Genomic DNA, 52,044 nt, shown 5'->3' on the forward strand with positions numbered 1-52,044 from the left:
TAAACCCTAAAGAGAGATCTTCGCTTTACGATGACGTTGAAGAAGAAGGTGAGGCAAGAGTTTCATTGAGTGTTGGCAACTTTTACCTCTTATGATGAAAGTTGAAAAACGTCTTTTTTTAGCAAGTTTGGGAGTTAGGCGAGTTGGTAACTTGCATAGGTTGACGGTTCCAAATGGACAAAACTCAAAAACCTTTGCTAGGGTTCCAAATGGACAAAACTCTAAAACCTTTGCTTGTTGTAAACTCACACAACTAATAGTTATCAAACACACCCCTAATCAACTGTTGAAAGTTGAAGGTTGAAGGATGGTGGATACTCATTCCTAAATGAATGATCAACCAATTAAAGCTTGAAGGGGAATCCTTATTTCATCCTATTTGACTAGAAAGGCAATTCCTCTAAAGTTGGACACCCCTTTCAAGGAGGCGATCAATTCCTCTAAGGGTATGTTTGATTGCATGAAAAGTGACTTTCCATGGAATTTAAAATCCATGAAAAAATAGTAGTGGAAAATAGATAGCGTTGGAAAATCAAATTACATTGTTTGATTTTACTTAGATAAAATCATGGAAAAAATATAAGAAAAAAGAAGATAAGAAGATAAGAAGGAAGAGGGAGGGGGAGGATGTGGCGGTGATGGCGACGACAGCAACATAGACGATGGTGGTGGCGACGGCAGGGATGGTGGCAGTGGAGGTAAGTGTGGAAGAAGAAGGGAGAACGTGATGGTGATGGTGGTAGCGGCAAAGGTAAGTGAGAAAAAATATGATGAGGGAGATGGGGGAAAAACGTGGTGGTGATGGTAGCGAATGTGAGGGATGGTGAAGAAGGAGAATAAGAGAGAGAGAAGGTGACCAGAGATGGTGATGATAGAGACGGAGACGGCGACGGTGATGACGATGACGACGAGGTTAGTGTAATGGTGATGGTGGTGGTAGGAAAGAAGAAGATATGGGTGGGGATGAAAAATATAGGTGGATTTCACTTTCCCACCCATATGGGTAGGAAAGTGAAATCCATGTTTTGGTGGACTTTTTGATTGGAGTGGAAAATGAATTTCAATTTCCATGTGCAATCAAACACTTGAAAAATGTTATTTTCCATGAAAATTGATTTTCCACCATATTTTTCATGTGTAATCAAACATACCCTAAGATGAATTTGTTAAAATTTGATGGAAAATCCTTGGGGGACTTTGTTTTTCACTGTGATTCTCACTGCATTGATGTGACAGTCATAAATGTCTTTCATCAAGATACGAGTAAAAAAGCATCTATGGTTATGTGACTATCTCCACATCAAAAATGTGAGAATCACAGTAAATCCATGTGTCAACCCAGCATTACTCAAATTTGATCTATCCATTAAAAGTTGAAAGATATTAACTCCTTCCTTCTAGGAGTGTCAATGGATAGTCAAAAATTCAAATCCATAATCAAAAATTAGATCTGGGACATCGAATTTGATAATTTTAATGGGTAAATTAATATTTCATGAGTTGAATATGACGATATTTGGATTCCAACTTACTAGTCATTTTAATTTTCAAAACATGGAAATCCAGATTGTATGTTTTCTTTTTTCAAATTGACGATCTCATTTGTTTTAGTAGTGAGATCGTCACTTTTACAATTGATTATCACTTTGGAAAAAAAAATTTCTACAATCACGCAATTTCAATTTTAGGAATTGAAATTGAAGAATAGAATGGAAATTTCGTCAAAAGTTGATTACGTTTTTAAACTTTTCTTATTTTTAATATTTGAATAATTTTTTTATATATATTTAGATATTGATACATCAGTAGAGATCATACAACCACACACACGCATTTATATATACAATAGAATTCACCCATGTCGCATCCTCTCTCGAGTTAATGGGGTAAAAATAGGACTGGCAATGATCCGAAATATACCCGATGTCTTATTCGGTTCGAAAAAAATATGAAAAATCAGATTTTTCAAATCGGATTCGAATCTACCCAATCTAATCTGATCCAAATATATTTCAATAATTTTTTATTATTATTCTTAATTTCATATAAATAAATATATAGATAAAATGTTTTAGTTTTTGATTTTCTTCTATATTTGTAATAGGAAAGTAGATTTTTTAAAAAATTTAACATTGATAATTTGAAAATAAGGCATGTGTTCAAATCAAATCGGATCAGTTTCCGATTAAGGATGAAATGAAACGGATCGGATTCGGTTTACATATTCATTAATCTGTTCGGATCGAATCGGGTATATCGTTTTTTTTTTTTTTAATTAGATCAAATTGAAGTAGCACTAATACGGTACCAAATCAATCCATTGCCAGTCCTAGATAAAAGTGAAAAAAAAAGTCCTAGATAAAAGTGAAAAAAAAAATTGGAGTAGGTGGTGACAATTTTAACACGGCTCATGTACACAATACAAAATTAGTGAATTTAAGATATTATTGGAAAAAATTTAGGTTAAAAAGGGTAAAAAATGAAAAATGAGAAAATGAGAAAAAATGATCAAAAAAAAGAAGAAAAGAAATATGGTATAATTATAGGAATGAAATATAAAAGAAATAAGTGGATCTCATAAAATAATAGTTTTACGATAGGTTTAAGGCATAAAAGTGAAAAAAATACAATTGTTGAAAAGGTAAAAGAGAAAATATAATAAATTTATAAGAGTAAAAATAATAAAATAGTATTAATGTGAATCTGGGAGAATAGAAAAATCAAACATCTACAACGTAGAAGAATGCATCAAACGAAAGAAAGAAAGAAAGAAAGAAACACCAAAAGTACAAATTGGTGCAGTAATCGAGCGTGATATATAAACTATCCTTCAATAACAACCTTGAAATCTGACTGTTATTGCTGTTGTTCAGCTTCAGCAGGATCTTTGATACCCCTAGCCTTCGTTACAAGCCTTATGCGTATGTCTTCAAGTTGATCCCCACCATGCGGGGTCTTCCACGTCACGTGCTTGTACATCCACACTGACGCCGTTAACGCCGCTACACCAAACCCTCCTGCCGTTACGAACCCCAACAAAATCAGAAATACCGTTATTGCAGACGGTAAAACTATCACAGTTCCGGCGAGTATAAGATCAGAGAGAATCAGGAATGACCCACTAACGGTGACGGCCGTTCCTACCTTCACCACCTCACGAGAGATTCGAGGGTTCTGTTGGGGAGCATCTGAAGCCATTGATACTTTGATCTTAGATGGAAATCCAACGGTTTGTGATGTCGATGGGGTTTGGGGATGTGTTGGGAAGGAGGGGAGATATAGGTATATACGTGTAGGGGATTCTTCTGACATACTGACACGTATATGGGGCACGTGTGGGAGGCGGTTCTCATGCAGTATCTGTGTTCTACCCCAGGTGGAACGTTATTATTCTTCTTGGCAGATTATCAACGGCTGAGATGATTGTTTTGCTGGAAACAATTTGTAGGTTTGATGCATGCCTCTTAACGCTCAAACGAAGTTTAAGATTAGTATTTATAGTAAGTCTAGCCTTAATAACTTAGTAAGATTTCAAATCTTACTAAGGATCATTGAGCTCAGCTTGTGCCCAAAAATAAGATCCGATGCCACACAGGTATCATGGTGGAAAACAATTCTATTAACTTTAAAAAAAAATTAATTCACCATTATATTTTAATTTTAAATTCTAGAGTTTCGTAATTGTCCATTTTCAAAATCTTGAATCAAATCCAAAGAATAATTTATTTGGATTTTTTTTTGGGGGGGATCTAAGATTTTTTTATGAAATATAGAAGATTGTGGTGTTGGACTACAAACTTGTTATCGCTCAACGACCCTCGAAGGCAAGTTTAAATTGTTTTTAATTTAGATTGGTGTATTTCTTTATTTGTCACTCTCAAATCTCAATTACTGAGCTCCAATGCATTGTTGAAGAATTTCATTAAAGTTCAAAAATAGGTATATAATTTGGTTCCTAGATCGAGCAATCTCTAATGCAAATGCCAATAAGTCCTTTAAAAGCCAAATTATATGTGAAATGAGGATTATGTCTTTGATGATTAGTCTCTCAATAAATCATACATCAAAATTGCCAACAAGAGATGAACTTCTTTGTTTTTTTTCCTGTAAATCCTTCATCATATATCTATTGCCGTCAAGCACCAAAATCCGTTATGGTTGATCATTAGCTAGTTTTTCCCTTAAAAAATTAAATAAAAATGCACATTTCCTTTTAAATATATTGGTTATCTCTACAAAGTTTTAGATGATATGTGTTCTAAGAATATTTATAAGAGTGAATTATCATTTCATGAGCTGAAAATAAGTTATTTACGATTCCGGCCCACCGTTCATTTTAATTACTAAAACATAAATGATCATGTTTTCGTTAAAAAAAATCAAAACAGTAACAAATTCGGCGGTTTTAAAGTGTCTATTTCCAATTAGTGACTTTAAACCTGCGAAGTTGTCACTTTAAAAACTTTTGAATTCATAATCATTCACACTTTGGTAATTAAAATGAACAGTGAGCCGAAATCATAAATTCGTCAAAAGTTGATCACTTTTTTGTAAATATCCCTATTTATAACAGAAATTATCATTGATTAAAATCGTATGGAAATTGAAATGATGCTCTTCAAGTTTTAATGTTGAGTGTTTCTTTTTTTTTTTTTTTTTTTTTCTTATCTTTTGTGATCAATTTAAGTTCTTCAAATCTCCAAAACAAGGAGCTTCAATTTGGGTCCTTAAAATAAATAAAATTTCCTATCTCAGGTTTATTTCTGTGTTTTGTTTCTTGAAGTCATTCGAAACTATGTAATTGGGAAGACTATTTGTGTCATAGATCCTATTTTCTTATAAAATAGGGACAGTTTTTTGGGATGAATTACCATTTCGTGAACTAAATTCGACGAATTTTAAGATTTTTGCTCACTATTCATTTTAATTACCAAAACGTGAAAGAAAAGGAATTCGGAAGTTTTAAAGTAACAATTTCGCAGGTTTAAACATGCAAAATTGTCGCTTCAAAACTTTAAAACCTCATAATTCGATACCATTCACGTTTTGGTAATAAAAATGAACAATGTGCCGAAATCATAAATTCGTCAAAAATTGATCACGCTTTCATAAATCTCTCTCTTCTTTTTTTCTTTTCTTTTTTTTTTTGACTTTAGACTTTTTGTTGGTGGAATATCCACAAAATGTAATTTTAAAGAGTTAAAAAAAGTTCAAACTAAAACTAAATATAAAATTTTGATGATTCAATCATTTTTTTAGAATCCAACATAGCACAATAGCACTTTGGGCTTGATTCCCCAGAGCATCTCAATCGATTTACCTGACGTGATAGGCTTGGGAACTATAGATGTGACAATAACACTTTGGGCTTGATTCCCCATAACATCTTAATTGACTTACCTGATATGACAGGCTCGAGAACCATAGATGTGCTCTCTTCGAGATATAGAACTACGTTTGTCCATAAAAAGGTACACTTTTGTATCTCGTAAAAAGCACATCTACGATTTTTGAGTCTGTCACGTCAGATAAGTCAATTGAGTATGTCACGTGCTTAAATCATATTATCACGACTCTTTCTTAAGTTGTCACACCACAAACTTCTAGGTCATACGTCCTTTAGCACCCAAATTTAACTTATTATAACCCATTTAAAAATAATCAAATGATTTATAGAATAAATGACGGTTGGGATGCCAAAAGAAACTGTCCTTTTTTTTTTTTTTTTTTGGTTAGATTTAGGATTTTATATGAGCTGAAACCTAATTGCAATCAACTGGTGAAGTTGTTTATAAACGTGTTATGATGCTTTTTAGTATCTGTTTGAATACACACAAAAAGAGTATTTTTTTTTTTACTTTTGAAAGTTATAAAATCTGTTTGGATTCATTTTAGAAAATTAATTTTAAAAAGTAAAAATTCATATTTTTTTTAAAGTAAAAAAAAAATACTTTCTACTTTCTAAAAATTTGTATTCTTCCAAAAAAAAATTCTTCCTAACTACTTTCTATCCAAACAAGCTCTTGGGATACACACAAAAAATAATTTTTTAACATTTTGAAAGTTAAAAAGTTATAAATATTTTTTTAACCCACTACAACATTTTTTATGTACAACGGCAAATTTTTCCGTTGCTACAGGGTACTTTTTCCGTCGATAAAAGCTATTGCGGTGAATGAGCAGCGAATCTAAGATATATCCGACATTATTGCCTCGGTCACTAAATATAGGAGCGGATAACTTGATTCGCTGTTACAAGTAATACATTTAACGACATATATTTATATTCGTTACAATAGCTCAATTTTTTAACAAACAAAATATAATACATATAGCGACAGATATTAAGATCCACTGCACTAGGTCAAATTTTTACCAACAAAATGTAATACATATAGCGGCGGATATTAAGATCCGCTCAATAGGTCAAATTTTTACCAACAAAATGTAATACATATAGCGGCGAATATTAAGATCTGTTGCAATAGGTCAAATTTTTAAGAAACAAAATGTAGTACACATAGCGACGGATATTAATATCCGCTGCAATAGGTCAATTTTTAACAAATAGAATATAATACATATAGCGGCGGATATTAATATCCGTTGCAATAGGTAAATTTTTTTTTTAAATAAAATATAAGACATCTAGCAACGGATATTAATATCTGCTGCAATAGGTCTTTTTTAAAAATGGGAAATAGGGGTATCCACACCCCCGTTTGACCTCCCACATTCTTATACATTTTTGTAATAACAGAGAAAGTGAATAAAAAATCATCAGTTTCAATAGGTTAAAAAAAACACCAAAGAAGAGCACTATTAGGAAATAAAATTATTTGTTTAATGCCATCAACCCAAAAGAAATTAATGACTGGATCAACAACAATTTTGAATTCTTTCATTATCTACAGTTATAAAGTACAAATATGTATTTTGCAGTATGAGAGTATAATTTAAATCCTAAGCAAACACAAATTTGCTGCTCAAGAAAGATGGACCAAATCATTTAATTCAAAATCATTTATGGAAAAGATTATAACATTTTTTCTTCTCCTGTTTTCATTTACTCTCCAAAAGTTGATGTATCGTGTGTATCTCAGGATAAGGTTGGTGACTGCATGAAATCTGACATGCTTCATCTCTGAAAAGATATCACTTCAATTCATTGAGACACGACATCAACTACTTTCTATCGAAACAGGCTCTTGGGATACACACAAAAAATAACTTTTTAACCTTTTGAAAGTTAAAAAGTTATAAATAATTTTTTAACATCTTTTAAAAGTTTAATCTGTTATGGGTTTATTTTAAAAAATTACTTTTTAAAAAAATCGTTAATTTTTTAAAAAACAAATAAAAAACTTTCAAAAAATTAAATTACTTTCTTAGCTGCTTTCTATACAAACGGAAAAAACTACTTTCTTAGCTACTTTCTATACAAACGGAAAATAACTTGTTTGGCTACTTTCTATACAAATGGATAATAATTTGTATCCAAACAAGTTCTTAATGTTGAGATAATAACTTGAGGCAAACTTTTGTAATGTTCGAATAATGTACTTATAAAAAAATTTGGTCGAATGACATTTTTTAATCTTTATTTAGGGGATAAATAATTTAAGAAATTGGGGTGTAACAAGTAAAAGTTGGGGTGCCCATACCAACTCTCAAATTCAAAGGAATTTAACTCACACATACACATGCATCACACGTGCGCAACCAGTCGAAACGGACCCACCGACATCCTTTTTCAACCTTACAACTTGTTTGTTGTACATGCAGTGGAAGTTTAAAAAGACGATTCTAATGTCCAACGAACGGCTGAGATGGAACAGAATTCCCTAGAGATTCCAACAAAATGTGATCGAGAGAGAGAGAGAGACGGAGAAAAATTCTAACATAGCTCATCATATCATAAACACTAGAAAGACAAATAAACATCAACACCACACAGATGAAAACATATCATACAAACCTCAAACAAAACAACCAAGAAAAAAGAAACAAAACAAACACATTGCTACAGATTTTTTAATAACCGTCGATCTCCTCGCTCCCCACTCCCCCATCAAGGATGATAACCAAACTACCCATCAAAAACGATACGGAAGGTGGTACAACAAAGTCGTTGTGCAGTTTAAGAAGCCCTCGCACCAGTAGACTGAATCTGCTGTTCACCACGCTCTTTGATACCTCTAGCTTTCGCTTGAAGCCTCATGCGTACGTCATCAAGTTGGTCCCCACCAGGTGGTGTCTTCCCCGTCACGTGCTTATACATCCATGCCAACGCCGTTAACGCCGCTACACCAAACCCTCCTGACGTTATAAACCCTGATATTATCAGAAACACCGTTATAGCTGCCGGCACCAGTACCGGACTGAATATAACCAGCACAGGAGTGGTTACCACGAGTCCTATCACAGTTCCGGCGAGTATCAGACCAGAGAGAATCAGAGATGACCCACTAACGGTAACGGCAGTTCCAACCTTCACTACCTCGTGAGAGAGTACTGGAGGGTGATGTTGGGGAGCATCGGAAGCCATTGATAGTGTGAGCTGAGATGAGAATCTGACGGTTTAAGATGTGAGTTAGGGTTTGGGAAAGAGAGGTGAGGGTGGTGGGCTATATGTAGATGAGTGTCGAGGGACTGAGATAGTGACACGTAAAGGGGGCACGTGTGAGAGGTGGGTCGCATGCAGCTATGCATCACACCAGGTGGTCACGTTCCTTTTCTTCTTTGTCACTATGTACTTTTCTAATATCAAATGATTTTTGAGAAAAGCATCAACGGCTGAGATGAGAGACTCAAGATTAAACTTCCTAGGTATTAGTATTTCTTAGAGATGCTCATAATTTTTTCAAAGAGCTTTTCTAAGTCTCAACCCACCGTAGAGACTCTCCATCAAACGGACAGTTATGATAAAAGGAAAAATACAAATTTTCTACTGATCTTCTAGGGATTAGTACCATTTTACTAGGGGTACATATTTCTTTGAAAATCCCTATCATCTGAATCTTAGAATTGATGGACCTAGTATTTACCCCTTTCCAAAGTCCTTAAAAGAGTGGGTTTAATTGAATAAGGAAAATGCTGAAATGACATAAATCATTTACTGCGACTCTCACAAGTCCGACGTGGGATGTGCATATAATCGTAGATGTATTTTCTCATGATATAAGTAAAAATCATCTACAGTTATGTATGCATGTCCAGGTCAGAATTGTGAGAATCACAATAAATGCTTTGTGTCACCCCAACACGACTCATTTGAACAAATCAGTGATGCTGACATTAACTTTAAATAACTATATACACACCTATTAAATGTGTTTAACTTAAATTACTTATTTCACCGACTTAAAGGTATAAAATTATTATTCTTCTTATTCTCTCTCATACATTTATTATTATTATTCTTCCGTGCATCTAAAAAAGTTTCAATAAAGATTTTAAGTTTCAATCTTATTTGTTTTTCTTATCTTAATACTTTCAATCGAGTTAAAAATTTTCACATAAGAAAGATTTGTTTGGTAGGTACCTACCGAATCTATTTTGTAAGATTCAGTAGGTACTTATCAAATTGATTTTATAATGTTCGATGAAAAGTTTTGTTCAATAGGTTCCTATCAAATATGGTTGGTGATATTCAATAGGTATTTGCCGAATGTGCGAAAATAAGTTTGGTCTTAACCTACCAATAAAATTATCAAAAAAATTTGATGACTTTTATTCAAAATCATTGTTTTGAAATTATAATAGTGTTTTTTCCCCCTATATTTCCTTAGTGATTAATTGTAAAAAAAAAAAAGTAAAAGAAACTTCAAAGAAATAAGATAACTTGAAAAGGAAAAAAAAACTAAAACTCCATTTATTCAACATCTCACAAAACTCAGAAGGAGATGAAGAAGAAGAAGAAGGAAGGAAGAAGAGGAGGAAGGAAAGGAAAGGAAGAAGAAATGGGTTTTTGATTTTTTATTTGATAAGTGGAGTGTGCAATAAGCTAAAATGAAAGGGTAAAATGATAATTGTTCTTTTATTCAAAAATCACTTAAATGAGTGCAATGAGCTATTTCAGTATGTGCAAATTGACTCACCCTTCTTAAAATTCTCTAAAAGTAAATTAATTGAAGAATTCATGAACTAGATGCCACTTTTTATCCTACACCCTCAAATTTTTATTTTTCTTGAAATAATCAAATATCAAGAAAAAGATAGGGAGTTTAGGAAAGTTGGGGATGATAGGTTTTGATAATAAATTACTTAAAACATAATATGGGTATGTCTCAAAAAATTTCAATTTTTTATACCAAATTTCTTGGAATTTAGCTAATTCAATTGCTATCGAGTTACCAAACTTGAACATTTTTACTAGAGTCTTGGTAATTTGACTAACTTTTTTACGTTCTTTGTAAGCTCCCTGTAAAAAACCATAAAGAATTATCCTTGTGTATCCCGAAGTAAATGATCTATGATTATGTGAAGGGAGCGTACAAAAAAGTGAGTCAGAACATCACAACTCTTTTTAGTATTTTCTTAGGTTTAAAACTCAATATTTCATCTCATACAAAATATATTGTTTACTACTTTAACTTAATTAATAATTATATACATATATATTTGAAAATTGACGTATTCGATCAACCCTTTAAGAGCACCCAAATAATCCTCAGGTTGGCACGTGCACTCCCTTCCCCCAACACACACCAGTTAATTTATGGGATAAATCCTTAAGGAGTGATTTGAACTCATGACCCCGCTTCTTGAGACGTGGTTTTGGTCATCTCATCATGGTGTTATTTATTACTATATATTTATTTTAAATAATTATAAAATTTTATAAAATAGTATGAATAAAAAGTACTGTTTTAACACACTATCAACTTTTTATTTAAATAATAAGTATTTAAATTATTGAAAGGTTACTTATCTTATTATAGACACCCTAATTTGAACGGGACTCACTCGAAAAAGGTTAAAAAGACGTATTTTTGTCAAAATGGACCTAAGAGCCTAAAACCCTCAAAATAATTGTTTATTTCCAAATAAATGGCTTAGGACTCATTTTTGCTTGGCCCATGGACTAGGAATCTACCCCTCCCTTAAACTATAATCACCTCATCTCTCAACCCAACCCAATCATATACATATCCTAACCTAATTGAACTCAACCCAATCCCTAAGCCCATTAAACCTAAAACCCAACTCAAAACCATTATCTTAAACCCCAGTCTCAACCTAAGTTTAATAATCACAACTAATCACCATAAGAGATCAATGATCACTAAAATAAAACACATGTCACCACCACAACACACCTCCCTAATTCATCTACCAAACCCATCACATTTCTTTAAAAATTCAATCTACCCACATCTCAACCTACACCTATGTCATAACCTAACCCCGTTATTCTCTTCAAATCCCTCATCACAAGTCACCCCCACACTTTCTCCCAATCAACTCACTTAACGCATACCCCCCACACGTATTTGACACATACACCATCTCCTCCACCCTCCCAAAAATATTAACAACCACACCCTTACACCACTATTCTTCTAACAAAAATATATTCTTCTTAACCTCACCTAACACTCAACACAAATGGGTTGAGAAATTCAACCCATTTGGATCAAAAGAACCCCACTTACATTTCCTTCCGCAAATATCATTCTCCTAACCCTAAATTTCACACACTTTATTTATAAATCTCATATCATTCTATACTTTTCACCATTTCATCCCATTCTACCCCAAAAAAGTCCCATTTATGGTCCTATAACCCCCTCCTTTTTCAACACAATCTCCTTCAAGACCTAAACCTTCTTATTAAGCTTCAACTCTCCCAATTCTAAAATCCTCTCAACTCTCTCATCACCCAACTCTCATCTATCTCAATATAAAAAATAAACCCCTCAACTCACTACTTCAATCCTCAAGCTCTATAATATAAACTACTAAAGGCAAGACAAGAAATACCTCAAGAATACAAAAAAAAAAATCAAAGAAAGTCAAGTCAAGAGCAAGTTAAGGTAAGGACTAAAAGAGAAAGAAAAATAACATCCCCCCTCTCTTTTCGTCATATTTCCCCCTTTTATTTCTTTCATCTCTTTCTTATATTTTTATTTTTATCTTTTTACTAGAACAATCCTAAGATGTAATGGTTACCCTCCTTTAACTTCGATAGATTAGGCTCCAACTAGATAGAAAGGGTAAGGATTGAAAATTCTTTTAAAAAATCCCTATACTTGTGAACACTCCACGAAAATATGAACATATGAAAATGAACCCTCAACCAAAGTGTCTATATTTTCAAAATAGTAAACACACACTAATTCTCGACACAAGTAGCAATCACAATTTTGAAGCATAAAAGCTGATAGCATTACCAAAAAGACCCTGCACACCCATTGAATTTCAAAACTCGAGACTTGAATTTGTTTTGGAATTTAGAGGTGCAGTTGGAGAGAGAGATAGAGATGGTGAGGATGAAGGATTTGAGGGAAGCACTGAGCTTCGTTTTCTCCATACAGTTCTGGAGAATGTCAGTCTTGTGGACACTCTCTCTGCTCTTCTCTTACTTTCAGTTGTGTTTCTCTCGACTTCTCTTCCGTAAAGTCAATTCATACCCTCGTCTCTCCCCAACATTCACTTCCAAACGACCTGTCTGTGTCATCACTGGTGTAAGAAAAACCCTAGTTCTCTTACTCTTTTTTTTTTATTATTTATAGTATTATTTAATTTTTGCAAAAATAAAATAAAATGATCCTTAAATCTGAATTTATGGTTACTTATGGGGGGAATTTTCAGGCCACATCTGGTTTGGGTGCAGCAGCTGCTTATGCTCTTTCAACTGAGGGCTTCTACGTTGTTCTAGGTGAATTTTCTTCTCTTCTCGTCCAATATCTTTGTTACAATCCCTATTTATAAATTAAAACCAAAGTAAATTATCCTATCTAATGGGATTGAGTTGTATTTGGTTTGGATTCTTAAAGATTTGATTGAGGAGGAAGTAGGCAGCAATAAATAAGGGTTTAAGTATTTAGATTAGAGGAAAAGAAAAGAAGTATTTGGGAGAAATCGTTTAAGAGCTCGATATGGTCATATTGATAAATGTATCAGTATTTTTTTTTCTATTTTGTTTGTTTGAAGTTTCAGCTTTGTAAACAAAACTGCCTTCTACCATTGTTTAGATTCCATTTTAATGAAATGGGTGTTGTATTATGGTTTTAAAACTTGTTTTGATGTCTCGGATGAGTTTTCCTATACTTTTGAGTCGTCTCGTTCAACAATGAGAAAAATGAACCATGGTTTTAAATCTCGTCCGATATGTTTGACTTGTCTATCAGTCTTGTTGGTGGGCGACACTGAGACATATCGGACAAGTCAGTCTCAGTCTCGGACGAGATTTAAATCCATGTGTGGTATATTTTGGTAATCTATAAGCACCCATTTTTTATACTATGGTTTTTGTGTTGAAGTTTGACCACAAAAACCATTTTAGGGTTGGCTAAATGAATCTTATTCCTCCATTCCACTTTGTCTAAAGCCAAGTCATTTGTTCATTATCTCCATCCACGTTCATTTGGGTCTTTGTCTTTGCTCTTTTAGGACCTTCAAGTTGAATATTTCTTCTAATTGGGATTGTTATCGGTCTTTGTTGAAGATGCTCAAACCATCTCATCCAACTTTTTATTTGTTTACCGCGTTTTGGGGCTATTTTACAATGTCCTAAATGTGTTAATTTCTAATTTGTCTTTCATAGTCTTTTCCCCTTATTCATTCGTTAATTGTAATGAACATGTATGGATACAGATTTTCTATGTGTAAAGCAGTTTATGTTATTAGAATATAATAGGTTCGGGGGGCATTTGAACGGTAAAGATACTGGTGATGGAGGGTTTCATGGTTAGTGGGTAAATTGGGATTGAAACTTAAACTTCAATAAACCCTTATCTTGTTCAAAATAATTCAAAGACTGAAAAAAACTAAAAATAGAAAAATTAAAGCTGTTCTATCCTTCAATCTTTTCTGTGTAGAAGAAACTAAAGACTTGTTTAGGACCAAAATGCCACGACTTAGCTTTTCTACAAATTTGATTATATCTGTAACTCACTTGTCTCTAGACTAGCTGATTGTAGATTGATAAGTCCAATTTATATGATGGTCTCAACTCTCAACCCTGATTATCTGTCCTCATGTGCATTGATGAAAAAAAAAAAATAGTTTGATCTATTTTAGAGCATCGATGATATTCTGCTTGTACCAGAGCTACATGACTGGTTTATCTCATCTTTGCAGCTGGACGGTCTACTCATCTGCTATCTAAGGTACATGGAAAATCTCTTATTAGAGAAAAATTCTATTGCCACGCCAACTTTTACTTACAACACCAATCCTTTTGAAATTAAGGAGTTGTTTACGTATGGATTGATACAATAAGTAAAAGTTGGTGTGCTAATAGCAGCTTTATTTTATTGTCTTATGTAGCGTCCTTTTTTTAATTCTCTCTTTGTTGTAAAATAGATGATCGAAGAGATCAAGCAACGCCATCCTGCTGCCCATCTTAAAGCTATTCAGGTTGATTTGTCATCCTTTCAATCAATCCTGAGGTTCAAAAATTCTCTTCAGCAGTGGCTTTTGGATTTAGATATGCATCACTCGATCCAACTCTTGATAAACAATGCTGGAATATTGGCAACATCTTATAGATTCTCAACCGAGGGCTATGACCAGTAATTATCTCTATTTCTAAAAGAAGAGTATTTTTGCATGTGTTTAACGTTAAGATTTTGTTTTGATACATGTGTTATGATGGATTGAATTTATGTCCTATTTCTTGACTTAGCATTCTTCAAATAGGATTCATGTTGAAAGATGAATTAGATTTCATGTGGGGGCGGTGTGGGGGTCAACTAGAGGGGCTCCTCTGAACAAAGAAGGTGATATGTAGGTTGTTATCAGACACAACATACTTGATTAACCAACTTGCACGTCATGCCCTTGCAATTACATGATGTATGGTATATTATTTAAACCACTATTTTGTTAGTGTGTGTGTGTCAACTAGAGGGGCATCTCTGAAACAAAGAAGGTGACATGTTTGTTATCAAACACAACATGCTTGATGAACCAACTTGCATGTCATGCCCTTGTGGTTACACAATGTATAATATATTATTTTAAACCACCATTTCGTTAGATGCAGAGGACAAAAATTTTATGTTATGACACAATAATAATAAATGGGTGTACATAGCATGTTCTTATTATTTGTCAGTTTTTCAGTGGTAACGTAAGTGACACTACAAAACATGGATTTATATCAAGGAAAAAAGACATGGTTTTGGAGAAAGACTTGGCCGATACCAAAACTTATACTGCTTGGTGGTAAAGTGTGGCTTCTACTATAAATTTAGGTGTAACACATCAAGTGGTGTTTCTATACTAGGATCTAAAAATTTTCAAATTTCTTTTGTTTACTTGAGGCCTGTAGATTTGTTTCTACATATGACATAAACAAGCATCTCATTCTTTGGCTAGTGCTTTGTAAAAGTAGGAGTGGCAATCTTTTTGTAAAAATGTGTTAATAAATCGAACTTTGCATCCCAGGATGATGGGGACAAATTACATTGGTGCATTTGTTCTGAGCAATCTTCTCTTACCACTACTCAAAAGCAGCTCTGTTCCTTCACGCATGGTTAATGTCACTTCCTTTACTCATCGATGTGGTATATCTCTAATCCTTCTATATGCAATGTTTTCATAGAACATAGGGGATGCTTGGTCTGTCGAGTAATGCTACATGAACATTTCTTTTCCAATTTGTCCTATGTGGGTTAAAAGTTTTGGATTGGGCTGATTTTTTTATTTTTATATCTGTGAGGATGATCTCTATGGTGAGGGGATCATCCTCACAAAAATCATCCCAATCTGAAACTTCTAACCCCATCAAAAGTGGTTTACAAATTGACGGTAAAAAATCGACCGTACACAATTCTAATTCACTTTTGAGGGGGTTAGAAGTTTCAGATCGGGCTTTAGTGAGGATGATCTTCTCGTCATAGAGATCATCCTCAGTAAAAATCAGCCCAATCCGAAACTTTTAAGCCATATAAAACAAAGGAGTTGGCTCCGTGCTGACTCCCTAACGCTGGCTACTGAACGTGACCCTATATATATGTATGGGTCCAGTTCGGCAGTCAACGTTAGGGAGCCTATGCTTTGTCCTATATGGGATAGAAGTTTTGGAATGGGCTGATTTTTTGTGAGGATGATCTCCATGGTGAAGAGATCATCCTCACAATAAATCAAATCCATTCTGAAACTTCTAACCCATATAGGATGAAACATGTTGGACATTTAGTTGGCTCTTGATCCTGCCCTATATATATACTATAGTTCGCCCGTGCCTATGGCATAGGCATCCTCTTTGTGATTAAGGGGGTAAAAGCGGAAAAAAGTAAAGTTAAAGGGTATTATTAAAAAATATTGAGGTTAAGGGGAAAAGATGAAAAACCATGAAGTGGGTTAAAGCAGTAAAGGAGAAGATATAGTGAATTTAGAAGGGATGAAGAGGAAAGGCAATAAAGTGGGCCCCACAAATTGTAGTCGGATGAGATGTTTATCCTAGCTGGATGGAAGTTTGTCCCCCACAAAAGTGGACCCTACAGTTCTGTTTTATTATAAATATGTATATTCCGTACACAATTATTCAGGACTTTGAGGAGATAATCCTCACCCAAAGTCCTCGCTTCGTTTTTATGTTTACCACAGACCTGTGTATATCTTCTTTTTTTATATTATAGGATATATAATACTCAGCTATGTGAACAAGAATCAGAAGCAGTCGCAGTTTATTTGACAGTACTGACCTGAAAATTTGATATAAAAACTTTTATTGTGATATTTGTCTTCTGCAGTTTCCAATGTACAGGTTGACGAGGACACATTGGTTGGAAAGCATTTGCTGGTATCAAAACAATACCCATGTGCTGAAATATACGAATATACAAAATGTAAGCCCCATATGGAAAAGATTAGAGTTTAAAAATAAAATGCCCATTTATATCTTTCCTACAACATATTACGAATTCTAACTTGCAAGGATAATTCACTGTTTACAGTCTGCCTGGTGTTGTTCTCTTACGAGCTTCATCGACAACTCGGTTTGGACAATAGATTTCATCATGTTTCTGTCTTGTATGTATTACAAAATTTTTGTTTATGCATCTTTTAGGTAAATCTTCAATTGAGAGTATTTTAAAGTGTATGATTCTTGGATTTGTGACCTTGTGTTAAGTTTTTTGCAAACCACAGTAGTGATCTGATTCTTGGATCATGTCTGCTCTAGTTCTCTGATACTGTCTACATTGCGTGGAATTTTTCTTATTTGTCTTCTCTTTTGCCTTTTAAATCGGAAAGGGCAGCGGATCCAGGTGTAGTGGAAACTAACATCATGCGAGAAGTTCCTTCACCACTTTCTCTACTGGCTGTTACAGTTCTAAAATTTTTGGGTCTCCTACAGTCTCCCGAGTGTGGAGTTAACTCTATTATTGACGCAGCTCTTGCTCCTCCAGTAAGTTTGGCTTTGATTATTTCACCGAATCAAGATTTTACTAGAATTTGGTGTTTTGGACAAAATAATTCTGTCTTCATTTTCCAAGTGTATAGGTAGAAATATATGTTCTCTTTAAAGGAACTAAATTTATTTGTCGAGGATTAAGAGAGAGAGAAATGATGTAAATTTATATCGAGTTAGTCTATATTGACTGCTTATTCTCACTCTATATTTGTACTCGCACTTGTGGGGCCAATTTGGACAACATTTTGGGAGTATATATATACTAACCCTTAGATAAAAAGCTAGAACCCCTAAAGATATTTTCTCCTGTAGATGCTCTTCTACTATAAAAAGATATTTTTTCCTACTTGTATTTTTCTCGCATCAAATTATTTATATTGCTATAACATATTATTTTCATATCAAATTATTATTATTACAATAACATATAATTATTATTATTACAATTGCCAGGTTCAATGACCTTTGTATTGGTAGGAAAACAGTTACTTAACACACAAGATTTTTAAAGCAACATGTAACGAGGATATTTCATCACTTAAGAGAGCATTTTATGTGGAGTTACTTTTGTCCTGGTGAGGAGTATAGTGAGAAGTTTTGTGGCATTTATTTCAGGAAATATCAGGAAAGTATTTCTTTGGAGGAAGAGGCAGGACAATTGATCCATCTGCACATTCGTGTGACACCAAACTTGCGGAAAAACTATGGAGTAGTTCATGTAAAATCTTTCTAAAACTTCAACTAGCATACAAGGAGGCTTCCTGAAAACCAGGTACTTGTTTTTTATATTGTCATTCAAGAATCATATGAGGCAAAGGGATGCAATTATCCAGGCCAAATGGATGACTGCCTAGAGGAAATTTTCTCATGACCAGGAGGGAATTTTTAGTGGCCTAATTTACTTTGCATCAACTGTTTTTTGTTTAGTTTGGAATTCTGAAGTGGATTCATTTCCTTTTTAGTAGTTTTTATTTTGAGAACTTCTATTGCCACACCAACTTTTGCTGACACCACCCCAAGATGTGTGCTATTTCGTTGGTGATTTATATATGAATTGGGGTGGTGTTAGCAAAAGTTGGCAGGGCAATAGAATCTCTATTTATTTTGTATCCTGCTGCTGCTGCATCTTTTTCTTTTTATTTTTCTTCTTTGAATTACGGCTAATCCAGTAGGTGGCACCCAATGATTAATGGATTCCGATCAAAATCCTTTGTAGATTCTTAGATTGACAAACAGGGCACTTCAACAACATCCTTTAGGTTCTGTTTCCACTATTGGTGAATCCAAGACCAGGGGCAAGATTTATGCAATCGAGAAAATAATTGTTTATGTCCCGTACCATCACGCAAGGAATTGGAGTAACTGGTCCTGAGTGAGGTTCACATGTCTTAAATAGTGAATGCGAATTGATGACCTAAACCCCTTGAACAGAGGGGTTTTGACAAACTACAATATTCCTAACCATTTCGGGGGCTAAAGTCCACTATAACATCATTCCCCAGCACTCCCCTTGAAACACGTGGAGATCAAGATCTCACGAGGTTGAATAATTCTTGAAATCAGATATTAATGATAGAAATGCAGTTGCCGCTTGCCAATATTTTTTCTTTCCTTTACTCTACCTATGGAGGTGATTAAGGTTGTCCTCTTCGAAAGTTATCTGATTTTAGCTTTCATTTGTATTTCACAGGAATATTTGTATTCCTATTCTTACAATTAGTTAATATCAGCTTAGTCTGAGCATATGATGTCCCAGCATTAGCTGTTGATTGATGCAGGGGCAGCCTGACTCTATACAAAACAAATGCAGGCACATTGATGTTAGGAGTGGGAGCATAGCTGAAAAAGTATCTTCAGAGTCCTGCATTTTAGTATTAGCTTTGTTAATTTATTTTTATTTATTATTTTTGTTGTTTTGATAAGTAAATATAGAATTATTAGAGCCATAAGTACTTTAAAAGAAAGAAAAAAAAAATTGAAGTGTAGATCCCATCAAATCGGTTATATTTTTTTTTTCTCGTCTAGAAAACTTGTAATTTATTACATTATAAAGTCCGGCAGAATGTCTAAAATGTAGTCTTGTTGGTTCTGGATGTCCTGCACATAAATTAGTAAATAATTGTTATGGGCCTATAAAAAATCAAATAAGCATTTGAACTGTTTCAAACCCTTCTCCCATTAAAGTTGGCAATCGAGGACATTCATCTTTCTCGTTGTAGTGGAGTAGTTTCCTTATATGTTTGAAACTCTTGATTACCCTTTATATGGTGGTACAATCAGTAAGATGGTTTATGATTTGGGATACCCTTGAAGATTGTGTGCATTTTTATATGTAATTATCCTTTTATTATCATTCAATAACAGAAGATTTGGCTTTGAGAGAATGGAATGGAAGAACATGATTTGTTTAACCAACACCAAATCTTTTGAGATAAAAGTGGTGGTGGGTGTTTTTTGTTTTGTAATTAAGCTTTCGTGTAAAATTGACTTCAATGGTATACTTGGTGGCTCTGTGCAGGGTTCCACATACTGCCATGAAAGGTTGCCTATATGAAGATGTGGGAAAGAATTGTGATAAAATGACTCTCCCACATGGCATACTCAATCAATGTGCCAGCGGTTGTGTATCCCAAGGAGTACAGATCTACGGTTCTAGCACGTCGTTTCAAGGGAGTCCATTGAGTATGCCATGTGGGGGTCATTTAATCATTACTCTCTGGGAAATCATAATGATGTGATAAGGGGTGCAAATGAGTTAATTTCAGTTTAGTTCCATTTATACCTAGAAACCTTGATTCGGATTTTTATCGGTTCCTGGTTCTAGGTATGAGACCCTCGAAAACCAGAAGTCCAGAACTAATCGTACAAATACCCAACAATAGAAAGCCCTTTCTTATTAGTGGAGTGAGCCCCTCCTGAAGGTATGCCATACCAAGGGATTGCCGTAGTTGGTATCGAACAAGCCTGAGTACTAATCTTATATTCACTCAACAACCCTTGGAGGTGAACAAGGGCAAGAAGTGGCCCACATCAAGGTGGGGATACCTCGGACAAATCAAAATTATAAGAAAATTATGGGTATTTGTTTGTACTTGAAATTGAAAAGTATTATTAAATATGAATGAATTATATGTAGAGAAGGTAAAAAATAAAGACCTCACATTTTTTTTTATATATATTAATTTGAATTAAAATATATTTTTAAGTATCATTTTTTTCATTCAACATATAAAATACATTTTTATACTTGAAAGAATTTTTTTGAATTTAGCCGAAGCTTTTTCTTGCCAAATTATTCCCGACCCTTGATTCCCTGACTTTGTCACTATGATTGACACCCTTGAGAGATTATGATTATTACGGAAGATGAACCTAAATCTATAATTTATGTTGATTAATGAATTCAGTCTATCGGCCATACTTGTCAGAAAAAAGCTATTTTGTAACTGAACATGAATATTGGTGCGAACTGGTTCTTTATGCAATGCCAATGCCCAATCCCACACAAAAGAAATAACCAAACCCAAAATCTTCTGGGCAATCCATCAAAATTTGAAAACATTTCCCAAAATGAATGTGTAAAATCACTCAAAATAACCACAGATAATAAATAGAGGAGAAATGGAACCATTTTATTATTATTTTTTCCACAAAAACCAAACCCAAAGCAGGGGATGCTGGGCAGCACCTCATTTTCGACAACCAGCCAGCAAACACTAGATTGCGCTTTTACATTTATATATGTTGATGATTGATGATGATGAAATCCCAAATATCAAACCAAAGAACAAGAATTGCCCAAAGCAGGAAATGCTCGGCACCACCTCATTTTCGACAACCTGCCAGCAAACACTAGATCGCTCTTTTACATTTATATATGTTGATGATTGATGATGATGAAATCCCAAATACCAAACCAAAGAACAAGAATTGCCACAACTACCCATACATCCTCTCTCTTTCATGGTGAAGTTGTTGGGATTGTATCGATCACATTGCGAGTGATGTTTGGAAATCCGAAATCTTGAAAAAATCCCTGCAGTAAAACCAGAATTGTAAGCAGTTTTGTAGAGAGAGAGAGAGAGAGAGAGAGAAGGGATCATAATACCATGGCGTCATTGATTGCATAAGCCACACAATAGTGTTCCTGAAAACCAATTATTTTGGCCACCAAAAAAAAAAACCTCTTTTCAGAATCAATTCTATCTATAAAAAAAAAGAGAGTATCATCCCTAGGAGTATACTCTTGCAACCATCTCAACCATCCATGGATGACATACCACAGTATCGTCCTAGGGATGATGCTAACATAATAACACTGCCCATTGGCGCATATTAGTCTCAATTCATGGGGAAAGATGTTGTCGCATGGATTTGTAGCACACAAGTAGTACATATATTATGCAATCCATACCGTCCAATCTGTGGGCCCCTCTAAGAAGAAAAACACCCAATTTGGGCAGGACCCATTGAAATGGAAGGTCCACAGATTGGTATGAATGTGTGCAGAACTACACCTATGTTTCTCCTTTCTCTATGTTGGTAGTAAAGATTTATGAACTTGCCTGCATCATGTGCCACTCTTCAAACTCATCGAATAATTCTAGCCGTTCAATCCTGATCAACAAAAACAGAAGTCCAGATGAGAATCTCAGGGATAGCAGTTTTAAAAAAATGGAGAAAAGAGCACACAAAAAAAAGTCGGAATTAAAAAACAAAGAAATTTACTAGCTTCTTACAAACAAAAAACCTGGTACCTTAGCATCTAAGATTAGTTTTCTACAGTATGTGTTCTCAACCAAAAGCCCCTTGGTATCTTCTTCACCATCAAGGCATTTTGCAGAGACGCATCATACGAGGGAAGCTCCTCCTGGTTTCTAGACCTACACCACACCCCGGGGTTCCTTTGCTTGAGCTTTAAGTCAAGTGTGCCATGGAGGTAATCCAATAGCATCTTGTAGGAGCTACTTGTGGCCATTTTGGTGCTTGGTTGGCATACTCATGGCATCTTGCTTGAGTTTTTGGCACTACGTGGTGTTTGAATGCAATATTGATGTGGAGGTCTAGCTACCACCGTCTACATTAATCCCCTTCAAGGTGAGGTGGTAGCAAACTCTTTAAGGCATTCATTTGCATACATTAGGGTAATATGTGATTTGAGCATCCCAAATTACTACCAAAGTTGTGTTCAACAAGAGCAAAGTGACCTTGGAATTAGGGCCATCGACATTCACTTCAAACGAATGGCGTCAAGTGACTTTGGTGTGATAACCAACGGTTGAACGGCCTCGAGTTAACGAGGCAAGAATGACATTGGCAAAATGGCCATTGATCAAATGCACCTCAGGTGAGCATTGCAAAAGAAACATTGACATGCGGGCCAATGGTTAGCCTCAAAAGAGTTGGGCAAGAGAGACCTTGGTGCCGGCCGATGGTCATGCACGCATTAGAACAAACCTAGAGCGACCTTGGTGAGAGGCCAATGGTCAAATGCACTTCAAGCAAGCGAATCAAGAGCAAACATAGTGTGAGCTAGTGTTTAGATACTCAAATGAGTAAAGCAAGAGCGATCCTGCATGAGGGATAAAGTTCAGATGCACCTCAAGAGAGTAAAGCAAAAGTGATCACAGGGGGCGCCCAACATTCAAATGCACCCCAAAGGAGCGAGGCAAGGGTGACTCTGGCACATTAGAGCCAATGACCAGATGTGCTCCATTAAGTACCCATCCTTTTGACATCTAGTGTTAATGGAAACTCATCACGAGCCTGCGCTTAATTGAAACAATATTTCAAAATTTATGTATGTCAATTGTTCAACAGTTACCAAGAGTTTTATCCCATGCCAGCAGCTTTTGAATGGAATGATAGGAAGTTTGCATTGGTGGTGATAGTTGGCCGACACTTGGGTTTTCATGTTAGCCGGATTTACAATAGGAGAAGACTTGAATCCAAACAAAATTGAATCAAAATAAAACTTTGATGTTGATGCTGATATAAATGACATCCATGCTCCTATTATCACATCGTCTGCCCTCAATGCTCCCATGGAGAACTTCCTAGTGGACCTTACCATCCTTATGTACCAACTCACTTTTTCTTTTTATTCTAATTTTTAACTTTCTATCCCCCCCACACATCATTGAGCTCTTGGAATGGAAAAAAAGAAGATTGTATTCACTATTTACCCAGGATATTGAAAGATAGCTATTTCCACACCAACTTTTGCTAACGCCACTGCAAGATGTGTCCTAATTCTTTGGTGATTTACATATGAATTTGGGTGGCATTATCAAAAGTTGGTGCGGCAATAGAATCTCTCTATGAAAAGGATCATTTACCTGCGTCTTTCTTGCGGGTCTATAAAATCACTATAAACCCTCAGCATGTCCCAAGCAACAGCCCTCTGAAACACCACACATTAAATAAAGTGTACGAGAATCATTAAAAAATATATATAGAAGGAACAGAGAAATATCCAAAATCAGTGAAAAAACAAAAGCCCAAAACCTGGAATGAAACCAAGCTTAACAAGTCAATGTTGATCTACAATTAATTGAAGAGTTTCACAATACTGTATTTCAGGTCAGAACAGGAGGAAATACTATCCCACGTGCTATCTAGCATAGTCACCAAAGACTCCTACTCCTTGAAAAAGTCGCTATTAAATCATGACTTTTTTTCTTAAATGATTTAATTACGAAGATAATTGATGATTGAGGAAGACTCGTCAAATGAAGAATATACCTGCCAGCCCCGGTCGAGAAAGAGTTTTTCCTTGGCTAGTAAAGTTGGAGTAGCATTTATGCCCAAGAGAGCACAGCCTCTACTCTGGAAAGTAAATTGTACAAGATATAAGGAAACATCATTGAAAATTATAGCAGTAAAGAACAGGCTTGTGGCAATTTTACACATTAAAACTTTAGCTTGACACGAAAAACAAATAAGCATAAAACCTCTATTAGATGACCCCATAAATTTGTTACTGGGAAATGTCAGACATATCCTACAACTCTACAACAGATATTAAGTGCAATTCAAGAAATTGGCAGACATAAACGTATTATAGAGTATAAGAAGGCTGGGACTATATACAGATTACCAAGACATGTCTCTCACTTTGAAGGGTCTGGCAAATCAAGTGGGTTAAATTGGGTTATTCCTCTCTAGTTTACAGATTTGAACCCTCTCAGTATACAGATAGAGGACGTCATGAAACATGCTCATCTGACACCTCCACATGATAAATGTATTATGAAACTATTTACATGTGTTGGAATTTATTCGTGTATGTATCTATGTGTCAGTAAATATGTGTGTAACTGTGTTTACATTGAAAGAGAGAGATGCCTACACCCACACACATAATTCAAAGTTTCGTTCCATTTCAGAATGTTTCGATGGAATGTTCTGGTTTTAACCAAGACAGGAATCAAACATTCCTTGTTTCAGAATGTTTCGTTCAAGGCCAACTTGGCTTCTCTTCTGACCAAAATATTGCCTCGAATGAGATTTTAAACTTTACCGGCACATGGACAATATAAATAAATATACATATTAAAGAAGCAGCTAGTTGATTTGAGCAAATAGCAAAGGAAGGTAAATGACAACAGGAAAGGAAATATCATTTCACCTCAACTACGAGGAACTAAACAAACACCAGGTCTATGAACCGTTGAGTGACACACATACTGCCGTTGATTCAACAACTCCTAAGAGATAATTGTGCATGAAAGATAGTCTTATAGGCTGAGTAGAAAAATCTATCCTAGTGACCAATGTAACCAAAACGAGACTAAGAAATGATCTGCATATTCTGGGGACTAACAATCAACAAAAATGGGATGAAATAATTCTTCATTTTTATGCACCTATAAACAAAAACAAGATACATACACATACAAACTGGTCAGGAGTTGACTCCAATAAATGATGGTCTACACACTAGAACCTAAGCCCAAATTACCAGCCAAGGCAACAGATTTAAATTAAAAATTTGTGGCCAAACAGAATCTGTTCCCAACAAATACAATATATTCTTTCATAAAAGCAAACAACTGTGCTAAGACAGAATACAAAACAAATAAAAAAGAACAAGAGTAAGCTACCACATAATATCAGAATATTAGGCTAGAGAACCAAGAAGGAAAATCTCTAATACCTCTAAATTCCTTATCATTTGTTGCCCAAATGCATCATCTGGATGAATCTGCAAAGCAGAGCTGAAGTAAATTTGAATGGCAAAACGAGAAAACATAATATTACAAACAGAGGCAACATTGATAGGCAAATTTTCAGTAACAAAAGAAGAAAAAAAGGTGGAAGTTTTAAAGGACGACGAACCTGCTCGTATAAGAAAAATATTGCAGTAGAAAATGTGTTTGAAGCCCAACCAACTATCGCATGGCTTGAATCTGGATCCAAGTATATTAGAACGCATTCTGCAATTATAAATGTTGGCAGGCTGATGACAACATCAAAATGACGTAGCTTAATTATTCCCTCAACTTGAATTCGGGCGACCCTAGTCTACAAAACCGTGGTGTAAACCCAACAAACTAGAAGTACTATGACAAAAACTTTTCTCAGGTCTATTAATCCAAAATTACCCAATCATATAAAATGGAAACCAAAGAGGAAGCTTGCATAAACATTGAAATATGATCCCACTGAGGAAAGAGTTAACATCCTTCTCATTTATGGGTTCTGTTATCCATAAAGATGGAGAGATTGGTAAAAATGTTACCCATAAAATTATTGTGGGGTGTACAAACAGGTGCCACACTTCAAGAATATTATGTGACAAACACATCAATCAAACCCAAGGGAAAATTTTACAAAAACAGCAATAAGATATGCTTTATAGGGCAGGTATGGTGTACAACTAGGAAACAATATATTTATAGAATGAGTGTAGCAATGATAAAAATGTCGAGATGGGTGAGTGGAAACAAGGAAAGACATAATAAAAAAAATGAGAGATTCTATTGCCACCAATTTTTCCTGATCTCACCCCCATTCATATGTAAATCACCAAAGAATTAGCAAACATCTTGGGGTGGCATTAGCAAAAGTTGGTGGGGGGGTTGTGCAATGAAGCTCTCTAAAAAATGAACCTGGATTTGTACACAGCAAATCATTGCAAAAAAAGAAAACGAATGTGAGATAAACGTTTGCATTGGACAACATGCATTAGCATTTTGGGACTTATTATTGTAATAAGAAATGTTGGTCATGAACAAATTGAAAACCTTAAGGTCACTTCCCACGGTAGACAAAGATAACAGTTGTTATATCTCTAAGACTGCAACAAAGTGAAAGTAAATCAAATATATGAGTTTCTCCATAATTTGGAACAAATGACATTTAGTTGACAAATATGCCAATAAGGACTTGAAGGAAGGGGTAACTAAATCATCCTGAATAAATTTATCAAAGAGGCATCAAATGATTTACAAACATCAATGGAAGTATTTGTGCAACATTGTAATGGACTTTGGAGTCAATTAAATTGAAATGGTAACCATTTCATGCACATACCTTCGATCCAACTGGGCTAGAGCTATGACATCATCTAACTTCTGTATATCACGCAAATCAACAGGAAGTAGTTTGTAATGATCACTTAGTACTTCACCCTTTTCTGCATGATCGAACTCATTAATTAATACAGGAATAAAAGAGGAAGCCAATGATTTATCTATTGCAGACAAAGTACAAGATATTTGATATTCTAAACCATCAATAGTGACATTTTTTGTTAATTAAAAGAGACTAGAACTAAGCCAATTTAATAATTTTCTGCAAGTATATTAGTGAATAAAAGACATGTACCACGCTATGAATATGCAGCACAAAGCTTTGGAGCAAAGAGAAACTTCAAAAAATGGAAACTAGTGAGAGTATGAATGATCAAGAATATTTCTAAACGTTTGGTTAAGACAAAAAAATAATTAAGATCACATTTATTCATAGAAAATGTATCGTTGTCTTGTAAAATTTTCATTCAATTTGATAAGCATATACCTATCACATAACACTCCCAAAGAACTCCAATTTATCCACCCAACAATAATTTTATGGGTCACAGCCTCAACAATGTCTCCATGTTATGAATATGAATGAAGTGTTTCTATGGGTTATTCTAGCCTGCAAATCTTAATGCTTCACCCCTAGAAATGTTGTGACAAAGTTGCACTGGATTATATAGTGGTAGTCCTATTTATCTTAAGACATTTATTTTTTAATGTATCCATCCAGATTTCTAGTTTTGAATTTACTCCCTCTTGAAGTGCCAACTTAGCCAAGTTGATAAGACATGTGGAGTGTTGTTCCCACGTCCTAGGCTCAAACCCTCTTGAATCCAACTTCACCTTGCCAACAACTAACCTTTTCCTATAAAATAAAATAAAAAAATTACTCCCTCTCAACTTCCATCTACCAATGCTACATCATCTACAAATAACATATACCAAGGAATTTCTCTTTGATTACAAGCAGTTAACCATCCATAACTAGTGCAAAAAGGTAAAGACTTAGTGTAGATCCCTGGTACAAATCCAATGCAATTGAAAACCCCCTCATCTCATTACCCATTGTTCTAACACTATTTACAATTCAAACATACACAGCCTTTCTAATGTCAATATACTCTTTCAGAACCCCTTTTCCCCTTAATACCCACCAAATTAACCCTCCAGAGACTTATTATATATTTCTTCCAAGTCCATATGCAAATTCTTCCTCTTCTCTCTAAACTTCTAAGAATATAACCTCGATTGTTGACCTTCCTGGCATAAAACCAAATTGGTTACCAGACATCATTGCTTCTTCTCTTAACGTCTTCTCCCATCACTCCTTCCCACATGTTCATAGCATGACTCGTCAATTTTTTCCTAAGATAAGTAGTGCAGTTTTGAAAATACATGTGAAAAAGGTAAGAAATTGCAAATGAAAGAGGTTTTCAAAACCAAGAAACTCTAAAATCACAATATATGTACAAAGGAGAGTGTTTGGTTCAGGAAACTGTCACAATATAAAAGCTGAAAACAGAACAGGTGGTGGTCTCCTCCACTTGTTCTACATTGAACTTGACTGATTTCTTTTAGGGTTCCCAAACAATGTGGGTGACGGAACCGCATCATTTCCAAATTCAAATATGTCAAGGAAAAAAGAGCTCTACCACTAGTAAGCCCTCAGAGAATCATAAAGCACACAAAGAATCCCATCTAAAGACAAAATCCGTAAAAGAGACCTCAACAAAATCTTTATTCAGCTTTGACCAAAAGTAGAGCAATCTCAAGATTTCAAGTATTGTGCTTTGGTTAAGCAAAAAATCTGGTTATCACTGCTACTCACAAGCATGTACCTGGTGAAATGAATGCCGTTGGTCCTATTTTGTCCCTCAACTGGCTACGCATGTCTATGAGAGCTGCCTTCTTTCTAGTAACCTAATACACAAGAAGTAAAGAACTTAAATTTATTTTCCTTTAATGAACCAATGCAGAAATAAAATTAACTATCCAACAAATATGTGTGTTTCATCAACATAATAACATGGTACTTAGATCTGTCAGGCACACAAACTAAAAAGTTGACACTTGGATTGGCAGGCATAGATAAGACGATACAAGCTCCTTCACATACTAAGCTTTCAGCTAAATCAGAAAATTGCACTCACTAATGCCACAAAGATGAGCTAGTGCATTGCCCATTAAACCCATGAGAAAATTATGAAAATTTCAAAATTTTAACCTCCATAAAATCCAATTCCACGTATAAATAAGGCGCATTCCCTTCTTCCTGTAAAACAAAGATAAAATCCTTATAATCAAACCCATGAAAAATGCACGCATCATATGCTTATAAGACTATGCTGACTAGTTAAATATGCAATCCCAAAAATAGAGGTACATTTTCTTCAATTTAGAGAAAGAGAACAGCACAAACACACAAAGGAAGGCTCAATAGGCAACCATTCCCAATTGATACACATGCAAGATTTAGAACCTGTTTGGATACACTTAAAAAAGTAACTTTTTTTTACCTTTGAAAGATAAAAAGTAAGTTTGTACTCATTTGGAAAATTAATTTTAAAAAGTAAAATATCCTAACTTCTTAAAAAGCAAAAGGAAACTACTCTCTACTTTTTTAAAGCTACTTTTTCCCAACGCTACTTTCTTCCTAGCTACTTTCTACAGATTTTACTTTCTATCCAAACGGGGCCCCAAGGAAATGCATGTACCTGCAACTGAAAATAAGTTGTATCAAAGCCGGCCCCAAGAGATAGTATTTGCTTCTTTGCATAACTTTTATCATCAATACATCTTTCACAATCAAGAAACTGACGAAGCAGATTTCGAAAAGCAGCCCAACGAGCATAGTAGCCTTCAAGATGTCATTTGCAGAACCACAAGCAAGGAACTTTAGTCAAATGTAACATCCGAGAAAACTTAACATGCAAACTCTAATTCTTGCAGCAATTAATCCATACCACGGTTGATTATTGGTGATCTCCTCACAGGTCGTCTCACAAACAAGTGGATGTAGTCATCTTTCATGTATCCCTTGTTAACACATGATCTTTTCAATCAAAGAATAGATCATCAGTAATACTCATAAAAAAACAATAGCATTATTATTGAAGTCTAACATACGATTGTTCTGAAAGTAGGATGCAAACTCATTAAGTTGCACATAAGATAACTACCAGCATAAGAAATAAAATGGAATTGTTACTCTTACAGAGATGACTTTCCTAGCAATAAAATCATGCATTTTGTTTCTGTATCAATAAAATCTGGTAGGGGTCTACCCAACCCCTAGTCTTCCCTCAAATAATATGATCAGAATCACAGTTAGTGATGCAGCACATTGAAAAAGTATTGTACGGTGAAATTCGAGTATATTTCAAGTTTTTCATTCAAAAAGTTGATTAATTGGGAAAAAAATTTATACAGCTGAATAATCGATGATGTTGAGTACCATCAAGATGATAGAAAAATGGTGGAAGTTTCTGATTTTCAGGAAAAAATCAATTTATTGTGAGCACGGATGACTATTTCATGTGGATTGAAAAATATCTAACATGCTGCACATGTCTTGTGGAATGAAATTATGTATGGTAATCTTTGACGGTAGTAGCAACAAGATCCCGTTGAAACCCCTCCCTCCTTGGTCCACAAAAACAAAAAATAGGACTAGAGCCAATAGTTCATCATGGAATAAAGGACTCGTTGAGCCTCAATGTAGTAGTGGCCAAAGAAATTGTTTAGAAGTTGAAATTAAAGACCAAGAGACATTCACATTCTTACACATTTCTTGATTTAATGAATGTAACAGGTCCCTGTTATCATTGTTTGACTACTTTAAAAATGGACCGAGACTGTGTAAATTCCATATGGCAGGATGTCAAACTAATGAAGGTGTGTTGTACAACATTTTTTTCTTTTTTTGATAGGTAAATGCAAATATATTGAAATTGGTCGAGGTGACCATAGAAAGAGTACAAAAGATAAAAGAAAGACAGAACCCAAGCCTAATGCAATCTACAAGCCACAAACCCAATCCCATCTCCCCATGAAGTCTTCAAAGAAAATCCCTTTGAACTCCACAAAGACTTTACACCAAGAAAAAAAGAAACCATTTTATAGAAGCTAAAATGTCCTCCAATGAGGCCTCCTTCCCATCAAGAACATGGCGGTTCCTTTCTTTCCAAATGCCCCAACAAACTGCAAACGGTGTAATGGACCAAAGAATACGCTTTTCCCCCATAAAAGAATTTCCAAAGTTGAGCCAATGAGGCCTCCTTCCAAAGTTGTATTACATTGGGAGAACATGATTGTACAACTGAAATATGACGCATTTTACCAAGCCAAAGACTTCTATATTTCTAAAACATGGCAAGAAGATTACACTTAAACTCATGAAAGAGAAAGTGGAGAATAAGTCCGATAGAAAAAAGAAGTCAATCCTAATGACTTGACCACACATCGCTTTATTGAAGAAAAACACGACAGAGGGCTTTATAAATTGATTAGAAAACATTTATAGGAAAGGAACCAAAATAAGATAGTGAGACGGATGAGTGGAATGACAAGGAAGATTTAAAAAAATATAATAAAAATGAACGCATTTAGGAAAAAGTAGGAGTAACTCTAATAGGCGATAAACTAAGAGAAAATCGAGGTTTGAGTATGTTCAACGAATGTCGATTGCATCCCCAATCAACAGAAATATCAAAATTGAAGGTTATGAAAAAGCGAGCGAAAGACCCAAAAGAATGTGGTTGGAAATAGTAAATGTGGTTTACGAATATGAGCACACTTTCAATAACAAAAGACATGACTCTAGACAAAGTGGAATGTAAGAACAAAATTCATTTAGCCAACCCCATATCATTGAGACAAGGCAATGATGAAGGCTAAAAAAACTTGTTGAACTTCATATGACTTGAGTGGGTGTTTGGTAACACTTCTGAAGTTTGAATGGAGGTGATCCACCTTTAAAATTCAGACTTTAGAAGCTTTATTTCCGTTTGTTTTGGTTCAGATTTCAGACTCCGAAACCAAAATTCAGAAGTTTTGAACCAGTGATAGAGAGATGCTGAATGAAACTTCTAAAATCTGAATTTTTTTTATTCTTAAAATACCCTACTCAAAACCCTAATTTCTATCACTTATCCTTTCTTTATACGAATCTTAAAACCCTTATTTTTAACTTTTCTACCTCTCATTTCTTTTCTACCTTCCTTCCTCTACAACTGTGTTGTCAAAGTCTCTCCCCTTTCTCTCGTTTCGTGTTTGAAAACCCTATATTTTTATATAAACCCTAAAATCCTATATTTTTCAACTAGAACATGAATGATTATTTATTGTTTGAGTATTATCTTATTGGAATATAATGTCTCAAGTATGAATTCAAATTGAAAACAATACTTTTAGGGTGTTTGATGTGTTAGAAATCGAAATTAAATGTGTGGATGGTTTCATTATGTATAACATGTTATGTTTTTTGGTTAACAATTTATTATAATTACAAAAGGGTATTATTGTCAAAATGACCATTATGTTTTAAAATTCTATTTGTAACCAGAAGCTTTTAAAAATGATAAACAAACAACTTTTCCAGAATAAGATTTCAGATTTCAAAAAACAGACTTCAAAAGTGTTACCAAACATACCTTGAATGTCGGAGTGGAATAATAAACACCACGCAATAATTAATTTTAGCAATCCAAGAAGACGCAACCCATAATAATAATGACGAAAGCATCTCAAACTTTTTTTTTGTTTTGTTGTTTTTTGATAAGTGCAGCTCAAACTTTAATGGATCAAACTATGTTCTCATAAAACAATATGAATTGGTGAATGTGTTTCAAATCAAACTAATTGAAAGATACGGAATCTATGATAAGAATTAAGCCAATACAACAAAAGCTCTTAGTAATAATGGTGCAACAAGCTAAATTTGTCTATGTTGGGTCAAACAAAACATGAGAAAATATAACAAATTTTTAATGGAGAAATCATCGCAGACAATTCGAGATTTTGTTCCACCTAATAATATCAATGGAAGTGTGCGAATTTTAACATGAAAATTATGCAAAATAAATAAATAAATAAAGGAATTACGCACAATTTGCTGGCGGAAGCGTCGTCGTTGGTTGCTTGCACGGCTGCGGTGTTGCTATGTGAATCGGCCATCGTTTTCGCCATTTCTGCAACTTTTTTTTTTTGGAGCTCAACGACAGAAAGCCTTCACACGATCTCTAGGTCAGTCTTCAAATCTTGGGGAAATTCTCATTGCACCCATCGTTTTTTCTCACAGCGCACCTTAAAGAGTCAAATTGGAAGAAAGGAAAAAAAATTGATGAAATGACCAAATTGACCCTAACAAAATGATTAATGCTGGAATGACCTCAGTGGGAGACACACGAAAGACATCTTGACGTGGGGGGATGCGCATACCCATAGCTGCATTTCTCTGAGATACGAGTAAAATTCATCTATAACATGCGCGCACTACCATGTCAAGGTGTCTCTCATGTGTCCCTGACTGAAGCCACTCCAGCATGACTAACAAAATAGTTTCAACTTCTATTAGAAAAATCCAACTTTTTTTTTAGAGTATAAACAACTCATATAATCCTACTAAATCTATTTGAAAAGACTCGACGAGAACCTTCAAAGTGTGACAAGATGGGAACTTATCAAATGTTTCTTAACTTATTTCATAGGAACTTACTAAATCTCTGTTGGAAATTTTGGTACTGATCTAATTTAATTTCTTTTTATATCAACCAAGCATACGTATTCTATGAGATACAAGAATTAAATTATTTAGCTTTCTTGGGATCTATGAAATTGTGGCTAGTTCTTGTGTCAATAAAATTCTAAACACCTTGTTATCAATACGGCACTTAAAAGTGCTCAGAGCAACTCTAACCCTCACCTCTAAATTTTTGCTCAAAATTGGCATCTTCTCTAAATTTAGAGAAGATTCTCACCTCCAAACAAATTTGAACTCCAACGACCCTTCTCTAAAACACTAAGGATAAATTTGTTATTAAAATAAGATAAATAGTGATTTGGAGACGTGTAGAGTGATCTCTATATTTGGAGATGTGAACAATGTTTTAGAGGGACTTTCTCTATTTTAGAGACCAATTGGGGTTAAATTCAGTAGTCTCTATCTTTAAATTTAAAGATTTATAGACCGGTTGGAGTTGCTCTCAAAAAGAAAACAACTCCCATTCGAGTCTCATTAATATCAACATTTCTTGAGTTATCTTGATGGGACTTACATAGAGCAATTAACAATGCATTCAAGTCATATTTTTAGGGCATTGATCTATTAAGTGAGTTCCTCCCCTCAGAGGGGTGGTTCGTCGTGTGCCATTCCTATACTCGTTGAGGACATTGATCCTTTTGGTCAAGGTTTCATATATGCCAAGTTTTGATGATGTCAACGTGTTTGCAATTTGCCAACTTATCTTACACTCTTGGTGATCTTACCATGATGGCCTACTTTAGCTTCAAGAGTGTCCAAGGAGGCCCTTTTGATCAACTACATGAGTTGAAAGCTTGCTCTAACAGACATGTAGCCCTTGCAAGACTACTTGTGCAATGGTTTCGTGATCTACAAATAAATCTCATTTATTGCAAGAGCACCGAAGAGAGAATACCCGATGCCAAGTCAATTGTTACCATCATTTTGAAACCTTTTTGCACACACAATGACAACTCAAACAAATAAGTATGTATTTGGAAAGAGTCGTGATACTATGACACTCCCATCACAGAATCATAGATCATTTGCCTCGGGATACACAAGAAAGATTTATGATTATGTGTATCTCAAGGTTGATCACGATTTTGTGATGGGGTGTTAGAAAAGGCTACACAATGTAGCCAAAACCCTTGTTTTTTCTCCCCAAAAATCTTTCTATCTTCAAACTCTTCATCCTTAATGATACACACACACACATATATATATATATATGGGAGCGGTTCGGCAGCCCTAAAGTTTGCCAAGTTTTGTGCCAAACATTTTTTGTAAATCACTTTTGATGGGGTTAGAAGTTTTGGAATAGGCTGATTTTTTGTGAGGATGATCTCTACGGTGAAGAGATCATCCTCACAAAAAATCAGCTCATTTTGAAACTTCTAAGCCTAGTTTACAAGTTGAAGAATCGTGGACCGTCCAATTTTTGTAAATCACTTTTGATGGGGTTAGAAGTTTTGGAATAGGCTGATTTTTGGTGAGGATGATCTCCTCATCATGGAGATCATCCTCACAAAAAATCAGCTCATTCCAAAGCTTCTAACCCATATTTTGAAAAATGTTGGCACCAAACTTGGCAAACTTTAGGGCTGCTGAACCGTCCCCTATATATATGGGTTAGAAGCTTTGGAATGAGCTGATTTTTTGTGAGGATGATCTCCATGATGAGGAGATCATCCTCACCAAAAATCAGCCTATTCCAAAACTTCTAACCCCATCAAAAGTGATTTACAAAAATTGGACGGTCCACGATTCTTCAACTTGTAAACTAGGCTTAGAAGTTTCAAAATGAGCTGATTTTTTGTGAGGATGATCTCTTCACCGTAGAGATCATCCTCACAAAAAATTAGCCTATTCCAAAACTTCTAATCTCATCAAAAGTGATTTACAAAAAATGTTTGGCACAAAACTTGGCAAACTTTAGGGCTGCCGAACCGCTCCCATATATATATATATAGAGTAGCGTTCAATGGCCAACAGTTTGGCAAACATTTTGGCAAACACATTTTTCAAAACATGGGTTAGAGGTCTTGAAATGGGCTGATTTTTGGTGAGGATGATCTCTATGGTGAGGAGATCATCATCACCAAAAATCAGCCCATTCCAAAACTTCTAACCTCATCAAAAATGGTTTACAAAAAATGGACGGTCACGATTTTTCAACTTGTAAAATGGGGCTAGAAGTTTTGGAATGAGCTGATTTTTGGTGAGGATGATCTCCTCACCGTAGAGATCATCCTCACCAAAAATCAGCCCATTCCAAGACCTCTAACCCATGTTTTGAAAAAGTGTTTGCCAAAATGTTTTGCCAAACTGTTGGCCACGGATAGGGACCCATATAGATATATATATATATATATATATATATATATATATATATATATGTAGAGGGTCCCGTTCAATGGCTAACTTTTTGGCAAAACATTTTTCAAAACATGAGTTAGAAGTTTTGGAATGGGCTGATTTTTGGTGAGAATGATCTCTACGCCCATTCCAAAGCTTCTAACCCCATCAAAAATGGTTTACAAAAAATGGACGGTTCACGATTTTTCAACTTGTAAACTGGGGCTAGAAGTTTTGGAATGGGTTGATTTTTGGTGAGGATGATCTCCTCACCGTAGAGATCATCCTCATCAAAAATCAGCCCATTCCAAAACCTCTAACCCATGTTTTGAAAAATGTTTTGCCAAAATGTTTGTTGCTAAACGGGACCCTATATTCCCGTTCAGCAACAAACATTTTGGCAAAACATTTTTCAAACACATGGGTTACCCGTTCAGCAACAAACATTTTGGCAATACATTTTTCAAAACATGGGTTAGAGGTTTTGGAATGGGTTGATTTTTGGTGAGGATGATCTCTACGGTGAGGAGATCATCCTCACCAAAAATCAACCCATTCCAAGGGTCCTGTTCAGCAACAAACATTTTGGCAAAACATTTTTCAAAACATGGGTTAGAGGTTTTGGAATGGGCTGATTTTTGGTGAGGATGATCTCTATGGTGAGGAGATCATCCTCACCAAAAATCAATCCATTCCAAAACTTCTAGCCCTAGTTTACAAGTTGAAAAATTGTGGACCGTCCATTTTTTGTAAATCATTTTTGATGGGGTTAGAAGTTTTGGAATGGGCTGATTTTTGGTGATGATGATCTCCTCATCGTAGAAATCATCCTCACCAAAAATCAGCTCATTTCAAAATCTCTAACCCATGTTTTGAAAAATGTTTGTCAAAATGTTTGTTGCTGAACATTTCCATATATATATATATATGGGTCCCTATCCGTGGCCAACAGTTTGGCAAACATTTTGGCAAACACTTTTTCAAAACATGGGTTAGAGGTCTTGGAATGGGCTGGTTTTTGGTGAGGATGATCTCTACGGTGAGGAGATCATCCTCACCAAAAATCAGCTCATTCCAAAACTTCTAGCCCCATTTTACAAGTTGAAAAATCGTGAACCGTCCATTTTTTGTAAACTATTTTTGATGAGGTTAGAAGTTTTGGAATGGGCTGATTTTTGGTGATGATGATCTCCTCACCATAGAGATCATCCTCACCAAAAATCAGCTCATTCCAAGACCTCTAACCCATGTTTTGAAAAATGTGTTGCCAAAATGTTTGCCAAACTGTTGGCCATTGAACGCTACTCTATATATATATATATATATATATGGGAGCGGTTCAGCGGCCCTCAAGTTTAACAAGTTTCGTGCCAAGGTTTTACGGCCGTTCGATCGAGGCGCATCCGACGGTTCAGCGGGATTTTTACGGTTTTAAAATAAAATACAACGTAATTTGTTACGGCCCCCTCTGTAAAAATTGTTTATTTTATTTTAAATCCCTCTCTACACTTTTCTCTCCCTCTCCCTCTCCCTCTCTTTCTCTCACTCTCAAGTTATAGAATGGAGATCACGTTCGAACGACCCCTCGTCTTCTTTACGCACTCTCGCCGTCGCCGTCGCCGTCGCCATCGCCATCGCCGTCTCTCTTTCAGTTGGAACGAACCCTCCCATCTCTCTCTCTCTCTCGCAAGTTACATTTCGAACGACCGAACGATGTCGCCGTCTTCGAACGACCGAATGATTCTCGCCATCGCTGCCTTCAGACACTCTCGAAACCATTCTGTCTCCACCCTGATCTTACCGTTCAATGAAGCAGAAAGTAACGAACGGTTATAGATTACAATCCTCGTCATAAATTAAGTTTTAGGTTATTTTTAGGGTTTGTTCTGTTTTTTTGTTCTTCAATGTAGATGGGATGGTGGATGAAATAGAGAATGATTTCTGTGAATTAGAAAAAATTTGAATTTGGGGTTTTTTTTTTATCATTTGTTGTTGCAAATTGTTCATTCGCATTTACTTTATAATTTGTTTGATTTAAGTTTGAATTTGGGAATCTCAGCAAAGGAGACTTTTGGTTTGGATTTTGTTGAATCTGGTTTTTGCCCATACTCTGATTTTATAGTTTTTAGTTTGTATTACAGATAATACACGCAATTCTCTAAAATTGGTTTAAAGTAGAATGAGGTTTGAGCTGAAACAGTGATACTGTTTTAGTAGGATTTTTTATTCTATCGAATCAGAATAGAAATAAAATGAGTTTGTGAGGTCGATTCTAGAAATTGTTTGGCCAAATGTGAATTTAGATTTTGGAGATTAGCTTCATCAATTTAAAATCAAAGTTTGGAATAAGTATCTACCAGGCCAAAGTTGATCCAAATTAATTGAAAAAATCAAACCTGTATTTTAGAGCAACTCCAATGCACTTGGGCTTCGCTTCCTCTTTCAATTTCTACTTTGCAGCATATTAGTGGGGGCATCTTTGTTAGGCATTTTATTGTGGAGTTTATTTTTGCCTATTTAAGAGATATCACTTCAACTTATTAGCAAGACCATTTCACAAATTCAATTACAGTAAGATGTGTTACAATTGCCATCATTTTTTACTGTTAACAAGTAGAGAGAGAAATATATTCTCTTCTTTGCCTCTCATGCTCTCTCTAGAAAATTTTGAAGTAAAGAGTCAGGGCTCGAGTATGTTGTTGAAGTGTTTTTGGAGGGTTTTGATGTGGTATAACAGTTGTTGGGAGAGAATATAAAGCGAGAACTCGAATATAAAGCGAGAACTCGAGTGCGTTGCAGTTGCACTTAGTATGACTATTTATGTTGGAGTCACTCTTAGTATTAGTTGTTATGCAAGCTAGACTTTGTGGCACTTGAAAGTGATGATTTGTAAGTTTGAAAAAAAAATCTAATGCAGCGCAAGTAACACATGAGAGGTAAAATAATTTGGTCAAATATCTTATAAAATATAATTTTTATTGAGATATTGAATATTTGAATGAGGTTGATAATAACTTCTTTTAAAATTGATTATTTTAACTTGTTAGGGGTGGTGAATACGGCCTAAGTAATAAATTCCTAAGTGTGGTTCTAATTTCAAATTGATCTCCATGCCTCATCTGCTCATATTGCTCTAGAAAAAATATTTATGGTTAAAAATATAAATACTTGACCAATGACACGAAAGCTCCAACAATCTAATTGTTGTATTATTTGAATTTCAAAAACAATAGAACCCCTTTACCTAGACTTGGATTCATATTTTTGAAAGATTATATTGGCTAATGGCTACATATACCATATAGCCCAGGAAAAATTGTAGGAATTCCACATATATAATCCTAGATATTGAGAAACTTGGAGCTTTAGAACATGTCTAATTGTTACCCCAAAGATTGGGAAGCATACATGTTTGAGACTTTTGAGCTCGTACTACCAAAAAAACAACATGGGCCATGCATCTAAATGCACATAGAAAATCTACAACAGATGAGAAAATGAGTGCAAAATGGCAGACACGATGCCAAAAGAATTTGAACCCAAAAACACAAGAACAAGAAGAGAATGAAATACATGTTATCCAGTAAGTAACTACATGCACAAAGAAAGTCTACAACGAGTCTTAGGAGGAATTAGCCATCTCTGCTTCCTTTGTCTCTTTGGTCATTCTCTTCCAGTTCTCACTACTGTCAATTATTTCCCCAGTTTTCATTAGGTAACGTACCCGACTTCCATCTTCAAGGATTTTATGATCCACTCGGCTTGCTACTTCCTTTTCTTTTGAGTAGAGCATCACATTCGAGCTGTGAATCGGTGCTTCAACCTATAAAGCCGAATTGAAAAAAAGTTTAGATATATCATTACGAAAATTCGTTAAATAAAGAATATGTAATGAATGATGTGCATATTATGACGGAAAAAAAACAAAAAACTAACCTTGACAATCTGCTCTTCATGTGCTTTGTCTTTAAGCTCATTTCTTTCACAATTTCTTTGCTGTTGTGCTTGAAAATCCTGATGATTTCTCCAATTTCACCCTTTTCGTGACTAGAGATAATTTTCACTGTATCACCTACCTTCACATGCATTTTTTGTAGCCCGGGAAGGCTGTTTGGTTTACATTCCTTCCACTCCTCCTCCAATCACACCCTCCCACCTGAACTCCTCTTTTCCACACTTAGCCCTGATCACACAATTCAACAAACTTTCCCGTTCAATCCAAACCTCTACAGCCATTTCCCTAACAATCCAATGTTCATATTCCTAATTATGTGAACACCTAACCCTCCCCATCATTCTACAAGACGACTTGTAATTTCTAAATGGTGGAACCCCACTGCCAACATCATTACTTGGTTGACTACAAGAACTGATCCCACTCGTTGTCGTTTGTTGTAGAAGTTGGACTAGGGAAAGAAATATATACATTCTGGTTATATCCATGTTTGCCTGTATCATAAGTAAAATTAGTTTTCTGATTAAGAAACAAAGATACAACAACAAGTCGTCGTCATAAATTCAGCATTCTTTAGGGGTTTCCCTTGATTCTTACCTCAACGATAAAATGAGCCCATATCTTATCCCCTCGAATTTCCATAGTCTCAAAAGTTTGAATTTTGTGAGGATGATCTCCATTAAAAGTCTCATCCCTAGACTCATCTTGATATGGGCTCCACAGACCCATGGACATAACTACCAACAAAAAAGACAGAAATTTGCCTAGATACCAAGCAAGATAGGCAGCCCACTAACAAAAGAAGTAAAACACAACAGGAACTTTTGCAACTGCACTTTGAGAGTCCCTGCATTTAGGTGATACTCAAATCTTTCACCCATAAAAACAGGACCTTAGTAGAAGCAATAATCCATGAATGTTATATGCTTTGGACAGGAAACCTCAAAGTTCTAATGATCATTCATACTTCAAAGATTCAAATTTTCTATCAAACTCAGAGCATGTCAAATAAATAAGTGGGTTATGTTATTTTCTGAAATCTACTTAATAGGTTAGAAATTTTGATTTGGTAGACTATAAAATCCAGAAAATTAATGTTAATCATACTCGACCAAATTTCATAAGCTCCATTGAAATTTGTTAATTATATAGTTTCATCTATATAACAGAAAACAAACACCTATGCAATCCATATATTATTCTATATTATTTAACCTCCCATGGTTTAAAAAAAAATCTAATAGAACCACTGAAACAACCCCACAACAAAGAAAGAAGAAGAAACTAAAAGAAAAAAAACCCATCCACAATTACTCAATATATCTAACATCCAAAATCAAGTATAATCACTTTTAGCATCTCACGTATTCATATTTAGAGTATTAAATTCATATTGTGGCAAACCAGACGAAGGATCTACACTAGCCTCACTAGAAAGAAGATGGTCTCAATATGATACCTGCAAATGCATTCCCATTGCCATCTAAACCATTCGAGTAATACTATTAACCATAAGAATCATGAATCTTACACTGAAGAAGGTAAATTGTGAATTCTGTTATGTGGGCTTCAAATAAAATTCAAGAAATCCTAGGCAACAATTCCCTGTGAAACCAAGCAATGTTCCATAGCAGTATTTTCTTTCTTTTTCAATCCACTAATGTGTACAAGTTGTTATTCCCTCTTTTCCACTCTTCAAAAGCTCTAGAGATTCTCAAAACAGAATCAGTTTGAACCACTCAAGATTGATGACTAGAATTTGTTATAATATCGAATTCCTAATTATTTTGCTAAGAATCGAGCACTCAATACCTAATACTTGTACTCAATACCACAAGTCAAAGCACTCAATACCTATCTTAAGATCAACAGAAAAAAAAAAAAAAAAAAAACAGAAAAATAATAAACCAATCCACATTATCTTTCAAGTTCTACAATCAACAAACAAAAAACAAAACAAAACAAAAAAAAATCAATTTTCCTTCAATGTGCATATATAATATCAACAGGTTAATGGTGGTGAAAGTGGTTGCTTCAATACAAGTTGATAAGAATTTCAAGTTCTACAATCAACAAACAAACATAAATAAATAAAAAAACCCAATTAATTTTCGTAAGACTTGATTTGGGATTAAACATCATCTTCAAAACCCATCATATTTAACATTCTTAAAAAACCCTATCTTGTTAAGACTTGATTTGGGATTAAACATCATCTTCAAAACCCATCATATTTAACATTCTTAAAAAACCCTATCTTGTTCTTGAGATCAACAGAAAAAAAAAAAAAAAACGATAACAAGCGGGATTCTGTAACAAATCGTTTAAGTTAAAATAAAAAAAAAAAAAAAACCCAAATCATTTAAGTTTCAAGTTCAACAACTACAAAAAAATAGAAGAAAAAAATACCAATCGATTTTCGTAAGACTTGAGAGTGAAAGAATTACTCTTTCGATCGAACTTGAGAGAGATTGATGGCGACGGCGACGGCGACGGCGAGAGAAGGTTGAGAGAGATTGATGGCAACGGTGAGAGAACCGTTCGGTCGTTCTCTCTGACGAAGGTTCCGAAAATTTTGAATAAACGGTCGTTCGAACCAGATCTTGAGAGAGAGAGAGAGAGAGAGAGAGAAAGAGAGAGAGGGAGGGAGAGATGGGAGTGGTCTTTCGAGTTGTAACGAGAGAGAGAGAGAGAGTCTGTCTGTTTAGGTTACAGGGAGAGGAGAGACCTTCGAAGAAGAGAGGGCTTTGTTTTACATAGAGGGATTTAAAACAAAAACTTAAAACTTTACAGGGAGCCGGTTGTAATTAAATACTCTTTTCTTTTAAAATCGTAAAAATCCTGCTGAACCGTCGGATGCGTTTTGATCGAACGGCCGTAAAAACTTGGCACAAAACTTGTTAAACTTTAGGGCCGCTGTATATATATATATAGGGGGGCGTTCAATGGCAAACTTTTTAGCAAACTTTTTGGCAAAACATTTTTCAAAACATGAGTTAGAGGTGGTTTTGGAATGGGCTGATTTTTTGTGAGGATGATCACTACGGTGAGGAGATGTATATATATATTATATATATTATATATCTTATATATCTATATATATATTATATATATATATATATATATATATATAGGGAAATGTTCAGCAACAAACATTTTGACAAACATTTTGGCAAAACATTTTTCAAAATATGGGTTAGAGGTTTTGGAATGGGCTGATTTTTGGTGAGGATGATCTCTACGGAGAGGAGATCATCATCACCAAAAATCAGCCCATTCTAAAACTTCTAACCCATAAAAAATGATTTACAAAAAACGACGGTCCACAATTTTTCAACTTGTAAACATAGGGTTAGAAGTTTTGGAATGAGCTGATTTTTGATGAGGATGATCTCCTCACCGTAGAGATCATCCTCACCAAAAATCAGCCCATTCCAAAACCTATAACCCATGTTTTGAAATGTTTTTGCCAAAATGTTTGTCAAAATGTTTGTTGCTGAAAGGGACCCATATATATATATATATATATATATATGGGTCCCGTTCGGCACCCTAAGTTTTACCACACATTTTAACAAACGCGTTTTGTTTACATGGGTTAGAAGTTTCGGAATGAGCTGATTTTTGGTGAGGATGATCTCTATGGTGAGGAGATCATCCTCACCAAAAATCAGCTCATTCCAAAACTTCTAACCCCATCAAAATTGATTTACAAAAAATGGACGGTCCACGATTTTTCAACGTGTAAACATGGGGCTAAACATTTCGGAATGGGCTGATTTTTGGGGAGGATGATCTTCTAATCATAGAGATCATCCTCACCAAAAATCAGCTCATTCCAAAACTTCTAACCCATGTAGGACAAAAAACGTTTGTTAAAGTGTGTGGTAAAACTTAGGGTGCTGAACATTTCCCTATATATATATATAGGGAAATGTTCAGCACCCTAAGTTTTACCACACACTTTAACAAACGTTTTGTCCTACATGGGTTAGAAGTTTTGGAATGAGCTGATTTTTGGTGAGGATGATCTCTATGATTAGAAGATCATCCTCCCCAAAAATCAGCCCATTCCGAAATGTTTAGCCCCATGTTTACACGTTGAAAAATCGTGGACCGTCCATTTTTTGTAAATCAATTTTGATGGGGTTAGAAGTTTTGGAATGAGCTGATTTTTGGTGAGGATGATCTCCTCACCATAGAGATCATCCTCACCAAAAATCAGCTCATTCCGAAACTTCTAACCCATGTAAGACAAAACGCGTTTGTTAAAATGTGTGGTAAAACTTAGGGTGCCGAACGGGACCCATATATATTTTAAAACCTATTGGGAAGAATGGCATTCCTCCAACTAGCCCAAATTTACCCAATTTTTTTCATAAAGCTTTGATGATGTTAATTATAATTCCTTTCGGACAGATTAATTTTCTTAAAGCTTGAAATTTTTTTTTGTTGTGTTTGCTATCTTCTTCATATTTGCAGACTTTTAATTGTACTTTACAACTAGTATCAGGCTTGTATTTGGAGTGCATGTAAGAGCAATTCTCCCCTTGATAAGTTCTTGTGTGAACATGCAAATGGTTCAGACCCTCCGTATAATGAGTCCACGAAGAACCTGTCTTTCTTATTTTTTATTTTTTATTTTTTTATTTTTTTGGTTGGATTCACTTAGTCAAAATCAAATGAGGTGATCCAAAATATAAAATAAAATTAAAAGGAGAGAAGAAGAACATAAGGGTGATTTAGTCATACTTTTCCATAACTTGGTGAATATTAGAGATACACCTATGTTTTTAAACTGGTGACATGCCTATTGATCATGGTCTTCTCTAATAGACTAATGAAATAATCGCTTGTGTTTGGAGTGCATGAAGAATGATTCTTCTTTATGATATATTGTCGACGATTTGCAAATGGTTTAAACTTACCATATCATGGGTGTACGTAGAACTTATCATTCTTAATTTTTAGTTTGAGATTGTTGGAATTTAGAGGGTTGAATTTGAAACCCTTTAATATTCAATAGGTTTAAACCATATGGTAAACCAATCTTTTAACCATGGGGTATATTAATCCCAACTTTATTTTATGTTTAATTGCTTTTTTACTTTATTTCTTTAAGTTTTAGTTGTTAGAATTGATTTTTGCCTTGTGTAGAATTGATTATTGCCTTGTGTAATTTTAGTCCCACATCAACTAGAAGAAAAATTGATTTGCAATTCTTAAATAATTGTACTTCTAATAGTTTTAAAGTTGGTAGAAATAGTGGGCGGGCTCAAGCGCGCACACGAGAGGTCCAAGAGAAAAACCCAAGGTTTCAATTGAAATTTGGATCCATCCGTCTGGAAACCTTAATGCGTGCGCGTAGAGGGAGGGTGCAAAATCTCGGATTTATACCTTTTTGTGGGTGTGCGTAAAGGCCCACTTTTATTTCAAAATTCTAATTAGAGTATCCTGGAGTACGTGCAGAGAGGGGAGTGTAAAATCTTGGATTTATACTTCTTGTAGGTGCGCGCAAAGGCCCAGTTTTATTTAAAAATTCTAATTAGAGTATCCTGGAGAACGGACGCCTACAGACTATGGTATCGTAGCAAAGGCGAATTTCATTTTAAGATAGTGCTTTCTATTATATTCAAATTGAAAATTAGGATTATTTCAAACTTCTTCTCTCCCTTTCCGTTGAAATCAATACTCTAGAGATTACAGGAATTACTTAACGAAAAAAATTTACCAAATGAGATGATCCAAAAAAATAAAAATATTCAGACATACCCGTCCATGCCTTGGGTGAATATATTTGAGATACACTCATGTTTCCCAATTGATGACATGCCCCCTTGATCTCAATCTATTTTAATAAACTACGAAAATCCTCATCTTTAACCTATCATCAAAACGCTTGGTTTTCCTTCTAAAAATTAGTCATCTTTTACCTCTTAAGTTAAAAAAAGAAAAAGAAAAAAATACCCACATCTTCCACTAGAAGATTCCATCAACTTCAACCTTCAAGTCTGAAGAACAAATAGATTTTTGTTTATTTATTTATTTATTTATTTATTTTGGAGAAATAAAAGACAATGGAAGTTTGGATTCATAAAAAAATAAGGTTGTTTACAAGTTAACGTGAGGTTGAAAATGGTTATAAATAATTAAACATAAATGAAGATTGAAGTACTTGAAGATGATAAATTTTAATTTTGGGAAGAAAAGTCGTGGGTTTTAGCATTTAAATCATTTTTCATTATCATCTTATAATAAAAGATTGAGTTTAAGGGGTGCAAGTCATCGGTTTTAAAACATAGGAGTATCTTATGTATTCACCAAAAAGTGATGGGGTATGTATAAATCACCCAAAAAGAAATAAATATTTGGATATGTTTGGGCTAATATTACTATACATGCCCCTTGCACAGGACCCGGGTACTTGGGATGAAGAAGTTGTTTGGGTTGCCAACAATTTTAAAGGCTGTTCGATTATCAAAAGAATCAAGCAAATTGCCTTCTATACTTTTATATACCATGTTTGGAGAGAAAGGTGCAGTCGGCTCTACCAAAACAACCACGAAAACCCAAGCTTGATATTCCGTGATATATGGGAAGATATTCGGATCAAGTTCGAGGATATAACCGACTTTATTAAAGACTTTAACTACAACATATCTTTTATGAATGCTTGGGGGTTCCAAACTTCCTTTTTCCATTCTAAACGAATTTATTGTTTTTGGATAAAATCGTCTATGGGTATATTCACCATTAATACTAATGGGGCTCTCTCTACTCAAAGAGGAGGCTATGGAATCATCATTCTTGACTTCGAGGGTAATGTGATGGCTGCCTTGGTGGGTTGTGATACTTCAAGATTTGTTTTACATCATGAGCTATAGGGCATTCTTGAAGGTATAATGCTTGTTGCAACCTCCAACACCTCGAGAATCACTATCAAGCTTAGTGGCAGTGGCCATCCTCAACGACACATGGAGTTGCCCTTGGCATGTTCAACACTTAATCTCCATGATTAGGAGTCTTCTCTGGAGATTCCAAGAGGTCTCCTTCACCCACATTTTCAGAGAAACTACCAGGACTACTGATTTGCAAATTTCGTTGAATGATAGTTTAGGTTGCCATTTCTTGGATTGTAATTCGCTCCCTAATGTTATGTTATTTATTCTTGTTCAGGATAGGAGGGCGATGCATTATATAAAACTATAGCTGGTTTGGGTCTGCCTTAACTCAGATAAGTTTTCAAAATAAAAAATAAAAATAAATTAAATAATCATTATTTATTAAAAATGGATTGTCGGTCATCTAATAGATGGTGAAAATTATCCAATTAAATATAGTTTGGCAATCTATCTAGTGAGTGTGAATTTAAGCCGCAGGATTGAAAAGCTTGGATCAACTGATTGATGTTCATGATTATTTTTCTGATCAATTTCTCTTCTTTTTTTAAAAAAAATTTTAAAAAATAACAAATTTTATATTACAAAAGATTAACGAACAAACACCTTTTCCAAGTCTCGTTTTCTCCCCATTGTAACTTTTAACATCCACTCCAAATTTGGGGGAAACCCTCCAAAAGCACTTTTCATCAAACTCCCAAACAAACAAGTCCCATCAGAGCTAGTTAACCACTAATCTCTCGTCACATAGATCGGGTCGAATCTCCAAAACCGACCCGGATTGAGTGGCAGCAACTGGAGCCGCCGCGCTGGCTCCTCTTTTCCTTCGCTTCGGCGAACTGTTATCTAACGACGATGACGATGAAGACGGTGAGGATCGCTTGGAAGCTACTGGTACTGGTGGATGCGACTCAGCCGAGTTAACTCGGAGAGGAAAATTGAGTAAAGCTCGTGAGCCACGCATCCGATAAGCCGCTCGGTCGTAAGCCATCGCGGCATCCTCAGCTGTCACGAACGTCCCAAGCCATACTCTCGCGCCATTCTTCGCCGGATCTCTGATCTCCGCCGCAAATTTCCCCCACGGACGTTGCCGTACACCTCTGTAATGCTTCCCCTTGGTCGGAATCGAAGCCGGATTCGATTTTTCTAGCCGTTTCGCCGTAGTTACAGGTGGCTCAAGTAAACTCACAGTAGTCGAAGTTGTCATTTCTTGAGGCTCTGATTTGACGACCGTCTCCGTCAAATTAGACAGAAAATTGTCAGGCGATGCTGGCAACTCTGAAGGAATCCATCCAACGCTAACGGCGTCACGTAGGAAATCGTAAACCACCATATCATCTGAATCATCTACCTTCAATGGCAAATCTCCCCAATTTTCTGTCAAACAAGGAAAAAGACTACAAAAAATGGGAACATCTCCGCAATTATTTGCTGGGAAATTCATTAGAGGTTCGAAATCTCCAAGTAGATGTCTTCGAATCGATTCGAGAAGAGCGAGATCAGAAGCACAATTACTCCGTCCGTACATCTATACTTCTCTGTGAGATAAATTTTAGGGTTTTTGGTATCTAATTGAAGAAATTAGAGAGAGAGAGAGAAGATGCGAATTTAGGAGAAGAAGCAATTGGGGGTTTAAATAAGGCGAGAGGTTCATGTATTGGGAGGAAATTCTATCGATCTGTCGTTTTTTTTAATTATATTTTCGTGTTTCTTTGAATGTTCGCTTTCTATGCAAGTGGAGATCTTTAATTCATTTTCAAGTTAAAAAAAATGGTTTTTTTAATCATCACGTGTTTAAATAGGTCAACCTCGAGGACCCCAACGATTTTATTCGGCTCATTCTTCCAATGAATCCTACCAACGTCGGCAATGTTTAAACTAGATAAGTACGAAATTTTTTTATTACAATATTTAAAATAAATCTATTTTCATTTATAAAGACTTGAAGGTGTCATCTTATTTGTAATTTAAAATATGAATTAAAAAGATTTTGTAGATTAAATAAATAATTACAGTGATATTTTTATAATTTAAAAAATAATTAATGTGATTATATGCTAATCGATGATAATTTTTTTTTTTAATTTTATATTTAAATAATCATAATTATATTAAATTTAAATATAAAAGTGAGGGCATTTATGACCACTCATTCAAACTTCGGTGTTGAACTACTTTTACTATACTTTCTCTCATTATAATTGTAAAGATAATACTTTAAAAATAATTAAATTGAAAAATATTATAAAAATATAGAAGGGGAATGTTAACGTCCAATACTTCATGAGAATATTAACATTGTCCAACACTTTTTTTTTCAATAATACTCCTTGTTTTGTCTTTTAATAAAAAAAATGATATACTAATTTTTTATATAATAAATATTTGTTTACATAATAAATGCTATGAGCATTTAAGTATTTTGAATTAAATATATATTTTTTTTAATAAATACTGATTAATGGTATAATAAATATATTTATTGTGTAAAAAACTAACATGCCCTTGTATTTTTCACTAAAAGACAAGACGATGAGGGATATTATTAAGAAAAAAAAGTGTTGGAAAACACTAAGGGCTCGTGTGGATATAAGAGTCAGTACTTTCATAAGTACTTAGAACATAAGTACTTTCATAAGTACTTTTTGAAGTACTGTCTGGAGTAGATGGATAACTGTTATGCGTTTGGATGCAGGTTCTGAAAAGTACTGTTAGAAGTACTTTTGATAGAGTTTTGTGTTTGAAAACTATTTTGGATTTTATTAAAATGATCAAAATACCCTTATAAGTATTAGTTACTACTTTTAACATTGTAAATCAACAAATTATTCTTCAAAAGAAATAAAAATTATTATTTTTATCCATAAAAACTAATATAAACACCCAACAATTATAAACAAATAAAAGATATTGTGAGCAAATATATACAACCACTAAAAAAATGAAGAAGTTTTCACCACATCAATGGATAGTAAATTTGTGTGTAATTGTTCACATCAATCTTGCAATAAGAAAATTTCAACTATGATTGGAATGCTCATGAATAAATCATTAAGTGAGTAATTGGGGAGGTAGAAATCCAAATTCAAATACTACACTAAAAGGCTACCACCACATCAATGGATAATAATAAAATATTATTTAATTGCATTTTTAAGAATATGCTTGAAATTTTCAAAATTTATGAGGGGCATACTTGTCCCAAATGCTACACCAAAAAGCTACCACTACATCAATGGATAGTAATATTGTATTACTGCAATTGCATTTTGAGGGTATACTTATAATTTTCAAAATTTATGAGGAGTATTCTTGTCTCAAACGTTACACCAAAAGGTTACCACCATATCAATGGATAGTAATATAATATTATTCCAATTACCTTTTTAAAGGTAGGTTTGTAATTTCAAAATTTATGAGGGGCATACTTGTCCCAATCCTGTCATTTTGACAATATTTTGTGACTCCGTGTAAGAGTAGTTTAGAGAAGTAGCATTATCGGTACTCCGTGAAAAAGCACTAAAATGACTCCATAGTAAAGTAGTTATTTCCAAGAGTTATTTATCCAAATACCTTTAAAGTGCTTTTAACTCTCCGCGAAAGTCAGAAATACTTAGAAAAGTCAATCCACACAGGCCTTAAGATTCTCATGAGGTCTTGGACGTTAGCATTCCTCATAATAAAATATAGATAATTTTGGGTTATTTAAAAAAAAACATACTTAAATTATAATTATAATAATTTAAAATTTTGAAAAAACATGATTATTTTTTAGTTTTTAATAAGAGTGAAATGTGAATAGATAATTTTTATTGCAATAAAAAGTTCATTTCCTAAATTAAGGAAATCAAGAAAATTATCTTAATGGCCTATGTTATTATTTTTAGGATAAAAATTTGATTTCCACTCAACCTATGATATGCATAACTTTGAAGATCTCATCTTTGTTAATCTCTTTGGTCCTTAATTGACTAGGTGCCTATCATTTCTACTCTAATGCATTTGAAAAGGTGTTTGCTCCTATTTCTTATCCCTATCGGACCTCTATTTGCTTCAATCATAAATGCATTCCAACATTTATGTTACTACAATTCAATATGGATGGATATTTCTCACATGTATAAGCCTCTCTTATTCTCTATTTATTTTGTTTGATCTTAAATAGTGGTGAAACCATGATTTTTGGTCAATGGGGGCTGAGTGCTAATGATAGTTGATCGATAATCTTGATTTCTTTTATGCTAATGTTTGTCTTGTCAATGCAAACGATGATTGACCAATAATCTTCATAATAGTAATTGAAGATTCCTAACGAATAGATGTTTAAAAAGAGATGATACAATAGGAATTGGATATAAAGAAATAAGAGTATTATATGTATGTAATCTTGAAGAAAAAAAATAGTTACGAACTTAGTAAGGTTTCAAATCATATTGAGGGTCGTTGAACTCAAAAGGTTGACTAAATTGGCAATCCAACACCATAGTCCTCTAGATTTCATGGAAACAGTTTGATAAAAAATTAATTAATTTTTTTGGAGGCTTGATACAAGGTTTTGAAGATGGATGTCTACTGAAATCCCACCTAACTCCAAAAATCAAAATTAAAATTTAACGATGAAAAATAACCTTTAAAAAAAAAAAATTCAAAGTTTATAGAATTTTGTTCTCTACAATCTTATGTCATCATATCTTTTGGATGCCACAAGGTGGCCCTTAACAAGATTCGAAGTCTTACGAAGTTAGTAAGGCTACCCTTACTCTTTAATATTTTACTATGATGTGATCCAACTCCTTGGTTGAGTAACAAACTTGATAAAATAAGAAAAGAGATTTAATGGGCATAAAAACTCCTTACTTTATCAAGTTTGTTACTAACAAACCTTATGTTATGAATCATGTTAGAATGACTAACTTAGTAAGATTTCAAATCTTATTAAGGATCGTTGGACCCATATGGATTATAAAATTGGCAAT

The 52,044-nt window shown here is 34.6% G+C and overlaps 6 protein-coding genes across 8 annotated transcripts; 1 reads left to right on the forward strand and 5 right to left on the reverse strand.

Annotated features, from left to right (window-relative positions):
- Positions 1-2,856: 2,856 nt before the first annotated feature.
- On the reverse strand, positions 2,857-3,198 carry LOC147389334 (oleosin L-like). The gene has a single exon (XM_086419763.1). The coding sequence runs from the start codon at positions 3,196-3,198 to the stop codon at positions 2,857-2,859; it is 342 nt and encodes a 113-aa protein (XP_086275889.1).
- A 4,689-nt stretch (positions 3,199-7,887) lies between these two features.
- Positions 7,888-8,611, reverse strand: LOC147389335 (oleosin Cor a 13-like). The gene has a single exon (XM_086419357.1). The coding sequence runs from the start codon at positions 8,546-8,548 to the stop codon at positions 8,141-8,143; it is 408 nt and encodes a 135-aa protein (XP_086275483.1). The 5' UTR covers positions 8,549-8,611; the 3' UTR covers positions 7,888-8,140.
- Positions 8,612-12,334: 3,723 nt separating this feature from the next.
- Positions 12,335-19,907, forward strand: LOC147389336 (NAD(P)-binding Rossmann-fold superfamily protein). Of its 3 annotated transcripts, none has more exons than XM_086417530.1 (10): positions 12,335-12,689; positions 12,817-12,883; positions 14,308-14,336; positions 14,533-14,741; positions 15,619-15,737; positions 16,929-17,024; positions 17,133-17,208; positions 17,431-17,584; positions 18,206-18,362; positions 19,401-19,894. In XM_086417530.1, exons 1-9 carry the CDS (start codon positions 12,486-12,488, stop codon positions 18,353-18,355), a joined length of 1,104 nt encoding a protein of 367 aa, XP_086273656.1. In that variant the 5' UTR covers positions 12,335-12,485; the 3' UTR covers positions 18,356-18,362; positions 19,401-19,894. The 3 variants fall into 3 exon arrangements, with proteins under 3 accessions (XP_086273656.1, XP_086273655.1, XP_086273654.1); XM_086417529.1 differs by having other exon boundaries at positions 12,336-12,689; positions 19,369-19,893; XM_086417528.1 differs by having other exon boundaries at positions 12,336-12,689; positions 18,206-19,907.
- Positions 19,908-21,201: 1,294 nt separating this feature from the next.
- SBI1 (Leucine carboxyl methyltransferase) lies at positions 21,202-33,387 on the reverse strand. Its single transcript, XM_086417531.1, has 13 exons — positions 33,224-33,387; positions 30,081-30,169; positions 29,832-29,974; positions 29,342-29,389; positions 28,956-29,037; positions 27,128-27,230; positions 25,931-26,051; positions 25,749-25,796; positions 24,335-24,418; positions 23,929-23,993; positions 22,156-22,207; positions 21,699-21,737; positions 21,202-21,626 (listed from the first exon to the last, which is right to left on the reverse strand). The coding sequence occupies exons 1-13, from the start codon at positions 33,301-33,303 to the stop codon at positions 21,552-21,554; spliced, it is 1,029 nt and encodes a 342-aa protein (XP_086273657.1). The 5' UTR covers positions 33,304-33,387; the 3' UTR covers positions 21,202-21,551.
- A 6,191-nt stretch (positions 33,388-39,578) lies between these two features.
- On the reverse strand, positions 39,579-40,898 carry LOC147389338 (large ribosomal subunit protein uL24c-like). The gene is made up of 5 exons (XM_086419764.1): positions 40,767-40,898; positions 40,499-40,663; positions 40,201-40,356; positions 40,151-40,162; positions 39,579-40,037 (listed from the first exon to the last, which is right to left on the reverse strand). Exons 1-5 carry the CDS (start codon positions 40,896-40,898, stop codon positions 39,837-39,839), a joined length of 666 nt encoding a protein of 221 aa, XP_086275890.1. The 3' UTR covers positions 39,579-39,836.
- A 6,727-nt stretch (positions 40,899-47,625) lies between these two features.
- On the reverse strand, positions 47,626-48,771 carry LOC147389339 (ethylene-responsive transcription factor 2-like). Its single transcript, XM_086418461.1, has one exon. It carries the CDS (start codon positions 48,594-48,596, stop codon positions 47,790-47,792), a length of 807 nt encoding a protein of 268 aa, XP_086274587.1. The 5' UTR covers positions 48,597-48,771; the 3' UTR covers positions 47,626-47,789.
- Positions 48,772-52,044: the final 3,273 nt, after the last annotated feature.

This window comes from Akebia trifoliata, chromosome 12, assembly GCF_017979445.1.
Source record: "Akebia trifoliata isolate Shusen 1 chromosome 12, ASM1797944v1, whole genome shotgun sequence".
Taxonomy (NCBI): domain Eukaryota; kingdom Viridiplantae; phylum Streptophyta; class Magnoliopsida; order Ranunculales; family Lardizabalaceae; genus Akebia; species Akebia trifoliata.

Coding starts and splice junctions, on each gene's coding strand:
- SBI1 (XM_086417531.1), bottom strand. CDS start 33,303: ATGGCGAAAACGATGGCCGATTCACATAGCAACACCGCAGCCGTGCAA. Junction 29,975..30,080: donor ATCACCAATAATCAACCGTG/GTATGGATTAAT, acceptor GACATCTTGAAG/GCTACTATGCTCGTTGGGCT. Junction 21,738..22,155: donor AAGAGTGGCACATGATGCAG/GCAAGTTCATAA, acceptor ATTGGTTTTCAG/GAACACTATTGTGTGGCTTA.
- LOC147389339 (XM_086418461.1), bottom strand. CDS start 48,596: ATGTACGGACGGAGTAATTGTGCTTCTGATCTCGCTCTTCTCGAATCG.
- LOC147389338 (XM_086419764.1), bottom strand. CDS start 40,898: ATGGGTCTGTGGAGCCCATATCAAGATGAGTCTAGGGATGAGACTTTT. Junction 40,664..40,766: donor GGGCTCATTTTATCGTTGAG/GTAAGAATCAAG, acceptor CTTATGATACAG/GCAAACATGGATATAACCAG. Junction 40,357..40,498: donor CTTGTAGAATGATGGGGAGG/GTTAGGTGTTCA, acceptor GGGAGGGTGTGA/TTGGAGGAGGAGTGGAAGGA.
- LOC147389334 (XM_086419763.1), bottom strand. CDS start 3,198: ATGGCTTCAGATGCTCCCCAACAGAACCCTCGAATCTCTCGTGAGGTG.
- LOC147389335 (XM_086419357.1), bottom strand. CDS start 8,548: ATGGCTTCCGATGCTCCCCAACATCACCCTCCAGTACTCTCTCACGAG.
- LOC147389336 (XM_086417530.1), top strand. CDS start 12,486: ATGGTGAGGATGAAGGATTTGAGGGAAGCACTGAGCTTCGTTTTCTCC. Junction 12,690..12,816: donor CTGTCTGTGTCATCACTGGT/GTAAGAAAAACC, acceptor GGGAATTTTCAG/GCCACATCTGGTTTGGGTGC. Junction 12,884..14,307: donor GGGCTTCTACGTTGTTCTAG/GTGAATTTTCTT, acceptor TCATCTTTGCAG/CTGGACGGTCTACTCATCTG.